This window comes from Wolffia australiana, chromosome 2, assembly GCF_029677425.1.
Source record: "Wolffia australiana isolate 7733 chromosome 2, ASM2967742v1".
Taxonomy (NCBI): Eukaryota; Viridiplantae; Streptophyta; class Magnoliopsida; order Alismatales; family Araceae; genus Wolffia; species Wolffia australiana.
In genome coordinates this window covers 21503333-21575421 of record NC_135836.1, presented here as the reverse complement: position 1 = coordinate 21575421, position 72089 = coordinate 21503333, and the positions used below count along the sequence as shown (strand labels likewise).

Genomic DNA, 72089 nt, shown 5'->3' with positions numbered 1-72089 from the left:
TGAAATGTCCCAATGAAAAAAACAGGTCCAAAGGATTAGGGCGCCCACCCTTTCACTTATAGGGGGGGGGAAAGATGGGCCCCTAATGGGCCAAACGGGGTCCTCTTGGGGAGCCCTTATAAATGGGCTCCCCTTTACAAACAAAGATGAGAATAAAAGGGGAAATAAAGGGAAATAAGGGGAGAAATGAAGAAGAAGAGAGGGAAAGAAACAAGGGGAAGAGGGGGTGGATAGAGACCCATTCCCCTCGGCGGAAAAACAACGAAAGATGACCATCGCGGGTGCGACGAAACACGGAGAAATGGGCGAATGAGAACAGGGTAAAAGCAAAAAATATAAGAGGAAGATAAACGGAAAACGGGGAAGATAACCGGAGCAAGATCACCCGGCTGTCAACGTCGCGGGCGCGAGGCGCGGATGGCGTCGAAGACGATCCTCGATGGCGAGCGCCATCAACCTAGTACCATATATCTTCACAATTAAAGCTCAGAAGAGTATTTATAAATAACATCCAAAAATATAATGTTTTATGTGTGGCCTATCAAAATAAATTTTAACTCCGGTAACATTAATGAAACCAAGAGATAGGAAAATATGTGTTGCATGAAAACAGGTTAAATTAGATATTATGTATTTTGATTAATATCAAGTGATTAGAACTATTTTAAGTATTTATCAAAGTATTTTATATCTAAATTCACAATTTTTGCATATCTAAATTTTTTAAAATTTTTTTTGACTTATTACGAAAAACGGTGTCAATTTTCTTCAACCCTCTATGTTATTAGATCCTGAATAAATTTCTGCAACAAATTAGATATATCCTCTTTTTCTTAGTATTTAAATTTCAGCTCAATTCTCCACCAATTTTCATAGTAACTCAATCGAATTTTGAAAAAATTCCATCCAAAGTAAGATCTATTATTTTTGCATTTACCTATGATTGTTTTAATTCAAATAAAAGAAAAAATTTGATAAACCCTTTTCAACTGATTAGTAATTTTTTCCTTACTCCTTTTTTCTCCTGAAGTATCTGATACATTTTAATTATTTTTTCTTAGTGATTACAAGATTAATTATTAATATATTCAAAAAGGTAATTCAATAAACGCTCATTTTATTTATTTGAAAATTCTAGTATTTTCAGCGTATTAATGAACCTTTAAGCTATAGTTTTTTTTCTTCAGACTTTTGTTTTCCTGTACATTAGCTAAAAATTCTTGGGTTTTCATCTTTGCTAAAAATTAAGACACCAATGATGACGACAAATTTTACATGAATGCCAATGATTAGAATATATGTTTAATCTTATTTGTATAGTCATTTCCATTTTAATTCATTATGTACATTCCCTCAACTAATATAAGAAATCTTCCTAAAAAGCAAAGCAATTAAGGATTAATTTTGATATATTAATTTGATTTTGGCAGCTTTTATTTATTTCCATATTAAAATAGAGAGTCATTTCAAAAAAACTATCCAATTAGACCTGATGCTTGTATGTGAAGAGAATTTAGAATTTAAAAAATTATAATGTAAGTATAGTCAGTTAAAAGGCAGCTATTTTTTCATGTCTTCTTCTTATTGGATTGGTTGACAGAATGATTGAGGATAAAAAAGTTTTTTGAATATGGATCTGATTTATTGATTGATGCTTTGAATATGAATAACTTACTTGATTTAAGTTATTTATTTCATTTATTTTGATTTGAAAATAAAGTGGTATTGAGAAGGAAAACAATTCGTGCATAGGAATTCAAAGAGAATATAATTAGGTCAAATATTAACACCAAGACTAATAATGATAAAGAATTCAAAATTTCATTACTTGAGTCTAAGTTGAGTCGTGTTTGAAGACATTGAAACGGAGTTACACATTTTTTGATTTAACCAATACATATTTGAATTATATAAGTATTCATTGATTCTATCATAACATATTAGATAATATTTAAAACAAGAGGATACGCGAATGTTTTGGGTTCTATGTTTCGTCATCATGTTTTAAAGGTCTATTATGACCCCTTTTTTAGGCTTCTGTTCTATGACTCGCTATAGTTTTCGGACCATGATTTATTGGTTCCTCAAGTGAGACATGTTTATCAGCTCGAGTGCACAGCCTCAAGACATATCCATGTGCTCTTGGCCACTAACACCACAGTGATGTCATTCAACCTGATTGAGATCTAGATATAATACAATTCACGGATTCATACCGATCAATTCAGTGAATTCTTCCCCCAAATGGCACCCACTACCTATTATTAGTGTCTCCACATTAATGGCTACATGATCCACCATAGTCATCATATGAGTGGTACTATATATCGCTATTCTATTTGAATATTTTGATGTCATTCTTGAGAATACTTTGAATAAAAGTATTTATAATGCATGTTTCAAGAGTAGTTATTTTGGTATTATAATCTCATCATAATTCTATTAGTGGGATAATATATTCATGGGCATCATTATAAGTATCATATGTGCAATTTGGTGAATATATTGTATCAATGAACATTTACAGATGTGTGATTATCAATGGAATACATGATTTCCTTGACGTCCACATATATTTCTTTCAGAAGAGCATCTCCAAGAAGAACTTGCAACCTGAAGCTTGAGATGAAAATTGGAATTGTAGAAGCCTTGTTGACTGACATCAGAACGACTTTTATTATGTGGTAAACATTTTCCTTTTACTTCTATGATCTTACATCACTACATTATGGTGTAATTTGTCCTTGGTGGCCTTAAAGTTTATGAAGGGGTCTTATTGAGATTTTTTTCATCAAGTAAAACGGTTTTAAAATCATTTAACAACATATATGACATATCTCCATATTGTAGGTAGTTTTAGATTTGAAGATATATAGAAGCCAACATAAAATTTTCAAAACAGTTAAATTCATAATATCATGTATAAAATCCATGATTATGATAATCTACCATTGTATAATTAACATAATAGTAAATGGATAATCATAAATAATATAAAGCAAGACCAGATGCAACCTAAAAATGAACGGCATTTTTTTCTTTGTACTAAGCACATACATATAACAATTAAGCTTATATTACATCAAAAATAATTTACTAACAGATGTTTGGCATATTTTTTCCAAAATATTCAAAATTATTTTGAAATATAATTTTAAGGATAGTAGATAATAATTTACTGACTTAGGGCAATTCTAATGTAGCGCGCCAACCCGCCGCACCAGAGACGACTTCGGAGTCAACAGCACCATCATTGATGACTCCGCTGCCTTACGTCCCGCTCGGCATGCCAAGGTGACAGTGAAGACACCAGGGTTCAAATACCCCGGGTGAAAGCACAACCATGCTCATTCAGTTTGTTGTTTTATCCCGTTCGTGTGTCCGTTTTGTTGTGTACGTATCGTCGTGTGTCACATTGTTCGCGTTGAGTCGTGCGTCAGGCGTCGTTTTGTTTTATCGCGTTATATGTTATCATATCTTGTGTTTGCTTCTTTAAATTTTTTGTATTTTGTTTTTGGATCTAAAGGGGGGTCCTACGTATATGGACCCCTTTAATGGACTCTCCCTAGGGGCCCATCTTGACCCCTATATAACGGGCACCGTAGGTCGGTTAGACCAGTTTTATCTTTGAAGTTGAGGTTTTTGTTTCCCTCTGGTCTCACCAAAAGGAAGGACAAGAGAGGAGAGGAAAAGGGAGGGAAGAAGGAGGGAAGAGAAAGTACGGGAGGAGAGAACGGACGGCTCTGCCGGATCACAGCCAACCCGAATCGCTGCACCGTCGCTGCCCCCCTCTCCGCAGCATTGTTAGAAATCACCGAGGTGTCGCCGCACGCACACGACGCCCTTTCTAGGCTAAGACCACGTCCATCGTGATCGTGGCTGCGTCCCGCTCAACTAACCGCGACACCCACGTCGACCCTGAGTTGCTTACGCCGATCGCGGATCAGAGCCCACCCCGCCTAGTCAAAGCTTTGCACGGACTCGCCCTGGCCATGAGCTTGAGTTGCTGACGCCTATCGCGGATCAGAGCCGACCCCGCTCAGTCAAAGCTTTGCATGGACATGTCCTGGCCGCGTGCCTGAGTTGCTGACGTCGATCGCCGATCAGAGCCGATCCCGCCTTGTCAAAGCTTTGCACGGACACGCCTTGGCCGTGAGCTTGAGTTGCTGATGACGATCGCCGATCAGAGCTGACCCCGTGCAGTCAAAGCTTTACACAGACACGCCCTGGCCGTGAGCTTGAGTTGCTGACTCCGACCATTGATCATTGCCTACACCGTCCCAGTCAAAGCATCGCGCAGTTACGTACCAATCGCAAGGCTAAGTTTCTGGCACAAGTTGTTGAACCGCACGGCCCCAGCGTGCGCCGACGCCCTTTGAGAAGAACGGTGAGCCGCAGGCATCAATAGTATGTCCGTTGTTGCGAGGTGATCGGAGTTAAGGCCGAGCTGCAGAACCACTGCTCGCGATTTCGCCGTCGCTACCCCACAGCTGCTACCGTGCCTGCGCCCACAGCGTCTAGCGCCGCTCCAAACGCCCGTGCCCACTTCGCGCCACGGCTCGTGACCGCACTTGCATAGTACCCGAGCCGCTTGCAACTGCTGCTGCCGCTGGATGCGGGCGCCCGTGCCCGTGCCACGACCACGCCGCCCGTAGCGTTGCCACTGCCTCGTCGCACTGTTGCCATCCGCCACCGCGCCGGTGCTACCCTCGTCTCGCCTTGCCTGACACTCCTCGCGTCCAACCTTCGGCATCACGCTCCTGCATCGCGACACCGCCGTCAGTCGACCCAGGCTGGCACGCCTCCGCCTACCCGCACTGGCCTGTGCACCGACGAAGACACCAACGACGAATGCTGCCACCAACGAGGTACATCATTCCCCTTGCTCAAGTAATATTATGTCTTCCACTATATTTTCAGCTGCACTCTATCGTCTTAGTCGCCATTGTCACTCCAACCAGGGTTAAAAGGTCACCGTTACTGTCACCGGTCGCCCACACTGGAGCCTGGAACTTGGCGAATCCCCACGATTTAGGGCCTGCACGTGCGTCTGCCTGGGATTCATGACATTACACATTCACACATCTCCTTTGGGAATTATCCGTGCGTCACTAATGACGTCCGACATCAAATCACTTGCCTCCAAGTCACTCACTCTATTTTCCATCAAATTCATTGTTCATAAAAGTTGAAATGTTGGACAAGAGGTCTAACATATCAACTACTACTGATTGACAGTTGATATATTCGCTTTAATCTATCATTTTGTTTTAAAATAATTTAAATCATGTGATGAACATTCATAGACATCTTTGCATCTCATGGAAGGACCGAGGGACAATCGGTTTTACTTTCAGATCTAGAGGTCAAGTCATTTTGAAAAAAAACTCTTCAGCATTTGATGATGTCTTAAAACCAAATTTATTAAATCTCGTACTGATGATAACCAATAGACCAACAGTCTGATCTCCATGAAGCACCACAATACAAGCATATCACTGTGCCGGACAATAAAGCTCTCAAATGTTGGTGTTTTTTTCTCTAAATGTTCATGAATATTTGGCAACTCAATTACAAATTCATACCAATTAAATGGGAGATGGAAACAGGTAATTGAACATTTGAATAAAAAATGCACTTTTTTCACAGCCCTCATCTTATTTATGCACCATGATCCTCAGTCTTACCCAGATTATTTCGTAATCCAATTGTTCACTGCAAAGGGCATGGAATATTATTAAAAATCCATATTCTTTATTCAAGTATGATAATCCTAGTTTTTCAATTGAAACCTATGATCCAGCCCCTACGTGACAACCTTACTACTGAGGTAGGGTTGAGCGCAGAGTTGCCATGATGGAAACACAACAGATTGGGGTATCACAGATCACCTCTGCTCACTTTTTTGAAAGCCCCTTTTGTTATGACAGCCGGATAACTCAAAACATGTCCCAGCAAGGCCAATATACTAGCAAGAAAACTTTTTATATTTTATCTTTCCTCATTAGATGCTTAAAAAGTAATTGATGCAATCAAACAAGGGAAATATAAATGACCGAAATGACATGCCAGAAATCCTTGAAATACTAAACATAACTTAAAATTTTAATATATGGTAAGCGATGAAAAGAAGATAATAAAGATTTGAAAATATTTTAAATTTATTTCTTGAAGCAGAATTTAAGTTGGCCGACATCCTGAATGAGAAAAAATGTGACAATTCATGTCCATAATCATCATTGTCTATTGTTATAATTTTTTCATTCTATTTGATTTTGTCCAATACTAACCCCATTCCAAAGGAGATGATAATTGAGCTTTTTTGTGAATGGTATGCTGAGATAAAACATTTTTAAAAAATTATGCAGTTTTTTGTAGCACTTGATCCCCAAGGAGATGTAATGGCATATATTTTCCATGATTTCTTAATAATATGATTATCTCACTATGGGAAAAATGTAACGGTCCAATCTTTCTTCAATAACTTCCAGTCAATATTTGTTAGGCATTATCATGATTTTACTTGTAACAGCCACAAAAGTATAAATGAAAATGGAGAGATAATATGATTAATAAAATGATATAATGGTCTTATCTTTATTATATAATAAAATAGTGGCATCATCATGAAAATCACTTCTTTCCCCATGACACAAGAAATTTCAAAGGCTCATCAATGACAAGAGTCTGAAGTTTTTCATACATAAGAAGAACAAAATTATAATGTTAAAACTTGGATCTGTTATTATTAGAAACCATACCTATTTTCAAACTTCACCGTCTAAAATATGATAAAGAAGAAGTGAACACTCAAGAATTAGATGATAAAAAATATGAATACGTAAATAAATTAAAAAAAAAATACTAAGTGAATCATAAAATACATATTGTGACTTAATTTTAAATAAAGTAATGATATTCAAGCATGTCAGAATATCAAGATAAGATATAAATATTTAGAGTTAAGAATGGAATAATTCTTAATTATTCCTAATATTTATCCAATAATAAATAGATAATACAAAGTCAAATGAACCAATAATATGTTTTATAAATTGAAATACATATTATATTTATCTTATATGAAGATGAAAAATGAACCAAAATGTTTCTTTACAATAATAATCACTGGCATAAATATATTTTGTATGATTTCTGCAAGCGATTGATTTTCAGGGGCACAAAGTTAACTTTTTTGCAGAGTTGAAATTGAAAAGATAAATTTCATGACATGCCTGGAGGTCATAAACGGGTAGGTTTCACTTGGGTCTAAGTTATTTTATGCTGTGTACTCTAACAAACTACCATCAGATTTTTCTAGAAAGTTTATCATTCAAAAAGTATTCTAGAAATCGCACAAAATGTATTACTTGACTGTCATCATGTTATCATTAATAAAGGTTCTTCCACCAATAACTATACGTTTAGGATCCTAGTGAAGAAATATTGATTTATATATAAAATCTCTACTCCATATCCTCTAAAACCCTGTATCCAGATCAAAGTATTCAAGGTACAAAACCCTAATAAAATAAAGATAGACAGAGATACTGGATATGCTTTCTCATGCCTCGTGGGCATGACGAGTTATATGATACCATTTATGATATTGGATACCATATGAAAACCCACACTAAAATTGTGGGTTTAGATTTTATGTTAAGTCATTTCAAGTATAAGTGGAGATAAAATACTATGCTCATTAGGATCTGAAAAATATCAAGTGGCTTTGTATTAGTTAGGTGAGAATCATACTTTTGAAGTTGTGGTAGATTCATGAACTCAGAAAATGAAGCATAATGAGTTATGTGATCTGTGGATTTGAACATGAACTATTTCAAACTATTTTTCACATATAAATTATAAGTTGTCAAAAATTAGCTTTAGAACGATCATTAAATTGAGAGAATATCAAGAAAAAAGGTGTGGACCATGCACTGTTGTTGAACTTTATTATGGTGCACCGTTATTTGAGATCTTAAATGTCTGAATAATATAACTGACTATGACGCCATTTATTTACCCATATTACCATCTTGAGTTCTTCATGCATCCATCTAAACATCTAGGATCCTATCCCTCACAAACCCCATAATGTAAATCAAAGTCAGGCTTGGTACACCTAAAATCACTATTTTCATTTTAGCACATTCTCTCTCCATGTATATAACATCCATTCATAACTACTTAATCTTTCTGAATTCAAACATGTGTGAAGAATCAAACAAAGGCCAATCGAAAATAATATTCTACTCCACAGCCTCTAAAGTAGTAATTCTCATTGACCACTGGAATACGTCTTTAGAAGATCCACATGAATTTGCCTAAATTTATCAATTTCAAAAAATTCACAAAATTTTAACATACTCCTTCAAACCATGAATGAAATCAAAGCAACCTATCTAATCATTGATTATGGGTATTTTCTCTCTGTATTTTTAGACTCCATGCTCAACAAGCCATTTTGTTTTCACAATGTGTGTAATTACCCAAACTATGGAAATGGGTTCATTATTATCAATGTTTAGCACATGACCAAAGATATCGATGCATAATTCTGTTTGATGAAACATAACCCATCAGTCCATATCCACTACACGATAAAAACCTATCCAACTATTTTTCTAGAGCCCTGCAATCCTTAATATTTCACGAATCCATATTTCTTAAGATCTTTTAGAAATCATTAAACATGATTACTGCGACCAATTTATCAGACTGTTCTTCAATCGTATCCTTCTGCGACCAATTTCTCTGCTGCTCGACTACGCGCAGGAGCTGCCATGGCGACGATGACCGTCGCAATCTCCTCGGCAGTGCTGTCGCCTCTGCAGAGCTCGCCATCCTCCCTCTTCCTGAACAGTACCTTGCGTCTTCGTAATGCCCGGTGGAGCGTCGCTTCTATTCGAGCTACGATCACTTCATCTTCCTCTCAATCCTCGAAGGCGCCTGCCGAATTCAACATTTCCTTCGGTGCTGCCAAATCAAAGGAGAAGATTGCCGATCTTGATCGCCCTTCGCTCGGCTCTCCAACCCCTTTGTTGATCCCTTGGATTGTGCGGGGTGAGGATGGAAAGCTCATGCTTTCGACTACCCCGCCTCCCCAATTCATCCGGGAGATGGCCGAGGAGAAGAGTTCTTCGCCCAAGAAGGATAAGAGAAAGAAAGAGGTGAGCGTCGGGAAAAAGGTGGTGGTTTCCTCTGCTCCGGCCTCTTCCTCTCCACCGAAGTTTTCCAAGGCTGCAAGGAGATTTTACAATCAAAATTTTAGGGAGCAGCAAAGATTAAACAAGGCTTTGGCTGCCGCTGGAGGTGTGATTTCCAAATTCGTGCTTGAATTTTCGGTTTGTACTTGATTGGTGAAGTACATGTTGATGTATTTTTGTGCTTGCCAGTCGCTTCCAGGCGACAGTGTGATGAGCTTATCTTTGGGGGAAAAGTCTCTGTTAACGGTTCCGTTTGCAAGCTTCCACAGGTAATTCTTCTACCGGCAGTTATTTCATCTGTAATTTCGCTATTTCACTGGTAATTTTTTTCACTATTTATGACGTCTGGAAGGTAACAGTTCACTCGTCATCTTTTAGTTGAACTCTCTATATCCTCCTTAAATCGTCTCCGGGGTAATGAAAACTGTATGAGACATCACGTAAACCTTTTTTTTTTCGATGGCATGTTAATTTTCGTTGAAATAAATCTGTGCCGTTCCTTATGTTCCACGATTGAAATTTTCCATATTGTAATTTCATCGTTCATGGATTACCCAACTATGTTCCACATCACGGACTGCAAATTTTAGTCTTATGCCACATGAATGATATCTTGCATAACATGCATTCTTTGAAAAGTAGACCCAGGTGGACCTCGTAAGAGATTCTATTTATGTTAACGGGAACCGTCTTCCCAAGAAGCTGCCACCCAAGCTTTATTTTGCTCTCAATAAGCCGAAAGGGTGAGGAGTTTTTTCTATTTTTTTTAAGTTGCACCTCAAGTGATGAAAATTTTAAATGATGAATCCATTTCAGGTACATTTGTTCTAACGGTGAGGAGGCTAGATCAGTGGTCTCTTTATTTGATGACTACTGGAAGCGTTGGGTATGGCCTGATTAAGCTGCAAACAAAAATCTTATCTTACAGAGTTTATTTTTCAGAAAGGGCTATCCATTTTTATGTTATCTCCTATTGTATTTGAAATCCAGACTGAACGGAATCCTGGGGTACCAAAGCCAAGATTGTTCACCGTAGGTCGCCTTGATGTTTCCACAACTGGTCTTATTGTTGTGACAAATGATGGTATTAACTTTTTCGCGTGTCGAGTTTCATTGCGACTTTTTTTTCGTATCAAATTATTTTTTGGAGAAACTTATGGTTATGATACTCTCATATTGCAGGGGATTTCGCCCAAAAGCTTGCTCATCCTTCCTCTAACATAACTAAAGAGTAAGGAAGCATCTTTAACATGTTTTTCATGTTTCTGTTTTTATGTTAAAGATGTTTTCGCCCATCTCTTGTTCCGTTTCAAGATCATCAATTTACATTAGAATTATATTTCCAACTGCCGTCCGATTTGCTTTTCAGAGTGGAACAAAGTTGGCAATCCTATATAGTTTTTTTTTTCGAGTTTTTTTTAATTAGTAATGACTTTGAGAAAAAATTGAAGTTATGATGATGAAAGCAAAGACCTTCGGAGTCAATGCGCAATTAATCATGATGGCATTCATAGCATCCTCTTTCAATATGCTGAATGTCTCTGATGTATATTGATGATTTTGGTGAATTTTTTTTCCAAGTATTGGAAGCTTTTCATGGGAATTATTGTAATCATACTCTTAATGTCGATGTGATGGGGACATTCTATTTTTGTTGGGCCATTTTTTCGTTGTAGTGAAAGTGTCTTCAATTCCGTATTTTATGTTCACGATTGGACGACCCATTGCACAGATTATTGCAGAAATAAACACATCACTATATTGGATTTTTTCCATACAACCTCTGCGCTCCTCTTTGTGTATGGATGTGGAAAACTAGACTGATAGTTGACGTATGGGTAGATAGTTATTCATTATCACTCTTTGGCTAATAATGTCGATATAAAAGTGAGTAATGTAAAAGACTTCTGGGAATATTCCCTCGCTAATAATGTCTAATAATGTCTTATCACGGCGTCAAATCAAAATTTCAATTTATGAAAAATTGCATTGTGTAGTTCAATTGAAATTCTTCGTTACCACAAACGTAGGTACTAAGGTTGATCATGTCTATCTCACGTAGCTACATTCATTTATATTCATAGTCATTGGTCTTCTAATCATCTTTTGAAGGCATTTAAGGTAGTGGCCTAGCTATTATTTTCAAGCAGTTCTGTTCAATAACGGTTAATTTTTATCCTAGAATTTATATTGACTTATGTTGTACTTGAACAACTTATGTTGACATGAAACTCAACGTTGTAGGTACATTGCAACAGTAGAAGGTGCAGTTCATAAGAAGCAGTTATTTGCCATAAGTGAGGGAACGCAGATTGATGGTGTTCTCTGTGTCCCGGAGTCAGTAGAACTGATGCCTGTACAACCAGCTTCAGAAAGATCTCGTCTTCGTATAGTGGTACCTCTCTATGTATGAATATATGTGTATATGGCTGCTCAAATCCACGTGAGGAAAGCAGTCATCATTCATTATGATCAAGTCATAGATGTGGTATGCTTTTTCTTAGTCTTATAGTATGTTTATGTATGTCACGGAATCAGTGTTTCCTCTTTCTAATCGTTTCAACCATGGTACATATTTTCTGTCTTTGTAAGAATACGACCTTACAATTTTTTTGAATTTTTTGTGTCGTAATTCTCTTATGAATATATGTTTTATTGGTCTGAATGAAGAGTCGTTTCAGCTAGTCACTTCTACATAAAAGAGAACAAACGTTCTTATGGATCAATTTATTATTATGATAATCGATAGAATAAAACAGGCGTTTCCATATTGAAATATATTTTGCTTGCAGTGGAAAGATTCATCCAGCTTTTTAATTACTCACGGAATGTTATGTCATCTTAGCCGTATTTTCTTTTTTTTCAGAATGATTATTTTTTTATCATTTGACTGAGGTGAGCTATTCGTTATTCTTCCCAGGTGAATGAAGGAAGACACCATGAAGTTCGTGAACTTGTCAAAAATGCTGGACTACAGGTGAAGTACAAATCTTTAGACTTGTGGATGACTATTTTAAGATGCTTATTCTTCTCTTATTTTAACTTTATCCATTAACTTTTTTTCCTTTACATTTTGTGTCGCTAAAATCAATAATATGTGTATCATTCTCTGGTTGATGAGTCCCGTTAAATCTACTGAACTCCTCGTTCCTCTTCCTAGTTCAACCGAAAGAGCTGAGTAACATTAATTTCCTTGTTTGAATAATTATCATTTACCAATGTCGTTAAGTAAACAAGTTGCCCATTGTACGAGCCTGGCCTTCATCAGTAACAGCCGTACTTGAATAGTAAGTTTCAAGAATTGCAGAAATCTGAGTATAATTCGTAGAATAACAATTCTCTTAAGAATGATACCAGGGGTGTGAGATCTGGGAGATTGCGCTCTCTGTGGGAGAGTGATAAAGGAAGATTGCAGAGAGGAAATGAGAGCCAAATTGGCTCCTCCCGACATTTTTGAAGGAGAACTGAATCTGATTACCTCCTATCATCTCCTCTTGCTTTATTTTTAGGAAGAGGCTCCTGCCCAGCCTTATTTGAAAATGACACATGCGGATTCCAGTCACACAGGGGGGAGATTGTCACCTCCTCTTTTTCTCATGATAGGTCCTTAGAGGTAGAATCCCTTTAGATAAAGCCCATTCCTTATGAAACATAAAGAAGCAGGTAAAGTTTTATTTAGAGAGAAAGAAGCAGGATAGAGATGTCATACAACTTATAAGATTTTGCATGACAGTTTGTACCTTCATCTCTTTAGAGAGAACCCATCAAGCGAAGGATGTAGAAATGTTTGTCCGACTTTAGTATTTCAACAACGAACTGATAATTGAAACGATTTTACCTACTGAGGATTTTTTCATTTGTATGGATCAAATCATTTTGGACGTTCCAATTTTTAGACAACCGGTGTTATGAACAATGTTGCATCATAATGAGATAGTGCCTTATGTTTGTGGAGAATAAGCCTTTGTCTGAATGGTAAACTCTTTAAAAAACCGCAAATTGTGAACGCAGATGCTCGAATTATTACTTTTATGGCGTCCAATTTCAAAAAGTCATGCTAAATATCAGTCCCTCAGCTAACGATGTTGCTACCTAAATTTTTACCAGCTTCATTCCCTGAAGAGAGTGCGGATAGGGGGATTCAGACTTCCCGCTGGTCTGGGGTATGTTCTCACCATTCTCTTTCATCAAATAGAATAACGCGTGCTGGATGAATTTTATTGTCTTTTACTATGTTTTTTGTTAGTCCTCGCATAGTTGATCTCATTCTGCTCTGAAATGCCTCATGAGCGGTGTTTTTCTTTGCTGAGTTTTATCTCTCTGGATGGCACTCAAATGAAATAATATTGCATTTCCCAAGTTGCTAATCTTAGAAAATGTGAACTTGTATTTAAATGAACCGTTTTCATGTTACTCATAGCTGATGTAAGTTTTCCTTGCCGCACAATTATAAAGACATGAATCTCATGAGGCATTTTGTCTATGGTGTTTTCTTTCCTCATGATTCAATTTTTTTTCATTTTTCAAGATATGGGAAGTACGTTGAGCTCCAGCAAGCGGATCTTAACTCTTTGGGCTGGAAGCCTGTGATGAGCAAATAATCTGGTGCCTTAAAGATTGTCTCTGTCCGTCAGTGAAGGGAGAGCTGACGTAAGGCATTAAAGATTTTGTATCTGTCCGTGCTTCACAAATTAAACTTCACGCGGTATCTCAATAGGCAACCAATAGTGAAAATGGCATTGAGAAAACATGTTCCATCATGAAGAGCTGGCGTTTGTCCTATTACCTCTGTGCTGTAGAAGGTCAATTTTTCCTTTTCTATTGACCTTGAGCAGATCAATAGCTGAACGAAGGTCACTGGATCACAAGTTACTTCTTTTTTGACCCGGTACACTGTCAAATGGGCATTGTAGCTGGCCCATACTTCTTGAGGGACTAATTTTTAGTTCATCATTTAAAATTATATTTCTTTACAATCTGTACCTGGTTTGAAATTACTCTATCATAGTCTGGGGACAGAAAAACTCAACCCTTCGTTATGCACTTAATGATATTCGTGATATTTTTACTGTCACTCTCTGTGGGAGAGATTCCTTTGAAATTTGAACAGTAATTTTGTGATTCCAACTAGCCTTGCTCTCATAAATGGACCTCTAATGTATTTATTTCTCCCACCAGATTGTAATATATTATGTCTTATTAAGGGTGAGTGTCTTGCATATAATCCACCATTTTTCAATGGGCGTATTTGTGATATGTTGTGAAACTTTTGTTTTGAAAACAGATACATCTCTTAGCTTGTAGTTTATTTCAAATGGCCCTGCACTGGGTGCCTCCACTTGAGGGGTGTAATCATGGCAAAGATGGTCGTATATTAGCCTTAGGTAAAAATGAAAATATTACAGAAACTATTGATGACTAGTTACAGCTGCAGGGGATTTCATTTAGGTGACTCAAAACCTCACAGCTGTAGGAAGCAACATATGAAGACTCCTGAAAGAAACCTATGAAGAACTGGCTGACACTGGAGATTCTCAATAAGAACTTCATGTTTTTTATCAGAGACCCAATGACTTGACTCTGTGTTTCCAGTTGTCTAATTTAAGTCTTTAAAAGTTGCTATTTTACCAGGTTAGTCAAACCAGTGGTGAGAATGAAGTAAATTTCTAATAAAATTTAAAACTTGGCTGTGTTTTAGGCATACTAGAATGATGGTAATGGCCAAACCTAGGTCGATTTGGAGCAGGTAAGAATTGCATTTAGGATCTTCAAAAGAATTAGATGAAAAATGATTATGCTTGTGTAGATATTCAAAATTATAAGAAACATTATCAATTGTGTGTTCTAAATTGTATTATTCTTCTTGAAAAATGGATGTGTGATCATTATAAGGACAAGCATATTCTTTGAGATATGGATTACTACGTGTAATGAAAATAAATAAAGGAAACTTATGTATTATATTATGTTTAAGGCTCTATAATTGTTGAAAGGAGGTTTAGAAATGAGGTTTTTATTTTCTTGATTCACAATTTCAAAATAATATCTTCTTTTTGGTATATATCGTCTACATGATGAGTAAGAGTGATTGTTAGGCCCCTAACTAGGCGGCATTCCCTGCCCAGAGGCCTACGTGCTTATGGGGAGGGCGTGTCCGTTGTATTGGCTCACGACATTTTAAGGACTGAGTCATAATGGATAGTGATATCCAAATACCTGATCTATTAGGCCATTGCCACTGTCGGTGGTTATTCACAGCAGACTGCGCACGTGCCTGTCCACGCCCAAGGCGGGACGGATCAGGTATGGTCCGCGCGTGCTGGGTGCGCGGGCTGATCGGCGTGTGCGCGCGCGCGCCAAAGCCAAGCACCACGCGTGGGAGCGGGAAGCGCTGCGCGCGGGTGCAGGACGCGCAGGCCGGGCGACATGCCGTTGGTGCAGCGCGCAGAGTTGTGCGGGGTGCCGCGCAGCAGCTGCGCGGGCAGCGCGCGCATTGCGTGTGCGGGGCGCGCGGTGGGGAGACATCCCGCCAGGAGACTAAGGCATGTGGTGCACAGAGAGCGCCAATACGGCACAGTGGGCGCGCAGCGCTCCTGCGGGTAATGCTGGGCGCGCAGCGCCCAGCTCGGGGGCGTCGAATGCGGCGGCGTCGCGCCGACTGCGCGCTAGAGTGTTGCATGGGTGCTGGTGGCGTGTGTGATCGTCAAGGCAGGTGTGGCGTGTGTGATTGCCAGGGCCACGAGCGCATGGCGCCCGGCCCGGCGCGCTTGGGTAGCGGCAGAGTGGGCGCGCGCTCGCGGAGCGACGGCCCTGAGGCGGTGTGGCGACATTACCTCGGCACAAGGCGCCTTGTCTCGTTCCTCGTAACACCCCTCGTCTTCCCCCATGTAATCTTGATGTACTCTTTAAGATATCAATGCAATGACCTTATTCACTAATGGTGCCTAGCACCAACATTTCTTCTAACCCCTTTCAAGCGATCTTAAGCAATTGCACAAGCTTCCGCTGCAAGAGATCAAGGCTGCTCAGTGTTCTGCTCCAAGCACTGAGGCCGGCACATGCCAATTCCGAGCAAGAAACCTAGCTCGATATTTGACCGTGTGACAGTGATGCATAGAGTCCTTACCCAATTTTTTTTGTCATCATATGCTTGATCCTCAATACACTTCAGAAACATGCCTACATGTGCATTCTCAACTAGTTTTTTAAATGATGTAAAACATCAAAATATCTTTCAACTAATTTTCCTCTAGGATAAAAATGGTGAAGAGTTTTTTTACTAAAATAATTAAATTTTCCAAGGCGTATTAAAACTTCACTCTAGTACATTGCAGAAAATAAAAATGGATTTTCTCATTATTTTAGTTTTACCGCCTGGAAAAACTTTACTTAAAATGTTTCAAGATATCAGAACATGACTTAGGATATTCAACAGTAAAAATCAATAATATTTCATTTTTTAAAGTAATCTATCCCATATATTACAAAAAATATTTATGCAACTGGACTTGTATACATAAGTCCAATCATACTACATACTTTTCAAATTCACTGAGATGAGACCAAGGAACCCAAAAAGTTGAAATATATGTGTTTTAATTTGTTTTAGTTCGTTAGTTATTACACTCAATTACTGTACAATAAAAAGCTAAAGGGCAAAGTCTTTAACCACTACCTAGTCTCCAAACAGAGCCAAACTTTTGAAACTTTGGCCAAGTCCGGTGAGGGAACATGAATGGGACTAGCAGGTGGTGAAGGGACGGAGATAGGGGGAGTGGATGGCAGCTTCATGCGGTTGATGGCTTAGCAGCGACAGATGACAATGAAGATAGAAAGTGGAAGGGCAAATGACCAATTCTTTTATGAAAATTGAGAGACAGAAAATCAGAGATAGAATTTGAGAGAGATAATGGGGCACATTCTAGAGAGATAAATTAAGGGAAATAGGTGGGTGAAGTAAGAAAGTGGAGGAAAAGGGAAGGAAAGTAGATGAAATGAATGGGATCATGAATAATGGCTATGTTTACATCATGAGCCCCTAAATCTTTTTCTTTATTTTGGATCCTTGTATTTTTCTAGGATAAGTCATTTTTTACTAAAAGAATTGGATGAAGAAGAATGAACGCACAGAAATACTTATATCAGAAATGATTTGGTGTGAATCTTTCCTACTGATTAGCCTCAGCTAGAGTACATCCATAATAAGGGTTAGAGGAAGGAGAAAAGTATATTTATACAAACGCATTGTTACCCAAAAAAATTGGAATTTGAATATTCTCTTCCTTTATGTCCAGCCCCTTTGCCCCCATCTTTCTTCTCTTCTCTTCCATGAGTAATTCTTGAAAAGTAGAAATCCATCATTTTTTACAAGGATTGAATTATGGGGAAGCTCCTTCTCACAGGGAAAGGTCCGTGATAGATTCAACTGTATCTAACCAGGAAAAATATAGGCCTTTTCGGGAGAGTGTTGACTGGCCAATCTTTGACGTCTCTGTTTGGGACGCCCAGCCTTTTGTGTCCTCAAAAAACAATTAAAAATTTTGGACTTATTTTTTCTTAGAATTAAAAATTTATCAGCTAAGCTTGTTTATTGGCTAATATATATTAATTTCCTTTCATATCCCCTCAAAAATTATTTTGTTAAATTGCTTCAGATTATTCACTTCAACTTATGGGGGCTGTATCCTGTTGAGTTATATCTTGGTTTTTATTATTATTTTATGTTTATTGTTGAATTTAACATGTAGGCGTTTCCATATCTATTCAAATTTAAAAGGTCAGGTCTTACACACCTTCCTCGGATTTCAACATTTTAACAATAATTTTCGATCAAACTTAAGATATTTGAATCTGATTGGGGAGTTGAGTTTCAAGATATGTTTTAACACTTAAAAAATTGTGGTATTAAAGATCATATCTCTTGTTCTCATACATCGAAGCAAAATGGAACAGTGGAATGAAAGCGTCGGCACATTATAGAAACTGCCCTGAGTATGTTGCATGAATCCTGAATGCTCATGATATTCTAGGATGAAGCAGTTGAAGCAGCAGCACAAGTCATTGATTTTATGATTTATCCAATTTTCAATAACCATAGTTTCTAACCTTTCTGGTAGTTTATATGTGCACAACATATAACCATAGTTTATATGTTCACAAATCATAGTTTCTGGTAGGCTCTGTTTTCTAACCTTTGACCATATGGGACTTACTTTTTTTCTGCAATATCTCAATGTTGTGTTTTGTTGGATATAGCTCACTTCATAAAGGTTAGCCTTCGCTCTCTTTATATACTCATCCACTTTATATTACTAGGGTATTATTTACTTCATGATAATTACATTCCTTCCTCAGCGGATACTCTATCTCCCATATCCACAAATTAATTAGAGACACCCACCGTATGAATATTCTCCTTTGATCTTTACTGTTCCCTCTTACTCATGTTCGACATCTTTATTCTCTGATTACCAACCAAAAGTTTCCTCCAATTTATCACACACACACCTCACCAACAGATGACACAATCTGCTTTAGAGCTACCTGCTTCTTTTGCATCATTGCTTCCCTTAGAGTGCACAACTTCCTCAAATTCTAACCGTATATATGATGTTCTAAATGATGGATATTATGTGGCCGTCAAGTCAATCACACTACCATGTTTATTTAAGTTCATTGAATAAAATATTTGAGTTCATTATAATTATGTGTGATGTTTATAATGAAGTTCATGAATACGTGCAATGACTTATTGAATCATGATGAGATCATAAGACAGTTATCACTAGTCGTTAAACATGTATTCTAAATATTCCTATTCGATGGGTAGTCGAGATGGACATCGAATTATCCAGATAGAATAGCACTAGCTGATCCTACTTACACGATAAGTATAGTTGATCCTGTGGCTATTACTGTGGCGACACTAAGGACAGAAAATGGGTGCTTTTTGGAGAAAGAGTTCATTGAATTAATCTTATACGAATCCCTCAATGGTATTACACCTAAACGTCGGTCAGGTTGATTCAAGTCACGATTATAAAAGTGATCCACTGACCTAAGACACCAAGGACATCTCGTGAGTGGACGACTATGTTTTGACTATGACTTACGAACCTGTAATCATGGGATTCGAATAAGTTATAGATCAGATGTAGTAAGAAGCTTACATTGACAATTTAGTGGTCAAGATGGGATCATCTGTCCTCGGTATAAGAGGAGATTGACTCAAGAAAGATGATGCAGAAAAATCCCTGGCCAAGGTAGTGAGGATATTGGAGAAGGTGTTCTCCAATGATCCCCGTTGCACATCAGTACTAATCGAATGACAGATCAAGGTTTAACGATAAACCATATCCTAAGTCATGTCTCGCTTGGATGATGTATTATACATATATGGTAACCAATGATGGTAAAGGTTCCATGAGAGAGTTCGAGACTACTCGGTACCTTCTAGAGCACGAGGTGTAGCTTGGCACCCCACGGGCTAGAAACTTAACCAATCATTTGGGGTAAATTGATTCTTATTTACTTAATCTATATGTTGATATAGTTAATTAATAAGTTTGGTCAATAAATGTTATTGGGGCACCAAAATTATTAACTAGAATGATATATGGGCCTAGAGGGTCACACGCACAAGGTCATAAGGGCATTGGTGGATATATTTTACTTTGTAGGGTTTTTGAGAAAAAACTTAAGTGAAATATAAAGAGGGAAAGGGGTCTCATTTTAAGCACCAATGCAAGCTTGATTTTAGAGCCCCTCCCTTTCTCCACTCTTTTCTCCACTCATCCGAGGAAGAGTGTCTTCATGTTGAGGAGATCTTCAAGATTTCCAAAAAAGAGTTGAAGAACAAGACTTGGATATCCAAGTGCCGAGTGATCACATGGATACTTCAAGAGGCCGGACGTGTGAATGACTTCAGAACGATCTCGGAGCGACAAAGTCAAGAGTGGAAGGAGTTCCCCACAAGGTACATTCAATGTTCACTTTTATAGATCGATTGTGAATCGATTGACATGCTTCTGCATCCATGGAAACGTGTTTTCCATGGACGAACCAAGGCACCAAACCCAACACTGAATGTTCTTAAATTTACTCTTGAGAGAGTGGATCATCTTCACTCCAATCGTGCACTCACCACTGAGGTATGTGGGCCAACTAAAAAATATTTTCCATCTTAACCCAAAAGTTTATTTCAGGCTTATAGAATCCTCCATGGTAGAAAACCGTGGAGGGAGAAATTTCAGCGGTTCATTATAAGGGATCATGTAGTCTTACTTCTTGATCAGTAGGAGCTGAAATTATAGGTTTCAAATGTTTTTTGAAATGAAACCCAATGCCAATGTTTCATTAGAATGGTGCAAGGCCAAAAAATCGTTGCTTAGGGCTTCAGCCAAGCACCAAGTATCCATTAACATGACATATCTTTTGACATGTGTCTCAATGTCTTTAGTTACTCTGATTGATCTGGTGAATCCTCTGATTTTTACTCTACTCATGGCAATATTTTTTTGGATCTAATCTTATTAGTTGAGTTTCCCAAAAACAATCATTTGTCTCTCTATAAAGCAATGAAGCAAAATATAAGTATGTGCCCAATGCCACCCTATGTGTCCAATGCCACCCTGAGTAATATTTCTTTCATATATGTACTTCCAGAACTTCAACTCATCCATGTACCCTTTCTACTCTCCAATGTGATAACTTATGTGTCGTAGATGTTGAAAAAAATCTTCTTTTTCATGCATGTACTAAATGTATCAAAATTGATTTTCACTTTGTTGATGGGTGTGGCTATGGTTAAGCTTCATATCTCGTTTATTTCAACTTGAAATCAGCAAGCTAATATTCTCGTCAAACTCAATGTAAATAAGCATTGTTTTAGCTAGCTTTGTCCAAAACTAAATGTGACTCACATATTGGTTTTGCGGGAGAGTGTTGGAGCATCATTGCAAATTAAGCCCGTCTTGAACCTAATATGGCTACCTGCCCCCTTTTTTTGCCTCATGTCAAGTAACAAAGAAAATGCATTATGAAGTGTATGGTTGTTGTAAAGTTAATACAATATCCTACACTGTTTACTTATTTAAATGTAAAGTTCATTGTGATCTTCACATCTCTTACATATAGACCGCTGCTATAAGGTTTTGTGGCACATTATTCTCATATTCTCATTCATTTTGTCTTCTACTCAACCCTCTTTCATCTTATCTTCAAACATGTACTTGACTTGGTTTCTTGTAGTCATATATGTTTAAATGGCATTCCCCCCATAGGATGCTTGCCTAAGAAAGCGAATGGGTGAGAAAAACTTGTTAACATGATGTCCAAGTGCATCATAAGTGCCTTGAAAATAGATCAGGCCTCTCTAATTGAAAGCACCTCCAATCCGATGGAAAATATGTGGAATTTTGGAGCGATGAGATCTTACTCCTAAAATTCTATAAAACATTCATGCTCTTTTCTCACAAACACAAGCCCATATGGCATGAGTAGAGTTCTAACATGTCAAATAGTCTAATGGAAGCTCACTATAATCTTACCTGTTGATCTATGTGAAAATGCCAACATACATTCTTTATTGTTGAATGCAAGTACAGAATGGTATGGCTAGCTTCCCATTCCAAGTAACAACTTATTGGAGAGGGCCTCAAGGACTAATATTGTAATCTCCGTTCTATTGTTGAAGCTTTGTTCCATTCCTTCAGTTTTTTTAACCTTTGAGATCAGGCTGAGAACAAGTGGTGCTTTTGGTTCATGGAGCTTTTTGAGCCCTGCTTGGAAAACAATTGTGAGCATGTGAGTCAGGTAGAGAACATGACTCTCATGAGTGAAATCTGGATTTTATTCATTAATTTCTCAACAAGGATACATATTATCTTTGTAGAAGAGGAATCTTCAGCGTGTGAACTCTTCTACCTTTAAAATGAAACCAAAACATTTGGGTGCCTAATTTAAAATCTTCCATGTATTCTCCCCTATATGTCTCTCAACTAGCTCATATATGACAAAAACTAGCTCAAGTAAGATGAGCATTTTCTCACACTGTGTTATTTTCTATCGATCTAGCAGCCTCTAATGTTGAATAATGTGATTTTTTCAGCTTTCCAAGTTTAACTTTTAAGTGATACCTTTTGGACATCAGCTAGTGATATGTTTATACTATTTCGTGTCTTTACATAGAAAGTATTAAGAAACTCCCACACTGTCTTTTTCGTTGAAATTTACATGTTCAACTGTGTAGTATCCATTTTGGAGGAGAATTCAAATTGAACACTGCTTAAACTTTCCCCTATAAAAAATTGCTACACCCAAGGTCCAGGAAAGGTATGTAGACTCCACCAATTATCGATTGTTACTTTTTTCATTGCTATGATTTATTATTTACAATTGTTCTGAGTGCTGCAATGGTGGCTGAGCTATTGTGTCTGGATAGGCATTCCCACAACAGGGACAACAAGGGCTGTAGTGTGAGGCTTAATGACTAAAATAGATTTAACTTACTCGGGGGACATTGAAATTCAACTTTGCATGTGCAGTTGAAGGTACCCTCCACACCCAAATAACCACCATATTTTTTTCTTAATTTTTTAAGTGGAATTTAGAAGGGCAATGAGGTGTTTTGGGCAATCTATACTGATGGGAATCTGAAATGTTCAAGCCAAATCAAATTTTACATGTTCCTATTAACATGTTCTACAAAAATATGATGGCAAGTTTGATAGTAGAGTAAATCTGATCACTTAATTCTTTGTTTTTCAAGAGTGATAACAATGTAATATTTCGTGGACAGGAAAGAAATGACATGTACTTGCCACCCACACCTATCAGGTCATCTTATGCTCTACAGTGATACTTCCAAGGTGTCTTAAAAATAGGGTCATTATATTGCGCTTTTCTAGTTTGAGACTACATTCTTCTTTTTTACCAGTTATGTCACACAATTCAATAACACCTCTTTAGCCCAATTTTTGGATAATGGACCATCACTTTGGAATTTGAAATTACTTGCTTAAGTAAGTCAATGCTAGAAACTATCGAAACCTTCCCAATGGCATCCAACAAGGTGTGCAGAGCTTGTACTACTAAATTTAATAATTTTATAAATAAGGAGTACGCGTAAGAGTACTCAGAATTGGGAAATTATAGGTCCATTATTACTCATAAGAAAGACTATGTAGGCTCCTCAATGAGACTAATTAATTTATTGATTTATAGATCATGAGTAATACTGAATTTCAATTTTTAAAAAAGAAAACCAATGGCACATATTATGCCAATTTTCAGCCTTGAAATTTGTTGATCCAGAAGGTACATTGACTTAAAATTTTTAGGGTGGCATTATGTGGCATCTTTCTTCCCTCTATGCATTCGTTCCCTCTGAACTATAAGGGATGTTTTAAATGATGTGCAAACTCTCTGTAAACTTGATTCTACATTAGTAGTCCGAGTGAAAGAAAATGAGTAGGGATCCACTAATGTGTTCTTCATCTTGGTGTATTGAAGAAAAGTAACAGAGAAGAGGAGTTCAGCTGCATTAAAAAATTATAGTCATCTTGGTAGAATCTAAGGACTGAAGTATTTTTCTTGCCTTAAATTATTTATTTCTTCATCGACCCCTATGTAGTTTAGATCCATCTATTTCTTCCATGAAAATAATATTTAAAATATTATACACTTTTTGAACCCTTCTCATCATCCCACCATTTCCAAATCAGCATACCTATTTATAACTATCCAAATACATATGCCTATACATATCTCTAAATACCCTTATCATTTGATCATTCCAACAATACATTATATATCTCTACATTCCATATGATGCTCTCTACATCCAAATTCTCTACATTTCATATTTCATATTAATATGCCTATTCTTTTTTTTAATTGGCAAAAAACACGGTGCCTGCCAACCTTGCAGTTGTGCCCGTAGACCGATCCAGCCGTGCTGTGGATGCCACCCTGGGGGATTTCATTTATAAAGTGAAGTGTTTATCAATGTTTATAGGCGTGGAGCAAGTATAAATATCCCAATTACACTCGGATCCCACTCGTCCACGCCCATGTGTAGGAAAGGAAACGATACATAAGTGATACCTTGTAGGTGCTCGGAGAAGTGCTCGCGATTAATATGCCTATTCTATCTATAAATTTTAACAATAACTTCTTCATGTCATCATTTATGTGTCCTCTTGTTCTCTTATATTTTAAGTATCCCTTCTCACCTTTTTAATCACTATTTAAAAAAACTGACTTCATCATCTCGTTTCCCAGTGAAGATGAAATGTACTCATCATTAAAATATGTATTTTTTTATAAATATCATGGAATAAAACTCAATGCCAATGACAAAATATTTTCACCCCTAAAATTTGAGCATATAAAGTTCTAAAAAGTCATACAAAAGACCATGCTTCTCCAAAGTAGCCTAGCTTTTTTTTAGTGACAGATCATAAGGGTGGCATGATTTCTCCAAGGGTTCCACCAAAAAAGAGTAGTACCAGGCAGTTACCATGTGTTGTCCTACGTGCTAGTAGATTCATGGATATATAGAACCTTTTAAAGCTCTTAAGGCTTTTGATATTGCTCAAGCGGCTAGCCCATTTGCATATTTTCCTGACAGAAAGAGACCACCCAGTAAATGAATGGTCCTCGTCCACCATACTAGCTTCTTTTGATGCATATCTTAGGTGTGTTGGGGATACCTAATACCTAGGGAACGGCACGTCCGGGACGTGACGCCCCGGACGTGATGGAACAGATGATGGAACGTGACAGGCGGTGATGTGACAAAGCTTTCATCACGTCACCGTCACATCACGTGTCCCAGCAAATACAAAAAAAAACTGTCACGTTATGTCATGCGTCCTTCTATTGGGCGTCGCGTCACGTCCACATCACTGTGACAGTGTCATCGTCACTGGTGATGGGAAAAAACCATACTATAGCTCTCTCCCACAAACTTTATCTTCTTCGTGAAATTGTGAGTCGTCACCCTCTCCAAACCTTACTATTCCGGAATCCGGAGGACGTTTTCCCTTGTCGAGAGAGATCTCATTGTAAGTTTGCAACCTATGTTGGGCACGGAGCCATGAAGTACGCTACTCTCTCTCTCTCTCTCTCTCTCTCTCTCCTCTCTCTCTCTCCCCTCTCTCTCTTCTTTTCCAGTTTATTCCCACCGTCTCTATCTCTCAGTCTTTATTCCCGATTTAAAAAAAATTAGGCTATATCTCCAACTATTTAACGGCGACGTCGATTTGCTGTCGCAAAAATAAACATGGACTTCTGTGCAAAATGACAGAAAATCTAAATGTTTTAAAATACTGTTTTTTAACTGTATTTAGGAACAACATCGCGGCCGTCTTCCATGACGGCCGTTCTGTCAAGTCACGCATCCTGGGCACCCCATCACCATCATGTCACCGTCACGCCCCCATTGTCATCCGTCACAGTCACCGTCATGTACCCCTAAAACCATCACCGTCACATCATCCATCACATTTTCATCACGATGACGTGTGACGTGACAGATGACGCTTGCCGTTCCCTACTAATACCTAGACCTTTTTCACTATTTTTTGACATTCTTTATTCCAGGAGTAACAGTTGTGGGGATATTGTCAATCATCGCAATAGGCTGATATAAGAAGAGTATAGAATTATTTGACTCATGTATCTTGTGCAAGAAATGGATCCTGGTTATACACTACCAGTAAAGACATAAAATTGTCGCATGGTTGATACTTTATTAAGGCATGAAATAAATTTCTGTTTTTAACACCCTCCCAAAGCCATTAGGTTTGCAAGTTTTGAAAATAATATAAATCATGGTGTTACATGGCTTTGTCTAGTTACTTTCCCGCCCTTAATACTCCTAGGTTGTGGGCTTGGAAGGTTTGAATTTGTGACTCGACCTCTGTAAGCTCTGTCTATAGGACTTAATCAAGGTGTGGACATTCCCAAATACATGTTTATTCCAAAATTTAAGTGGGATTAGGATAGAAATATCTTGAAACTACATACTTTCAAACTATTGGGATGTCTCCTTGTCATTTTTTATCAGGTAACACTTGTTCAGTATTGTATTAAATACCCAACCGCCCATTTGACCACATACTCCTATTGCTTTTTGCAACACAAAAAAGTGTAGATCAAGTGTTGATAGACCAAGGCTGGACAAAACATGTACTATGTTAGAATCCTAGGGCTGATCTTAGTTGAGGAAACTTTTGGGAGATTTATAATACTCTGATAAATGTAGGTTTAAGTTTAGATATTTTGAGATAAATTTAGAAAAATATTTACTATGTTCTAATAGTAATTAGGATTGGACATTTAGGACCGAGGATCAATTTGACCAAAACAAACCAGGACCGTAAGTCCTCCATTTGAGGGTGGACTGGTTGATAGTGCAGGTTTAGGACCAAGGGTCAAACAGATAGTAATTGGAAGTAAATTATTAAATATTTATTTAATATTTTTCTATAAAATTCTAAAAAATATTAAATCCAATTTGTGCAGAGGTTTCTCTTGAGCATAGTGTAGAGGACATATATTTGACCATTTGTTCGACACCCACATGATGTATATGAGTTATTCTTTCGAAGCAGGATGTAAGGTTTAGGTCTTTGCTAAAAACCTGAACCAGACTAGGACTGGCAAACCCTAATTGTAATTATTCTATATCCAGAAAAAGAGATAACATTGATACTTTTAACCGGAATAACTTCTTGAAGTTAGTTTTTAGTTAGGAAGATGATAAAAACATATTAGGGCATAAAAAATTATATTAAACGGACATAAGAAATTTAGTGCTCATGAATAAACCAAGAATATAAAATTATAGGATTATAAAATATACATATAAATTCAATAAATGGGTTTTGTATTAACTATTTATTATTGATAAATGCCTAAAAAAACATTCAAATATTAAGCTGCTTAAATATTTATTAGAGAAAATGGAAAAGTTTAAGAATTAATAAGGCAAACGTGGATCATTATGTGGTTTCAATACCAGCCATGTTTCAGAAAAATGTGACATTGAATATTCATGAAAGACATAAATCAACAATCATACTCAAAGTTTTAATGCGGATTCTGATATTTATATTTAACATGGCCAGCTACTAATGAAGAATATGCTCAATACATATAAAAAAAAATGTATTAATACATAAAAGAATATGGAAGAGCAAGCAGGATATAAAAGAATATGCTTAATACATAGGAATTCTCTCCCAATAATATCTTGACGTCATTTTACAATTCATTTACATGTTATTATTCCCCTTTTCAAGCAGGTTGGCTCCAAATGAATAAGGAATAGTTGGAGAATGCGCACTCAAGGTAGGCCATGACTATTTTCCCTATATAACTCCTAGTTCGGGTAACCTTTGAATTAATTGTTAACTAAATCTTCAATGGTCGAAAAAGCTTCCATCAAGGATTCTTTTGTGGGCCTTTAAGCTCCATAGTCCATTCTCTGATGGGTATCATGTGGCCTGAAAGTCAGTCAGACTTCATGTCTTGGCTTTTGTGCATTGAAATAAACATTATTCTTTTTTTTTTCCCATGGCACGTGGGCAAGCGGGGAGGGGCCACGAGAGAGAGAGAGGGGGGGGAGGGGAGGGGGGCCACGGGAGAGAGGGAGGAGAGGTGGGCGAGGAGAGAGAGAGAGAGGGAGGGAGGGAGGGAGGGAGGGAGAGGGAGGAGGGAAGGGAGGCCACAGAAGAGAGGGAGGAGAAGGGGTGGGAGACAGCAAGAGAGAGCAACAGAAAGAATCATCTGGAATGCCACAGTTCGTGAACAGTTCGTCTGTTCATGAACCTGTTCAGAAGGAGTTTTCCCAGTTCGTGTTCGTGTTTGTTTGTCTTCGTTTGCATGTCTGCAAACGAAATTTTTTTTTTTCCCATCCCTACATGTGATAGCAAAATCTATTTCCGCACAGGGTGATATGATCATCAACAAATTTGGTCTTAACCTGAATTTTCTTTTATCATCTCTCTTGTTTGAATTGTTTTGGATCCTCAATGTATCCTAAAAAATCCAACAAATTCTGCATTTAAATTATTTTTCCAAAGCATGCACATAGGGAATCCATAAAATACTCATCTGAAACAAAACATCTTGAATTCTAAGGAATCTTGAAGTGTTAATTGGAATAAAAAAGTTAAATGACTAAAAAATATGTAATTTCAAAGTCAATTTTATCATAACCTGAAACTTTTACTTACGATAACCAGAATAGATGTTTTCTGTTAATGATATCCCAAGAACCACATTTTCTTACACATAAACATGTACAATTAACAATATTTAAAGAAAATATATCATGTTATTACATCAGCATGGTTCCTTTTGTAGAAGTTTGAGGCTTATCTTGACCAAAAGAAAACAGAAGAAATGCAAGAAAATATCACTTACAGCAAAGGGAGAGCTTGATTTTGACTTGGGAGATTCTTCCAGAAGCTTCCACTAGGAATGATTCTGTAATAGGTTTAGGAATATTATGGAAACAAATGCAAGGTCTGTAGAGGAGTGTCATCACGTTAGAACATAAAAAGTTTCATAGAGTATACATTGAAGTCTGGATGTAGTAGTGGTATGGAATGTGTAAACATGGATGAAGATGTCAGGTAATCTAAGATAATTCCACGTGGTCTCACTTGGAATTTTATATAGGAAATCTAAGATAATTCCGTCACCTATGTACCACTTTTCAGTCTGTCTCCAATGCCCATTTGTAGTGCTTGCAATGGGAACTTCAAGAGAGAGAAAAAATCATAAGTTGATAGGTTGTCATCTGCCAAGTGGTTCACCATATACCCTCTTCACCATCCTCTGGTAAGATATCGAGCAATAGGAGTCCTGTTAAGGACTGCACTACCCATCCCAAATTTCCCAAATATTACTTTCCATGAGGGGGATCTTGGTTGTCAGTGCCGGTTGACCCCTACACAATAATGATCTACTTCAACAAAGGTCTTACCGATGTGGAAACCTAGAGTTGGGTCGTACAGATTATGTGTCCATGATTTTTATTTTTATGACCAACTTAGTGATATATAACCATAAATCTAACTAGTCTGATTGATCAATCCTTTTGATTAATCAAAATTTGATATGGTCAATCACAACTACACTTATCTGGGATTTGATATCCATTTCCTTCTTCACCAATTGTGAGATTTCTGGGGAAGAATAATGTTAGTACCCTACAAAAAATTTGTACAAGGATGCTTATAAGTTGTCGACGAGAACAGACTGTACCTTGCATTCTTCTTCATCCTCTCATTATCGATAGATCACCATAGATTTAACAGAACCAAAGCTCAATTCTGCATGCTGTTGCTTACGAGGGTTTCAAGCAACGTGTCGCCATTGATGATTTTCGTTGTTAAAACAATGAAGTCATAGCCTGCACGTTCCTGCATTCATGCAGCGAATGGAAGTTGGGAAGATGGATATGATAGATGGTTTTGAATGGACAATGGATGTGCATCGTGAACCTGAGAACTGAGAAAACGGAGGGCGGAGATCTCCCCAAAAGTCACGCCTCCTATGAAGACCACAAGCACAAGGGAACGATGCCCATCTGGCGACCTGAAATGTTTTGGAAATCCATTTTATTTTCTGCAAGAGTAGAGGATACCCTTGGTTCCTTGGTCTTCATTGCCATACATGTTAAGCATGCATGGGATGGGATTAACAAGTGAAGTAACGTAACTCCCCCCCAAATGTAAAAGAAAGTTGATCTGAGTAAACCAGCTATTATATTCTTCGAAAAAGAAGTTTAATAAGGGGCACCTGTCAAAGCTCCCAATGGGGTCCTGATAAGAGTAATTGGAAGAAACACCCTGAAGAAAAGAGTCAATTTCTTTATCATAATATTGAACTAGGATAATGAAAACAAGAGATGGGAAACTTACTCTCTTAAGTTCGAGATGCGGCCCAGGCAAAAGTTTCAAGACTTCTTCAATTGGGTGCCTGGGATATCCAAGATCATAGGGCTCGGATATGAGATCTACTGAGCTATTGTTTCCATTTATTTAGTATTTGAGAATTAAAAAAATTAAAATAATGAATTTCCATGTTGATATTGATGTATTTTATACAAGACGAGTCCATCGGCATTGAACTGGAAAAAGTATATTAAATGAATGAAAATTTGACAAAAGAGGACGGAGATATTTCATCTGCACAATAACTAAAGTGCAACTTCAATGTAAAGCTCAAACAGAAACATTTAACTTACCAGCCAGATCGAATTGCATGTTGAATAAGCCGAACACTTACAGGAGCATAGCCAGAGTAAATGTACGAGATATCACTTGGACTGAAATAATAATCAAAGTACAGAATGAGAAAAGCATAAATTTGTCGGCCACAACCAAGAAAACAATTTAAAAGAGAAGCAAAAAATACCGAACAAGCTGAAAAAAGATGCACGTCTACAAAAGAAACAGAAAAAGGAATGGGAAAATGTATACTTAGAAGGGTCCCTCTCATCCATGAGCAGCTTTAGAGAACGATTGAGGCTTTGCCAGTTGCTTTTTGATTCCTAAGTCAACACAGAAAGTAAGAAAAAGAAGTTAATTAATATTTTTTGAATGTCAAATCACTTGAAACTCTTTTAAGAAACAGTTATTCAGCACCTGTTTCTTGAACAATCCAGCTTTCTCCAAATTACTTAATGTGAACATATGTTCAAAACCATAGCTGTGAAGCAGTTCTCTCCTGAAATAGATGAATAACACAAATATCACATCGGAATAAATCCATGACCCAGCATTGATAAAAACATGAAAACTTTCCGCAAAAGTGTACAGGTGCAATGGGTGAAGTTAATTAATCATCTTTAATTTCGAAACAAACTTTTTGAAATATTTGTAGCTCCCTATCACAATCATTTCATTACAAAATTTCTGTAACAGAAATTTAGAGCCATAATATATATATATATATTAAATATTTATATTCTATACCAAAGAAAGATGACATGAAAAGAGAAAACTACCTTACATAGTCAAAGCTCTTCTTTGGCAAACCCCCATTGGTGGCGGAGAATAATACAAGCAACCTTAAGACACTGATAAGGGGCTCCTGTTTATGAATCATTTCTTCAATGTATTCAAAACAACTGTTCAATTGGTGGGAAGAAAATTCAAAGACCTTGTTAATGTTCTCCATATTGTGCATAAACAATAGAAAAAGAAAACAAAATAAAGCCAAATATTCCTGGCCTCAAAGATGAGGGAAAATTGGACTCGTATCGTTTACTGATCTATACATGCACAGTTATACAAAGTAAAAGAGAGAAAAAGTACATTATACATCTCTATTCACTTAAATTATTTAACAAATAGAAGCCAATATAAGCGGAAAGAAATTTCAATAATATGAAAATGGCACGACAAATATAATTCCGCAGATCAACTTACATGTCATATGCCTCACCCTCCAAAATTGTCTGCTCAATGTCAAGACGAGCACTAAATGATGGCTTTGATGTAAAGGTGAACAGATGTTGCGCAAGATTTACATGTCTCTGAAGAGGGAAACAACATTGAAATCTAAAGAACTGCAGTGAACAGAAAACCAAAAAGACTGATTCCCAAACTCACGGAAATCTCTGGAAGTGTATTGAGTTTCTTGACAAAGTCCTTAAGTTCCGATACAGTTCGAGTCTGGAAAGTTTGAAGCCTGAGTTAGATCACAGTTACTCATCCACGGAAGCTTTACCTTCAGAGCCAGTGTTATTTTACATGGAATACAAAATAGAGATCCATTTCTTTTAAAAAAAAATGGGGGAAGATCACCCAAGATCAGTTGTCCTCCCGAAAAAAATTATAGATCCACGAAGAGCAGAATAATTAAAGCGGAAATATACACATCCCTGATATGATCCGTCAGCGCGTCTATGTTCCGAAGAAGACACAGCAGCAGCCCGATCCGACAGCTCAGGCCCAGCCCGTTTCGGCGCTATTTGAGCCCTCTCTTGGGAGAAGGGCAGGAAGAAGATCATTGCGAGTTCCATTTTTACCCTCTCCCTTACTTCGTTCTAGTCATGACTCTCCCTCTCCGTGCTCACAGGTCGACGTCGTCATCCCTGCCGAGCAACAACCATTTGTCGTCGATCGTTCGGCATCTCCCTATCATTCTTGTTCTCTCCTTTTCTACCCTGGGAACTTCTTTCTCTCTCTCTTGTCTCTCCCTATCTTGACTGTCTATGAACGCTGTAGATGCTTTGTGATCAATTGGGAGTATCAATTCTAGTTCAAAGATTGAGTAACTGCGTGGATCAATTTGTTCTTGAACTGGGATTGATAGGCATATAGACAAAAGACGGGATAAGATGTAGTGAGACTGAAACAACCAATTTTTCGTCAAACTCAAAACAATCACATCAGTTGAAAATAGATGCACAAATATAAATGACATTTTAATGAGCAATGATCATTTAATAACAGCACTTTCCAACTCCCCAGGACAAGAAGCAAACACAAAATCTTTGTCATAGGTTCTACAGCACCTTGCTTAGAAAGCAGGAATTAGTAATTTCCAAGGGCAAAGCTCGAGGTTTCTTTATAACTCCTTGCTGTAGGCACAGGGCTACCTTTGATAAATTTTATAATGCAGTCCCAAAAGTTTTAAGTATATAATCTTATCATTTTCAAGTTGCCACTCACAGGGAAAAATAAATCCTGTACAATCGATAATCCTGTAGAGTCATATATGGATGTAAACAAATTCTTCTTCTTTGAACTCCTCACTAATCCTAGTCGGGCCAGCTTAGGACTTCCTAATGGCGTGAGTTTTGGCCAGATGTACCTTCAATTACTGTAAGATGGGATCTCTTTCTGTCAGCAATTCATCAATTGAATCAATAAGCATTTCTAGGGCTCCATCTTAACAAGGATGCCTGATCTTTTTTGTAGATATTCTTGAAGTGAGACATCTTAGTGAAAGAAAGGTATAAAGTGTTATAACTATACTCAGCCCAATGTAGCCAGCTATACTGTTGAAGAGCATAGTCGGATTTCATCTTTTTTAGTTTTGTCCTCATGACTTGCATATTTGTGTTTATGTCCTTTTTGTTCTCTTAACTATTCTAATCCTAATGGGTATGGATCTCACCTTATCTGAGAGTAAGATATGAGATTGCTGTCTTCCCATATGGCAACTGCAAAGATCGGCCAACTGACTCTGCCTTCTCTGCTCTGGTAATTCATATGCAAATCCCTAAATATGGGATTCAAGTGGAAGAATGGTGTAAAGTACAATGATTATAATCAGCTCAATGTGCCCACTTTGTGGATTCTCCGATGTGCATGTAACATTTCGATCCCCTCTTGTCGACTTCTAGATGTCCATCGGTTTCAGGCTGGATGCCCATTGTTGACTCTGATACGATTCCGAAATCCCTTATGGATACATAAGTAATTAGGGTTAGGATCTACTACTTTTGATATGGTCTAGGTTGGTTCTGTCGCGTTGCTTGTTGCCTCTGTGGGTCTTGCTTAGTTTGATTCACCTGTCTGTCTTTTGGTGACACCATTCATGTCAACAAACAACGCGACACCATTCATTAGGATACATAAGTAATTAGGGTTAGGATCTACTACTTTTGGTATGGTCTAGGTTGGTTCTGCCGCATTGTTTGTTGCCTCTGTGGGTCTTGCGTAGTTTGATTCACCTGTCTGTCTTTTGGTGACACCATTCATGTCAACAAACAACGCGACACCATTCGTGTCAACAAACAACGCGACACCATTCATGTCACCATTCATGTCTGTGGGTCTTGCTTAGTTTGATTCACCTGTCTGTCTTTTGGTGACACCATTCATGTCAAAGTTGTCTTCTGCAGTAAAATTGTAACGCCAGCCCATTAACTTCTGATCAACTAAAAATTTTGACTGAACTGGTTGGTGTGGATATCCTCATTCGGCATTCCCCTTGTCAAAAATGGCAGTGGTGGTAGATGCTTGAGGCGGCATTCCATCCTTTCCATCAGCCGATGAAGGAGTTCCACTATTTCATTAGTCTTTTTGTTGATTTGCCTACATCATATCAGTTTTTTTATCCAACCATTCCAATCTCCTATGATCACTCCCTGTAGGAGCTTCCTGATACGTTACCCCCCCGAACTTCCCAGATGGCACTAGTCTTCGATAGAGAAAAGGAGAAACAATAACTCCTTCTACTGAAGTGATAATCAGTTCAAACCACTCCAACGAGTGGACAACGAAAATAAGAAAAAGGAAGATGCTTAGGAAGGAACGAAGATGTTTCACGAACGGCTGGATCAGCTGGTTCGTCGAGTCGCGGAAGGCCGCATCGGTACCCCCTTCTCTTCAGTCGAGGAGAATCTCCTTGGCTGCCTGCTACTCCAATACTTCTTCAAAACTGCCGTTCTAGAAAATGTCCCCCTCTTATTTATAGTGCCGCAAACTCTAATTTTAGCAAGGATTCTCAACAGGCCTTGCCGCTTGCCTCTTTCATTTATATTTCTGAATTTGGCTCGTATCACTTCCCTAGCACCATTGTTAGGGATCTTGGTGTAGATCTCTACCAGGGAAGGATCTATGGATCAAGAAAGGTAGAACTCTAGAGAGAAGGATAGAAAGATATCAATCATTACAGGCTGGATTGACCCCTAATCCCTTTCAGTTCACAACTGAGTTTTGTCGACTCTCCTTCAGGGAGGGCTACACTATGTGTAGGGATCTAATCTAAGAGAAAAGGCCAGAAATACCCTTGCCAATGGTTGGGGATCCTATTCAGAGATGAATTTAATGGTAATCATATCAAAGATTGAATTTACAATAAGCCTGAGATGGCTAAAAGGTGATCTTTTCAGTGAATAGGTTTTTGAAAAACATTCTTCTGAACTTGTTCACGGGATCACAATTAGACTGTAAAGTTGTGACATGATAAAAAGGAATGAAGAAACAAAACCCATTGCAAAAACTGATAGCAAAGGCACCTAGTTCTTGCTCTAGCACTATCTTGGATTCAGATGTTTGACAAGGTTTGAGTGCTCACTGAGATCTGTGAGAAGTCCGTCCAAAGCTAGCTGTTATAGCTTGAGGAAAAAAGGAGAGAACACACAATTAAGTAAAATTGGTAAGCTTGTGTGCCTTTTGGTCTCTAACCCTTATTTAAGGTGACAAAGTCCCCCCCCCCCTCCCCCCCCCCCCCGCCTGCGGCCCTAAGCCCACTAAACCTTCTCTATATCTCATTAATATCCAGATTCTAAAAGTTTCAAGACTTATGAAGGGATATCGCATAAAGAAGAGCATCAAGCGCAGATCTGCAAACATACTTTTCGTTCAGGAAAAAATGACAATAAAACATTTCGTTACAATTAAAATGAGATAGCCAAGAAAATTGAAATTGAGTGATTTTCCTTACAGAGGATATTTCAGCATAGTCTTGCTTCATTGTCATTGCTCTCTCACGCAGCATCTGAATAGTATTCAAATAAAGATGGCATTAGAAAAAAGAAAGAAGGGGGTAATTTTTTTAAAAGACAATTTTTTATCCAAAGGGAAACAACTGAGTATCAAATAAACAGTTTACGAGAAAGCAACAAAAAGGAGACGCCAACAACCTGCATTACGACCCCAAATTGAAGATCTCGAATCTCTTTGTAGAGTTTATCACTGAAAAATAAATTGAAGAAGGGCATTGATATCATTATCAACACATGGGAAACATATAACTATGAAAACAACCATAATTACCTAGAGTTTAGCGGGACCTTCATTTTTTTGCCATCTTGCTGAGCACCCATAATCGATGCATCAAGATCAACTGAGCCATTGTTTATTCGTAAAATCTATGAACATTGAGAGGCACATCTATTAATAAAAAATACTGTCTGAATTAATATAAACTGAGAGACAATTACATAAAAGATTTACATGCTCAATGAATAAATTGAGAAATCAAGGCCTAATTGTTAAAACGTGATGTGCATCTTGTTATGGGATCCTAGGCCTTTCCTCACTTTCCAATTCTCAGTATCTCCATGCTCAATAACCATGCTCATAAAAATCTGCATGCTCAACGAATAAATTGATAATTCACGCCATGATTGTTAAAACACTGTGCTTCTTGCAAAGGGATATGGGCTTTTCCTCTCTTTCCATCACTCGGTATCTCTCCCATGTTCATTTATGTGTATGTAAGTGAGATGAACCTCGATTGAGGTTCATACTGGGAAAGGGGGAGGAGCAGAGGCCAAGCAAAAACAGGGATCTGCCAGAGACGAACCACCTGAAGGTGCATAGAAATAGAGATGATAACAGGGGCCGGAGATCACTGAGGGAGAGAAGGGACCTAGACACAGAGAAGTTAGAGATGACATCAACTACATACTTCTCGGCTGCCCTCCAAAAGGGAGGGCTACAGCTTTTCAGAGGAAATACCTAATAGTCAAATGACCATAATGCCCCAAATGAACTTAGAACAACAAAGATCCATTTGGGAAATAAGAACATATTAGTATGTCGGTACTTCTTCACAGAATATGGTGATTTCACACTCATATGGTATCAAAGCTCCATGTCGAAGTGATGGCCACCAGTGCACACACCACAGAATATGCCACTGGAATCCTCAACTGCTGTGTCCCTGCTCAGGCACTGTCCGTCCACTAATGATGTTGCTCTTTCTGATGAAGCTGTGCGCATTTCCAATCTTTGGATGGTTGTCTCAAACTCCACGGAGAGCAGTAGAGCCTCTGTGGTTTCTTTACATCATTATAAGATTCCTGTGGGTCCACCTCGCCAATATTTACGCAAGAAATATTTAAAGGATGTAGGACTTGACCGTTGTCTGTTCTGGACTTTGAAGGGGATTGCAACCAGGTCGTACACTCCAGAGAGGTTATTCATCTCAGTGGGCGTTATTCCTATTGTGCACACTATTATTTCCGTGCCATCAGGGACTGCGACCAGTTGAATCTGATAATATTACACAGTAAAGTTTGAGCCAAGTATGAGGCTTTTTCAAGCCAGATCTAAAGTGGCACTGAACTGCCCTCATTCGCAGAGGTTTATCAGTGAGTTGCACAAGCCTCTCCTGTGACCGCCTCAACTCAGTTGCCAGTTTTCTCTTCTGATGCTACTGTCCCAGAAGTTAGCTTATTTCTGGGGATGACATGGCAAAGAGCCACGGTCCTAGAAATTATAATGGGAAAGGGGAAAGGCTGGGGTCAAAATCTCAGGAGCCTGGCTGCACTAGGCTGTAATCAAGACTTTGTATCCTGTACGGAAACCTCACAGGGGGCATGCTGATTCTAAGCCTGAATACCTGAATTAGTGCTCAATCCATACCATCATTCCTGCAGTTTCCGGCGTATGCAGTGCCTTGTGCAGACTCTCAGTCATCAGCCTTTGCAGGGTAGTTCCTATGCATCCGCATTTCAGAATACCCATTCTGGTGCCACTCATCATATTGCAGGTGCATCTAACAAAACTCTTTGTTCTATTTGCCCGTCACATTTACAGATAGATCCAAGACGTCAGGGCTCCAAGGTTCTAGCCTCAAATCATTGTTCTTAACCTTTCTTATCTTTAACTTTTTTCTGTGGCCCTAAATTTCCTTTGAATCATTGTTCTTAATCTTGACTTTTGTCTAACACGAAGTCAAAGGGCTTCTATCATATTTATCCCTAACTACCATACAGGACCTCAAGAATGGGAAGAAAATTGGCAAATGATATGAGAGCAGGGACCTGTGCAACCTATGCCAGCCAGCTCCTGCAGCCCGTACTTCTGCTTCACCTAGACAAATCCACAGTTTTACAGGTTGTGTGTAACTTTTTTATTGTTATCTCCCACTTGTAATTTACCGTCATAAGAATGTTCATCATGTCAGCCGGGTAGCAGTCCTCATATCTGCCTATCTTTTTAACCGCATGACCACCTCAGTCTTGAACAGTCGAGTTCCTTATTCTCTTCTACATCCCACTCATCCCCTTCTTTCCCTTCCTCCTTGAAGTTTTGGTTGTCTTTGCCTTGTGTACCGCAATGAGCGGTTGATATAAGTAACTTTCCAAGTGTATAAAAGGCATTTTTCTTGCCTTCTTATCAAAAAGTTAATCAAAGTTTTAGTCCTTCCTTACACGGCCATCTTATCTCGGCTGATGTCACTTGGTCGTCCCTTGTCACAAACCAATCCACCTTTACTTCCCACCAACGTTACACCCTTCCTGGCTTCATTTTTTATTATGGCCTCTACCATCTCCTCGCCTTCCTTCTCCTACGTTAGCCACCTTCGATGGGTTTCCTGTGCAACCTCCTCTCCTGACCTTGTTGTGGACATCCTCCTGTCCATTGGTCCCACCTTTTCATCACCTGACCAGCCTGCAATTCACAAGGTAATCCCCTATATAGCTTAAAGTTTACCTGCTACACTTCACAGGGAATCATGATCTTGCACTCACCACCCTCTTTCCCATGTTGAGAACTTATCTTATATATTCCTTTATACTTCAATGTTCTCATCACTTCGTCAGATGTCCTTTACTCGAACTGTTTTGGTGGCCTCCAGTCATCCTCGTTGGTGGGTCGCTATGAAGATATGCATGCCTTAAATGTCAATGGTAAAAGGACTTAAGTTTCCAGGGATTCCTCAAAAGCAGTCGGCAGCTGCAAGCAAATCTATAATGTGAAAATTGGTCCTGACAGCGAGGCTGGCTAACTTACACCACTGTAGGTCACCTATTGTTCACACAGACTTATGGTGAACTTTATATAGAAGACATTCCCTATGATGGCCAATATAAACCTATTTGAATGCTTCTCATGTGGACCATTTGATTTTCTTGGCCCTGATGTGTTGCATCTTCTGGGTCATCACTGGTATTTTGGTATGATTAGTCACAGCGTCTATGCCCGGAAGAAGACCCGACAGTGGCCCAACCCAGAGGTGCAGTCCTAGCCCACTTTGGCACCTACTTAAGGCATTCCTCCTGGAGGTAGGGAAAGAAGAAGATCACTTGTGAGTCCCCCTAGTACCCTAACCTCTGCTCCATTCCAGTTGTGACTCTCCCTCTCCGTGCTCACAGGCCTGACCTCGTCCCCCTGCTGAGCAACGTCTGTTCTTCGGCAATCCCTTCGCCATCCTCTCAACCATTGCCGTTCTCTACTCTCTACCCCTGGAACTTCTCTGTCGGCCCTCATTCTTTTGTCTCTGTGAATTATTGTGAACGTGTCTTGATCACTTGGAATATCATTTTGATTGGAAATTGTGTTATAAGGGTGGATCGATTATGCCCCTGAGCCGGGGATCTTACCATATTTCATCATATCAGACTGTGATCGATGAGACTTAGCTAATTTACTTTCCCTCTTTTTCATTACTTATGTATCCTTATGGGTCCACCTTACAACGGCCCATTGGGTGTATTTCTTTTAAACTAGGTCAGTTGGCCCATCATCGTGGCCCCAATGTATCCTGTTATAAATTAGTCTCCCAAGATCCTAATGAATCAACGCAGTCTTTTTCTAGGGTATTGGTTACATCAAAAACCAATACCCTAAACTAGAAAACGTGTCACCAAATAACCTAGATGAAATATGATAGATTAAACAGTTAAAATTAAAGAATGTCACATAAATTGATTAAAGTAGATACACCGAACTAGAAATGCACATTACAGATTTAGTAGTGCATCATGGAGGGAAAGATATGAGAAAATGTCTAATTTATCAGTTGTGTCATCCACCAAATCAAATGAAGTGCATCGAGGGAATATGTTCATTTTCATGTCCTTGAGTCGATTCCAAAGAACCACATATTTCACAAAAGCATGAAGGAATTTTGAGGAAATCAGACCTTCCAGACAGAGTCCCATTAACAAGTATGTATTTACAAGAAAAATGTCGTAAACCTTCGTGAAAGAAAAAAATGGATATCTGGCAATCAAAGGAAATTTCAGAAGGCACCTCATCAATTATACCATCATATGTCAGATTGAAGCACATAGGCGTAATTATGTCAACCTGCCAAAGACACAACCAGCAGTTAGAAATATTTTGTCATTCCCTATCCTACACACACGATGATACGTACATCAAAATGAAAACTTTGCACCACAGAGTTAAATCGAAGTAAAATGTGATGATAGGTCCGTCATATTTCCTAGGAGAGGAATAGCTGAGGGCAACGTGGGTTATACTGGGTGACTTGAAATGGCAGCTAATGAAGTCATCTGTTATTTATCGATATTATATGGCTGTTAAGAGGGGAGTCCCTTGCATAAAGGCAATGTCTCTTTTGTCAAGATCCATTCCCTCTAGTAAGCCCACTAGGGCAATTCTCATCTTGCACTTCCCTTCAAATATGTAGCCTGACTTGTAGGAAGGCAGGACATGAAGTTACAAATCTGGTGTTTCCCTTTGGATGCTACTTTCTCACTCAATGATGTCCACTCTACTGGGCCTCTTCCCCTCCATCGACACCCACTCCACTGCTCCTCCGCCATCCTCGTCCCCCTCTGCATCGTTCATCCCACAAGGGTCACCTCCCTCTTCCTTCTCTATACTTTCCCTGGCAGGGATCATATCATTGGTATCAGAGCCATAGTGCGTCGCCGCTGTCGCGCCAGCACCAGAGGTGGTCCGACCTGCCATCTGGTGGGCTGTCTTGGGCAGGTAACCCAGAAAATGGACCCAATGTGGGGTTTTTTCCCACGACCCGCCCATTTTGGGCCCTCACGGGCCCACCCCTAGTAGATGACCCAGCAAATGGGCCAGTTAATGGTTTCCCTCCCAAGTCCGGTCCAACAAGGCTCCATGCAGGCCCATTCCAGGGGAGCACCCTCATTAGGGCTCACTGGGACCTGACTAAAGTCAGGCAATGCGGTGCTTGGGTCGATCAAGGGATTCCTCCCTGCGACTGGCTCAACTGGGACCCTTGCAGGGCAGATTTAGCGGGGTGACACGGCACTTAGGCCAATCAATGAATTCCTCCATGTGACTTGCCAACTAGGACCCTTGCGAGGCGTTTTCAGCTAGGCAAACCATTACGGGCGCTTGTGGGGCCGGATCAGACGATTGACACTGTCCAAGCCTTCCAGGGCTCCCACTGAGCAGCTCGAATCGTCCCCGAAAGCAACGAGAGCACCAGTCAGCAGGCGCACACCACCCAGGCATGGCGCCGAACGCCCTCGCCAACCGACCATCTCGCACGGCTCCTGCCCTCTGCATGGGACCTTGTCCATGACCCACCAGCCTTCAGGGCCATCCTTGGCAGGGGAAGCTGGACAACAACCATAGAAACAACCGCCCGAGTGGCCTCACAAGTGCGGAGCCGCTCATGAGGCGATCCATGTCGCCACTCTATCAGACAGATCAGATTGAACCCTTTGCACCCCATCTCTGCCAATGCGGAGGTGACTTCATCGACGACCAACCTCAGTACAGGGTATCACGCCAATGGACTCGCCTCCCATCAGTCATGCCTTGCCACGATTGCAGCCCGATGCACCACGTCGACGACAACACACGGGACAACACCAGTGAGCATCTCTATCAGCTTCGCGGAACCCTTGGTCGCGGCCCCAAGGTACTTACCGATCATCCACCTTTGGTACCCCGCCACCATATGCATACACCGCGGTGATCTTTGGTGACCTTTCAGTCTTTTCCAGCAGTGATCCAGAGTGTTGGCTGCGTCGCGTAGAGCAATACACTGCCAACGATGCCCAATGGACCTGTTTGAACAGGACAGCGTCCTGTTCAACCAGCGTCCTCCTGGTTTTTCTACATTGACAATGAGATGGGCTTCCAAAGCTGGGCTGACTTCAAGTGCCAGTTCAACCGGCGGTTTGGACTCAAGCCCAGCGACACTTGCTGCTGCTTGTTCAACCTGTGCCAAGATGGACGAGCAATGCACGAGCTCGTGTCCAATTTTATGGAGCTTACTGGCTACCTCCCAGAACTTGCCGAAGAAACGGGCATGAACCCCCTCCATGCCACCTTGTAGCCCAAATCCCAGGTGAAGTCAACCACTACAACTCGCAGACCACGAATGACCTCATCAAATGGTCCTCAGCCCACCTCCAAGGACCTCGCGCCCTCAAGGATCCAAAGGTCCTAGCATTCACAATGGAGACTATCAACCGCAAAACCCCCACTCGCTCTCGCCAGCTCAACCTGACCGAAGAAGAATTTCTCACTCGTAAAGCTCTAGGCCTCTGCTATCAGTGCAATGAGAGGTTTTTGCCAGGGTATCACTGTCATAAAACCCTCAATATTCACACTGTCATGCCCAACAGTGAGCTGCACGCCAATGACGTCCTGTGCCAACTTGACAACTAACGACGACATACCAGCTTGAGGGCAAGCTGTGATTGAAGGGGGGAGTAATGTTACGATCTATTCCCTCTAGTAAGCCCACTAGGGGCATTCTCAACTTTGCATTCTCGTCTTGCACTTCCCCTAAAATAAGTAGCCCTCCTCGTTGAAGGGCAGGACATGAAGTTACAAATCTAGTGTTTCCCTTTGGCAGCTACTATCTCACTCAACGACATAAGCTCTGTCGGGTCTCTTCCCGCCCACTCCATCGCTCCTCCGCCACCCTCATTCCCCTTAGTGTTATCCATCCCGCCAGGGTCACCTCCTCCGTCTTCCTTCTCGATACATTCCCCAGCAGGGACTGTATCACCTTTGCACTGGGTCACCCTCCTTCCCCAATTCAGGCCCCAACCAAAACTGTCCCACAATATATGGATGACAAGTTCATCCCAGGGATTCAAGATGTTTGCAATCCACTTCTTTAGTGGCATCATACTCTTAATTTGTACCTGCAAGGCCCCCTGTCCTCCCAACTTAATAGTCTGTATAAAAATTTCCCGTGCAACCATTGCGAGTCCATGCCTTTGCTCTGGCCCAGAGCCTATGCACAGGACACCTCATCAGGCCTTCAAGTCTCTCCCTAATTCTGCTGGCATCTTGAACTCTGCAAGATAGAAAATGAGAATCTCTGAAAGTATAGACCATAGTAACACAAAGCACCCCCCTCTTGACAACACCTTCATTTGCTGTTCCTCCAAATGCCATTCTACCTTCTCAACAATCAGCTGCAAATATGTGTTTGTCATTCTCTCCATTGACAGTAACAGGCCAGAATTATGCATAGGTAGTCTCGCAATCAGGGTTCTCAAGGCCTATACACACTGAATCTCTTCTTCTTGGGATTGCCCACTACCCAGAATGGCTGATTTTGCACAACTGATTTCAAGACCAGAAAAATCTGCAAATAAGTTGAGTAGAGTGGACAAGTTGCTTGCCTCATCCACTGAGCCTTCTAAAAAGAAGGTGGCGTTATCATGCAATGCTGTCACAATAGCTCATTGTCTGCTAATCCCTCAAAAGTCCTTGAGAGCATGCTTACTGGTACACATGGTGAGTGCATCCACTGCCAGGACAAACAATAACGAGAGAAGCGACCATCCTTGCCTGACACCCCTTATTGTGGTTGAATTCCCCCTTCCTCCGTGTGCCCATTCACTAACACTGAAAAAGATTTAGAGTTATCCCACATGATCCATTCCTTGGGGACGCCTCTCCTTTTCGTAAATGCCCACGGAAATCCCAGGTCAGTGAGTTGTATGGCCTGGCGAAATGAACCTTCCACATAAACCCTCTAGTTCCTCCCCTCCATGATGTTAATCTCTCTTGCAGCAATTGCAGTGTCTACCAATAATTTTCCTATTATGAAAGCTAACTGGGAAGGCCATACTAGTTCCCTGTTCACCTCCCTCAACATGTTTACCAACACTTTTGAAACAATGAGGTAGATGGAGTTGAATAATGAACTGAGTCTGAAGCCTCAAGTCTGGTGGCTCCTTGGCATTTCGGCAGGAGGAAAAGATAAGATCTGTAAATTCTCTCCATACCACCCTTCCCTTGACAAAATTCTTCGAACCTGACCATTATGTCTGATGGTTTTCAAAGAAAATCGTTGGCCGTCCCACATCGTTGGGTCAGCCCCTCACCTCTAAAACTCCCGCTAGCAACAATCAACATCCCTGCAACGTGGACACCAGGTCAGCCAAATCTGTCCAAAGGTCAATCCTGCTTATGGCATTTGTTGGACCATAGCCTGAGATAATGACCATTTCAAAATCATCCCTTTGTCATTTCAGATTGACTGCTGCGGCAAATTGACCTGTCCCAAGCGCCCATTTTCAAGAGCACTACCTCATTCCAAGTTCCAACCACTCCCCAGATTATCTGACCACATTAACTGCAAGGAATCCCTCGAGGAAACCTCTTCCCACCATAATCCATTCTCGTCCCAAGCACCTACCCAACATAGTTTCATCTAATCACGCCATCGTGGCTCCCCATTTTCTCAGATAGCTTCCCAATATTCTGCGCCTTTGCTCATCCTGGAGGCTACAAACATTCCAAGAGACACATTCAAGGTTGAACAAATATTCTCCTTTCCTTGCTCTGTTACAGCTACAGTCCCACTGCAGCGATCTCCTTTACTCGGTAATTTAAAAGGAGGTCCTTCTCCCTCTCATTCAGCTATCCAACCTGCTCTGCTTACTCTATTTTGACGGTCTACAGGCCCATTTGTCCACTTTAATTCCACATCTTAACGGCCCTCCGCAGCTAACTTCACCCATCTTCTTTTCCCTGCCTTCACCTGCACTATGATTCCCCACTCATAAATCATTCTCAATTTCTTTCTTGAGTATACCAGCCCTTCCCCTCGAGTGTCCCCCATCATGATTTTTCAGGGACACTGGTCTTCAACTCTGCTGCTGCCTTCAGATCTTGCCTTCCTCACTGTGTTCCAATTTCCCACTTGATGCATGTCTTGAGAGCCAATCTCTCGAGCTTCTCCAATGATTGATGTGCCTCTACGGCCAACGCCGACTCCCTTGTTCCGAGCTCTCCCTCCTGCTCCCTCTGAATGCCTACTGCTTGTCGTCATCACGATAGATGTCAGCTTTCATCGTGCTTTCGACCCCCTTTGTTATTGGGTCGGGTTGGGATAGGCCCTGTCTGTGTTGCCCAATAGTGGGTTGGGTGGCCTCCTCCACTACTGATGACTATTCCCCCCTACAATAATCCTTTCTAGTGTTTTTCTTCCAGTGATCCCATACTCAACAGAGCAGGCAAAGGCAACAGCAACCGCGCGGAGAGTTGAACCCCGAAAGTTCTGGGCCCCAAAATCGGATCAAAGATGATGGTGCGGCTTCCCAAAGTCCATTTATCTCCACTAACAACATGTTGGGGTCCCTGATTCTAGTCCAGATGAAAGGACTCGCTAGAATTTGCCAATGTCACCAAAACTGGCCTGGCCTCCTATCCCACTGGGAAACCCCGAGCTTCCAGGATGACTTTGTTTTGCGCCCCCACTGAGGCTCCATCTTTCGGAAGGAACTGGCATAATTTTAACTCTGCTCTTCCCTTGACCTCCTGCAACCATCCAGTGACTGCAATGTATACTGTCATAGAGGTCCCATGGACGAAGAAATCCAATATCCCGAGAGGACTTGAAATTTCTACTGAAGACCTCGTCACACCTCCTCAATCATCAGGGTGCCTCTGGTAAGCGGGGAACCCCTTGAAAACCCCATGGTGTCTCTTCCTCTCTCCCCTCTCCACTCGGGTGTTCCCTTTCCTTTGGAGTACTCCTAGGCTCTTAGTCTCCAGCTTGGGAACCATCAGCCATTCGTTCCTTTGTTCTCCCATCTGACAGTCCCAGTGGCAATGTCCCATTCCCCTACACTTGTGACATACTAGCAAGCCTAGGCATTCCTTCACCCAGTGTCCACACTTCAGGCATTGGTGAACCCAGGTCTGAGAGAAACTCCCCGCCAGATGCTGGCCCATTCTCACCCAACCTTCCTCTTGATTTGCACCTGATGTTTGCTCTCTTTTAGTTGTGCCTTCAGGCACGTCCTGCTGGCCAACCTCACATGTTATTCTTCTTGATACGACTCATCCTTTCCCAAGGGCTTCACCCCAACTGCTTGCGATCATTGACTTCATTAGCGAGAGATAATGTCGCGAAGGTATCTCTCCCTATCTTCCTCCGCACCGTCACTGTTTGGAATTACCTCCTTGCGCTTTGCAATACGGCATGTACTTGTAGATTCTTCGAGTGGGTGATCCTTGTGCATGCGGACTCATCACCCAGGAGCCTCCTCGTGCTGTAGCCCAGAGACCAGTGTGGAACCTAAGCTCACGTGGCATCTTCTGTGTGGAACCCTTAGCTCATCATATTGCTCTTGTTCTTGAACCACTGTTCTTGAATGCTTGATGAAGAAAACTATGTTTGATGAAATCCCTCCTAATTAAGGTTTAAGTCATCTGGTCATTTCATTCGGAGGTTAATGAAACAGGATTTAAATCACAGGAGCGCTGGAATGAAATGACGGTCAATGAGGCCTAGTAAAAGAGTCAAAACAGCCCCCCACATTGACCAAAAAATTCTCAAGTTGTCTAAAAAGGATTCTCAATTTTTTCTCAATCTATAAGAGTTCACATCAGACGGAAGGTTTTCCAAGCATGCAACACATGCCAGAGCAATCCCCAAAGGAAACATTAGTCATCTGACAGTCAACATAACCACACCCTATAATGAAGACAAAGACATCTGAATTTTGTGTCATGGGAAATAAAGTGTTTTTTGGGGGGTAGAATGCTTTCCTCACTATAGAAAATACCTATGACCATTTTCAGCTAATTGAAACACACTTGAATTCACAAGAAAGTCATCACTAAAACTTACCTCTCTATCCAGCAAAATGATAGAATTGATCTCTGGGATTGCAACCTGAAGTTAGAACTCAGAAATTGATCAGTGGCTGCTCGATTTCATCTTTTCCATACCAAGAAAAATTAGACGAAAAAGTAGTTCATACATTTGAAATGTCAACTGGTTCTTCCACTTCCATGCGCTTCAATATGTCAACCACCTTTGACGAAGATTTTCCTAGTGACTTGACGTTTGGTATAACCCCAAATAGACACTGAAAACATCAAAAACAGGACATTAAGGATAAAACTACTTGGACATTATAGCTTCCAAGGATACAAAACTTGTATGAAAGTATTAAGAAAATGATGACCCTATAGAACACAAAACATGCAGAAAAGATTTCTCAATGCATAGAGAGAGAAAAGAGATGACACATATATCAGTTTCATCCATCCAATCATAGTCCTTGATAAGTTTAGAAAGTCGAATAAGGCTTTGACAATGTGGAGCCTAGTATGTTTCATTTACACGCCACTTTACTATAGGAGATTTTGGAAGAACTTCAACGTCAACGCTGATCTCTCAATGAAGTTGGAAGAATTTCTGCATCTGCATAACCTCTCAAATAAGTAGTTTAAGAACGCCCTAGAAAGAAGGAACCATAGCGCCTGCAAGCTTTATAAACTTACCTCATGTAAACTGCCTTTTGTGATTTGTCCTCCTTTACTATCTCTGAGTTGGGAGATATGTATCTCATTACAAGCTTGCGGGGGGTTGTAAGAAGTCAATGAAGTTAGCTTTCAGAATTTTTCTTTGGGTCTTAACATAATAAAACATTAGTGGACAAGGGATTTGGTACTGCCCACATCGTGTTCTAGATGGCGGGACTTCTCCCTTACCATCCTACCTCAACTGTTCCTCCTCCACTACAAAATCCTTGACACCTGTTATACCTGCCATCACTACTGCCACATCCACTGTAACAGCCATTGCAGCAGCCCTAACTGCAACTACCAACCCAACTGTGCAATCTACACAACCATGTTTGCCTCCATCATCCTTCAAGTCAGGCGCACTCAACCCCCCAAGATCAGACAAGAATTGACCGGAGCTTGACGATCTCCGCCGTCGGGCACGATCTCCGCCGTCGGCCCCGACGGTGGCCCACTCGTCGTCGGCACTTGCCTCGTCGCCGACGCCGACGGCCCCCCCTCCGCCGTCTGCTGCAAAAACTCTCGCCTCCTCCAGCCTCTCCGTCGGCTCCCGACCCAGCTTCCACATCCAGGGTGATGAAGATTTCTGCCATGGAAGGGAGCTCGAGCGAGAACCGGAAACCCTAGCGCCCGAGGAAGAAGAAAGAAAGGACTGGGGGCGACGCTGTCGATCTGTTCAGGGCGGCCGTTTTTTTTTTTTTCCTGAAGCGGGGTTCCACCCCTCTCGCCGAAGTGAAGGATCTGCTGAGGGTTTCCTTTGGCGCGATTGTGCAAAATACATGGCACGGATATACGTTGGAAACCTGGATGCCAGTTTTACTAAAAGGGAGCTTGAAGACAAGTTTTGGGCCTACGGCGCTTTGAGAAGTGTATGGGTGGCCCGTAAACCTCCAGGTTATGCTTTTGTTGAATTTGCTGACAGAAGGGATGCTCTTGATGCTATCCGTGAGCTTGATGGCAAAAATGGATGGAGGGTTGAGATGTCTCATGGGGGAGGTAGCCATACTCGGGAGCGACATGTGGGGTCGGCTATGAAGTGTTATGAGTGTGGCAAGCCGGGGCATCTTGCCAGAGTGTGCCGACTTAGCATCGGCTCCAGAGGGATGGGAAGTGGAAGACGCCCGAGTCCTAGCCCCAGGCGACGAAGAAGCCAAAGCTATGGCCGTAGGGCCTGGCGGGCCCCCCCGCGCCACGGACCGAATGACCGGGCGGGCAAACGGCGAAGGCCAGGCCGTGCGGGGTCGGAGGCCGACGCTGGCAAACGGAGTACTTTTGCAGACATACTCCGAGAAGCTCCGCGTGGGGCTGGCTCTGGTGCGCACCCTTTGACAGCCCGATTTGCCCAGCGAGAAGAGCATTCCACACAACAGAAGCGACGGCTTGAACGAATCAACGAGAACTGTTGCTTCCGTTGCCTGGGACGCGGACATGTCGCAAAAGACTGCAGAGATCCAGTAATCTGCCGCCGATGCCGACGCACAGGTCACCGCCGATCCGAGTGCCCAATGAACCTAAAGCTGGGAGGCCGTGCTGACTCGAGAAGTTTCGCAGAGTTCAGAGTCACCTCTCTCATCGGGGAGGTTCAAGGAGGCGCTCCGACATTGGAGGCAGTTCAAGCAGGTTTGGCGGAACACTATGCCCCGCTTTTTCAGGCGGAACTCCAAATGGTGGACGAGAAACAATTCCTACTTAGAAGATTGCCTCGGGCAGCAAGAAAACATCTGTGGATGGCACCAGCAGATGCCGCGCAAGGAACAGTCAAATGGCGGGAGTCAAAAGACAGACGGGGGATGCAAGATAAAGAACGGTATGATCTTGGTGGAGGCTCATGGCATTCCGTTCGGATATCGCTCAGTGGAACACGCAGCCCATATGGTGCGAAAATTTGCTCGCCTTAGCCGGATTATATCCACCGGGCTGGAGAGCGGAGACCCTCTAATCACAGTGCTTGAAGTGGAACCCCACGTCGGCATGCTCCTCGATCAGTTTTATGCGGCGGCCCCAGGGCCCCGGTTGTCCAGCTCTTGGTGGTCCCACCGCCTCCTCCTCTTCCTCGATCGGCCAACTTTGTGATGGTGAGAACCCCCACAGGCATCGAAGGGGACGGACGGTCCACCAGGGGAACCTCAGGGCCTCAGGCAGGCGAACAGAGTGGAGGCAAAGTCTGCGGCGCTTTCCACGATTGGCTCCGAGAGCGTTTCATCGCTCATTCAAAATATGGGGCGCAATCCTCCGACAACGCGCGACGCAACACCCGAGCACGCAGTTAAGAATGACTCATCGGAGGGGAGAGAAGCATGGATTCAAGCAACAAGGGAAGGTGTCATGGCAGGCAGAAGGCCACCTCCCCAGCTGCCCCTATCGCGGCTGAGCCCAGCTCCCAGGGGACAGCGCCAGAACGTGTTGAACATCCCAAGACGAGAATGATTGCGGAGGCAGAAGGAGCTAAGATGGCTTCGACAGTAGAGGGTGCCACGGTAGCCTCCCCATGAATTGCCTCTCATGGAACGTGCGAGGCCTCCGTGTGACGGCGAGGAGTAGTGGGAAGATATATCAATGAATGGGGGGCAAAGGTGGTGTGCATCCAAGAGACTATGTTAGAGCAGGATCTACCCCAAGTGTGGGGCGCCCTCGGCCGGGGGGGTGATGGAGCACACGCAACCGGTGATGCAATTGGCCGATCAGGGGGTATTGCAGTGGCTTGGAGGCGGAGGACTTTGATAAGCTGGAGGAGTGGAAAGGCGGCATGTGGTTGCGGCCCGTTTGTCCAACCGTGAGGACGGGCGGACATGGGTGGTGGCCTCGGCCTCACGGACCACCGGCCTCGCGAAGAGGAACTGTGGGAAGATATTTACGCCTTTGCCCACAAATTCCAGGAGCTCCGATTCTCATTGGTGGTGATTTCAATGTGACTGTGGCGGCGAGGACAGGCCGAATGGCTTGGGGGGGATGGACCCAGGTTCGGCGGAGTTCAGGAACCTACTGGCCAACTGTGGATTTCAAGAAATGGGGCCCTCGGACCGACGATTCACCTGGCGAAGCGCAGCAGGCCCTCTGGCGCGCTCTCGGCTCGATCGATTCCTATGCTCCATCGCGCTGCTGGAGATGTTTCCGCTCGCAGAGGTCACGTCCCGACCCCGCCCTATTTCTGATCATACTCCTATTTCCTGGCAGGCACAAACAGGAACTGCAAAGCCCCCCTATTTCAAGCTAGATCGTTCCTGGTTACGAGAGGAGGGCTTCAAGAGGCGAGTTGCCGAGTGGTGGGATACCGTTCCTGCTATCGGATCAGCGTCGGCACGGCTGGCTACTAAGCCGACAGGGCTCCGCCGACACCTCATCGACTTCCGCCGGAAGATTCGCGAGGACCGGAACCAAACCAGGGACGCTGCTCTTGCGGAGATACAACGATGGGACACAGAGGAGGATAGCCGGCCTTTATCAGCGGAGGAGTTGGCGACGCGTCAAGCCCATCGGAACGTAGTGGCTGAGAGGATTTAAAGACTGAAATGGACTGGCGACAGCGATCACGGCAGCTTTGGCTGGCGGCAGGGGATGCAAATATCCGCTTCTTCCATCAAGCAGCAAGTGGGAGACGAAGAATGAACAAGATCAACCATTTACGGGTGGAGGGGACAGTGGTCAGCGGCCAGACGGAGGTTGGACGTGCCCTAGCTAACCACTTTCGGGCTTTCTACCATCGGGGACCGCGTAACAAATGAAAGTGGTCTGGAGCCGACGCACCCAGGATCTCGGAAGAGCAACGAACTAAGCTAATCGAGCCTTTCTCAACTGAAGAGGCTCAGCTGGCCATTCGTGGGTTGAATGCTGAAGGGGCTCCGGGACCGGACGGCATGCCAATTTTCTTCTACAAGGAGTGCTGGGATATGGTGGGTCCGGAGGTCATGGCGACTTTGGAGGAATTCCGGAATGGTACCTGCGAGATGGACCAGCTGAACAAAGCTTATATCGTGCTTATCCCAAAATGTCCGGGAGCTGAACAAGTGGGAGAGTTCAGGCCCATCGCTCTCTCCAATTCGATATACCTGATCATCGCCAAGGTACTTGCCAACAGACTCCGCGAGGTAATCGGCTACTTAGTAAGCCCTCTTCAATCTGCTTTTGTCCCGGGTAGACACATGGTGGAGAGTGTGGTTGTGGCAGAGGAAATTCTTGCGGCCTGGAGGCGAACAGGCACCTCCGGATTTATGTGGAAGGTGGACTTTGCCAAGGCATATGATACGCTTGACTGGCGATATCTCTGGAATGTATTGCGCAAGCGTGGTTTCCTGGAGGTTTGGGTGCGATGGATGAAGCTCTGCGTAGCGACCAGCACTTTTGCAGTCCTAGTCAATAGCCGACCTCAAGGGGGCTGGATCCACCCCCAAAGGGGTATCCGGCAAGGATGTCCACTGGCCCCGCTTTTATTTATATTGGCGGCGGATACCTTGACGCGGTGCTCGGAACGGTTGTGTGCAAGGGGGCTGCTCAGAGGATTTCACACCAATGGCTGGCCTAGCGGGATCCCACTCCTTCAGTATGCAGACGACACTAATTTTTTCATCGAGGGATCGGTGGAGGAGGCTGAGAACCTCTCGATCTTGCTGGACATCTTCTCCGATTTCTCTGGACTCAAACTGAATAGGGCCAAGTCTACACTCGTCGGTATCGGGCTATCTCCAGAAGATTTGTGTCAGTGCTCCCAACTTCTATATACGCCGATTGGCTCCCTGCCCATTCGATATTTGGGCCTGCCTCTCACTGATGGCCGAGTTGGAGCACGGGAATGGCAACCGGTGGTGGAGAGGGTTGAACAGCGGCTGGGAGGCTGACGAGGTCGTCTCTTGTCTCGAGGAGGGCGACTGGTCTTGGTGAAGGCTGTGCTAGCCGCGATTCCTCTACACTTCATGTCAGTCTTCAGGGTGCCAGTGAGCGTTCGTAGAAGGCTTGAAAGCTGCATGCGGCGATTTTTTTGGAGCGGGCCCAGTCAAGGGGAATCGAGGGGCGTGGCCCTCATCAGCTGGGACACTGTATGTCTCCCCACGTCACAGGGAGGCCTCGGTGTCAGGCACATTCAGCACACCAACATGGCTCTGCTGATCAAATGGGTACGTCGACTGATGCAGCCTCCATCAGATCAGGTCACGGCGGTCCTGCACGACAGCTACGGAAGGGGAATGGACTGGGAGCAATGGGCTACACCCCTCCGAGGGGACTCCGCTTTCATCAGGGGCTGAGGGGGTCTTCGCCAAGGCTCAGCCTCTCTTTCGGCCGGTTAGGGATGGAACCAGCCTTCGGTTCTGGTTGGACGATTGGACGGTCTTGGGCCCCTGCGAGACCTATTCCCAGATTATATGGTCTCGCCGCCCCAGGACCCGGTTCGGGGATGTGGGACAATGCGTGGTGCCCAACATTACCTGCCAATCTTTCCGAGCAACGAATGGAAGACTTCCTCCAGTTACAGCGATTGATTGCCTCTTTGCAGCCGCAAGAAGGGGCGCGGGACACCTGGGAGTGGCGAGGAGCCAGTTTTTCGGCCAAAACTGCATACCGCATTCTGCGGGGACAGGGGAGTCCAGCAGACCGCTCCCTCATACCCCGAAGTCGAATACTGTGGAGGCGGCGAATCCCACTGAAGGTGAAAATCTTCGGCTGGCTTCTCTTGCGGCGTAGACTGGTGACGCGACAGTTCCGTCAACGCTGGTACCCGGGGAATACTGCCGAATGTGTCCTATGCTCCGGGGCGGTGGAAGACTGTGGCCACCTGTTCTTTCGATGCCCGACGGCCCAGGCTGTGTGGCAGGCGGCCGGGGTGGGTAGCGTTGACCCCGCTACTGAAGAGGACTTTTGGAACTCCATCAGTGGTGGGCTGTTCCGCCGGGAGCCGGAGTGGCAACGGATCTTCGCCCACCTTTGGGCGATATGGCTACACCGAAATGAAGTCATCTTCAAGGGGAGGCCTCCCTCCGTCGATGCTATCCTGCACGACGCTAGGGGATTGGCAAATTTTTGGAAGAGAGGTGGCTGTGGCCCCCTGATTTCGTCCCCCTTGTAATGCATGACTTGATTTTCTATGTCATTATATCAATGGCAACGGGGGGTCCCTATTCTGGGGGACTCTCTCTATTTTCCTCAAAAAAAAAAAATCATCCTTCAAGTCAGCAGCAGCAGTAGTAACCCGCAATGTTGTTGTAGTCTTAGTTAAGTTTCCACCTTCCCTCTACACTGCCTATCCTACCAGTTGCTACACTGTTGTCATGTTCACAATATTTGTCGTTCCCGTTCTAGTATCAGCACACTAGTGTACCGGATCCCATTAAACTCCGAAGTTAAGCGTGCTTGGGCGAGAGCAGTACCAGGATGGGTGACCACCTGGGAAGTCCGCGTTGGTGACCACAGCATGGGCATGTAAACACAGTTCAAAATTTAAAAAAAAAATTGTCATTCCCCACTGTTTTGTCACAGCCTCTGTAGTAGACATGGGCGTGCGGTGCGGTGCAGAAATTCGCACCGGGTGTGCGAATTTCCGCACGCACAAATGGGCTTGGGCGGTGGGCGGTGTGGTTTTGTGCGCATAAACGCACCGCACAGCGCACCGAATCGCACATTTTCGTTGTTTTTTTTAAGTAATTTTATTAAACATTATTAAACATATAATTCATAATATATGTGGTAAACATACTATGTTTAAATCATAGTCAACTTTGTTGAATTAAGCACGTTCATGGCCTTGACATCGCCATGAACGATCGGCAGCACGCAGTCATGGTGAAGATAAGCGACGGCGTGGGCAAGCCCGAGCACGATATCCATTCTCGTCTCCCACTCCCCCGCCCCCTTCCCCCCGCCATGGATGAACGATCCCAAGCTCCCGTTCAGGTGGTAGCTGTAGAACAGCAGCTTATTCGACCCGTTCGCCGCCCAGCCAAGCAGCCGCGTGATATTCCTGTGCCGGATCGAACCAAGCGTAGAAATCTCGTTCCGAAAGCAGCCGTCGTCTTCCTCCGCCTTCTCCAGGGCCGGCGGCGACCACATCTTCTTCACGGCGACGGTCTCCCCGCCGGGAACCGCCACTCTGTACACCACGCCGGAGCTTCCCGCGCCGATGATATTCCCCGAAGTTAACTCCCTCGCCGCCGAGCTCACCGTCAAGTCGAGCTTCTGGAAGAAGGTGACCTCCCAAGACCTGCCGTCGTCGCCGGCGAGGCGGCGGCTGCGCCGCCGCCTCCAGATTACGTAGACGGCGGCGACTGTCAAGAGACAGCTTGAAATGAGCAGCATGGCGACGGAGGCCTTCACAGCAGCGCTGCGCGCGGCGCCGCTGACGAGCCCGCGGGAGAAGCCGTTGTTGGAGATGTTGAGAACGAGCAGGTTCTGTAACCAGGCTATGGCGGCGAGCCCGCCTGTTAGCTGGTTGTGGGACAGGTCAAGAGAGCCCAGCCTTGTTAGTCTGGAGAACTGCGGGGGGATGTCGCCGGAGAGGCGATTGCAGCTGAGATTTAACGAGATTTCGATCTCCGGGAGGTCGCCGAGCTCTGGCGGGATCGGCCTGGAGAAGCTGTTCTTCCCCAGATCGATGACTTGGAGCTTTTTGCAGGAGCCCAGCTCGGAAGGGATGAAGCTGGAGAAGTTGTTCTCGCCGAGGACGAACTTCGTTCGCAGACTGAGCGCGCCGATCTTCGCGCTAAGCGGGCCGCTGAGATGGTTATCTCCCACGTCGAGGATTTGCAGGCTGGAAGGGAGACGCTCGGGAAGAGGCCGGGAAAGAGCGTTGGAGTGTAAGTCGAGGAACTCGAGCTTACTGCAGCCAGAGTGGTCGGAGGGATCTCCCCGGAGAGGAGATTACTGCGGAGGTCGAGGAAGTTGAGCTCCGCCAGCCGGCCCATCTCCGGCGGGATAACCCCTGACAGCGCGTTACCTCCTGCTTGGAATCTGAACAGTCTGGAGCAGGCTCCGATCTCTCGCGGAAGCTTCCCAGAGAGATTATTCTCGAGGAGTAGCAGCTGAGTGAGGTTCTGCAGAGAGAAAATCTCGCCGGGAATCTCGCCGGAGAGGCCATTGAAGGAGAGATCGAGGAGTTGCAGCAAGCAAGACTGCGATCTGCCCCGGTTAGATTGTTCTGCCAGGCGATGAAGGAAGCGAGAGAGGACAGCCGCGAGAAGTCCAGCCGGATCTCGCTGGAGAGATAGTTTCTGTCGAGCTCCAAGGCGACAAGGGAGGCGCAGGAGGAGAGCTCTGGCGGGATGGGGCCGACGAGGCTGTTGGAGCTCAGCTGAAGCTCTTCCATGGCGGAGAGATTGCCCAGGCTGGGGGGGATGAAGCCGGAGAGAGAGTTCGCGGACAAGTCGAGAACTTTGAGCTTGGAGCAGTTGCCCAGTTCAGCGGGGATGGCGCCGGAGAGATTATTCCCCCAGAGAAGAAGGTTCTGCAACGCGGGCAGCATCCCAAGCTGAGAGGGGATATACCCAGAGAGGGAATTCTGGTGGAGGTAGAGGTCTCTGAGGCTGACGCAGTCGGCGAGCTCTGAAGGAATGGCGCCGGAGAGATTAGCGGTGTAGATGGCCATGGTTTGGAGCTTCTTCAAGGATCCGACGGAGGGGGGGGATCTCGCCGGAGATGGCGGTCTCGGCAAGGCCGAGTGTGGTGAGCTCGCCACAGTTGCTTATCTCCGGCGGAAGTGAGAGCGAGGGATTGCCGCCGGCGCGGAGGAGTTGAAGGCTGCAGAGCTGGTCGATGGTCGGCGGGATGTCGCCGGAGAGGCGGTTGTCGAAGAGAATGAGGTTGACGAGGTGGGAGAGAAGGCCGATTTCGGGGGGGATTCTCCCGGAGAGGGAATTGGAGTGGAGATGGAGGGCTTGGAGACGGAGGAGATGGGAGATGGACGGTGGGATTTCGCCGGAGAGGCGATTGCAGCTCAGGTCGAGAGGGCGGGAGCCGGGAGGTGGAGGGGGCGGACTGCGGCGGATAGGGGGGGCAACAGCAGAGAGAGGGCGGGAGGTGGAGGGCGGGCTTAAAATTTTCGCACAACGTCCGATTTTCGCACCACACCGACCGCTGTGCGGTGGGCGGTGCAGTGTGCGAAAATCGTGAGCGAAAATTCGCACAACCGCCCCGCACATGCGCTCAACCGCACGAGCGCGATCCGCTCGCACGGTTTGGACCATGTCTACTCTGTAGCCACCTTCACAACTGGTATCCTCTGCAGAAACCGGACCAGTAACCCATTCTGCAGCACTGTGCTACACTGTCTTCACAGTTTCTTTCACTGCCTCCACATCCCCTACACCAACTCATGTCGCCACAGCCAAGGATGCTACCATGCCTCCCCAGCCATTCTTGTTGCCGCCACAAGCTCTGTAGCAGCCCTCACAGCAGCCTTAGGACACCGGCATGAACCTTCATTGAGGTTCGCATCAAAGAACGGGAAAAAGGAGAGGTTGAACGGAGGAGACAGGTATCAACCCGGGATGTGGAGGCGATCGCGAGAGACGGGGTTTGCACAGGGAGAGACAGGGCTCAGATATCAAGGGGACGAGAGACAAGGGACTTCAGCTTCATGGATATTTCCTGGCCGCCCTATTTAAAGGGAATAAAAGTAAAAAGCCAAATGACCAAAATGCCCAAGTGGCCTAACATGAAGAATGAATCCTAGATAGGATGAGGATCATTAAAAAATGTCAGACAGCATTGGGCAGAAATGCAAGAATACAGATTTGGTTTTGAAGAAAAGAGCAAGGAATACAAATAGTGATAAAAATATGCCCATAGCTCGAAAACGAGGAGGAGAGCTCAGGCTATCCAGCTCATGGTCATAAAGTTGGACTGCCCACTGCCAGCAACTACCCATCTAGGGATCAAGATGGGTACTGTGATGCCAGTGTGTGCCAACACTGCCAGCCCCATGCAGCAAGAGTGCTGAGATTTAAGGGGCATTACCACTCTGGTCAGCAATGGTATTGGCAAATCCGCTGCTCTATTATTCGTGCCATAAATCTCCATTTGTTTTGCAAGGACTGACGAGATAATTGGGGGCGACGTCACCAGCAAGAACATGAAAATCATGGCTCCTAGTTATACAGTGAGGTGGAGCTGCCACTCCCAGTAAATTAGCAATGCCATGAAATTCTGAGGAACGCCGTCTGAGGAGATGGACGAACAACAAGGAAAATAAGGAGGAAGGTATTCCGTATATATAACTGATAGAAAGATAAGAGAGAAGAATCCTAGGCTTCCACCTTCATGCAGTGAAGATCGCGTAGAGAAAATCCTAGAGACGGGACAGATACATCAACCCAAGCTCAACAATTATCCGTGGCAGTCAAGAATCTACTCCCCAGACTGTGCGCTTAGCAAAACTAAGCCAGAGACCCTAACCCTAACCCAATTCTTAAATCACAAAAAATAAATGTGAGTAACTTGGGTGGAAAGAATTAGGAGGACATGTGACTAAATGATCTACTCTATATGCTATTGCATGAAGCATGCAATCAATTAACTACCTCTCCCTTAGAATGTGAAGCTTAAAATTTTCATGAAAAAGTAAATATATTCTTATAAATATACTATTATTTACAGTCTTAAGGGCATATAAAGTCCCGAATATATTCTTAATTCTGTTTCCAAGTGTGCTTTAACCCTAAGAACTATGATACCAGTGAATGTAAGAATTCAAAAGGTGGCAACACACACAGAAAGGATAAATTTACGACCAGGATAAACAATACCTCTAACTTATGGATAGCTTTAGCAACATGCCATAGAGAGCTTGCATCACCATCAACCACGCATTCCTATGAACCATTTAATTGTCTAAGTAAACCTGGTACGTGAAAAACACAAGACAGCATTTTACAGCCCGATGACAGAAACAAACCTTATATGAAAGATCAAGTTCAAGGGATACAACATCTTCATCAAGAGGGACAATATAAAGAGGAAACTCCCCAATGGTGACCACTTGATGGACTTTCTCCTCCTCGAGAATCTATCAAAAATAAATAAATATGTAACCAATTTGGGGAATTTAAAGATGAAGACATGACATGTAGAAAGTGAATCAATGAAAATACGAAAGAGAACTCAAACATATGGATAAAGACATAAAACAAAAAAAAGGTGGTCAGGAATACAATTCTAAAAGAGTTCAACAGGAAAATATTCAGTTTTCTGATAATAATAAGATGCTCTTCCGTTAACTGATGGCAAGGTGACCTAAAGCAGTTGTCATGGTTAAAAGTCGAGGGAAATAAGAAAGGGCTTCATTTGTGAGAAAAGAGTTTTTAGGAGCATAACTCCAGGTGAGTTCTCCTAATAAACTTATCCTGTTCTGGTAAAAGTGAAATTCCACCTGTTGAGAATATCAGTTAGACAAGATACAGTTCATGATATCAAACTTTTCCAAACTCTTTTCAAAGTCATGAACTATTTCTCAACCTCTATATCCCCAGTAACATATCGTCCGATCAACAATTGGTAACAGATGAAGCTGAACGGATTTGTACACTAACAAACCTTTTCACAAACCACTGTGGGCCGAGGTACAAAGTAAATGAAGTAGTCTCTCTGTAATCCTTTAGATACATCACTGGAAATGTTCGAACAAATAAGTTTCACCAGGCTTGTATGGGACCGAACAATATAGACAACTTTGAGGCAATCAGTTTGAAGAGGGCCATTTGAGAGAAGACGAAGCTCCGAATCAGTCTCCTGCACCAAATAACAAAAGCACTTACCTTCTGAGAATATGTTGAATGGGAATGTAATGCAATTGGAATAAACTTGACCCCCAGAAACAACTAGAAAAGGAATTAAATCTGAAAATTATCAATATAAAATGGCAAACGTTAAGAATCTGATGAGACAAAAAAATCTGGAAAGTCTCGGGTCGCAGGGAAAAAAGAGAGGAAAACTCGAGCATGATGGCAGCAACATTTTTTCAAAAGGGAACGAAGACTCCTAAAAGTCAAATCGTCGACAGTCAACACGGTATGGGATAGCAACATTTGACCTAAACCCTTCATCGAAGAGAACTTTTTGCAGCTCAAGCAACTCCAACGATATAACCATGAAGGGGTGACGGTGGAAAGACAAAATGATAATAATTACTCGTCTCAGTTGCAGTAGGGAAAGCCAAACCGCTATAATAAGCGTTAAAGACAAACTACTATCATGCGCGAATCATAATTTGAGAGATAATCTCAAAGGCGAAGAGACAGCGGTGGGAGCATGTTTCCTATAATCCCAAGACCGAAACATCAAATTTCAATGAAAACTAACACAACATTCGGAGTAAAAGCAAAAGATACGCAAACATGCCTTGAGCAGAGACGTTTGGATCAGGAGGGAAAGTGTCCCACTAAGCTTAGGATCAATCACGACGCTTTTCCGCCCACGTATCTGTTCAATGCACACAAATCATTCTCAACTGAGACAATGAACTAAGAGCGACGAAATTGAAAGAAAATGGAAGCTTACATTCTTCAATAATCCTAAGAGTTCCTTCTGCGACTGTTGCCTGGTTAACAAATGAACTAATAAATGAGAAGAAACAGAAAAGAACAGAAAATTCGGGTAAATTTTCCAGGATCTAAGCCATAAAGCTTTTAGAAACAGGATTGTAACAAAAAGAACCTGATGGATGAAAGATCGAGCAAGCTGTTCTCCAAGTTTGGGATCTGAGCCATGATCGAAGGCGATATTAATCCCTACAAACGATCACGCTCGACCCGCAATAATCCTCCAACTGGTCCGCATTCTCGTCTCTTTTTGCTCCGGCCAAGCAGTGGGGAAGAGGGATCAAATTTGATGTGGCCCATTTCAAGCTAAGTAAAATTAGCCCATTTAAAACTCCCACAAACACGTTCAGTCTGTCAAATCAGAAAATTCGAATCGTCTCTGCGAATTTTCGCTCGCACGAAATGCACCGCGCGATGCGCGGTGCGAATTAATGCGGAAATTCGCACCGTCCATCGCATAGATTCGCACAAAATCCGTATTAAATTCCCCAAAATTCGATAAAATTCTAGAAAATTCATAACTTCATCTCCGCATTAATTATTATTAAATTAAGTATTTAAACCTACCAATTTCATTTCAACAGAGTTATTCCAGGCTAAAGTAAATTTCATAAAATTCATGAATTCACTTGTAATATACAGTAAATTAATCAACAAGTGATAATATTTATCAATTCCAGGTTTATTAACAATTTTCTCATGTTTATGATCCATGACTAAAATATTTATTATTATACAGTAAATATTTAATGGTTTAATTTTTAATTGCCCTCAGTACTTTTTGTTATTATAAAGTAAATATTTAATGTTCCATGGGAATTAATTTATTACCATGAAATTGTCACAATAAAAATAATTTACCGTCATTAGGTATCTACTCAATAATTATTGGGAATAAACTATTTATTATTATATACAATAAATATTTCACATTTTAATTTCCATCACAAATATTTTTAGTAATATACAGTAAATATCTCGTGTTCCACAAGTAAATGTTTTATAACTATGAAATTGTCACAATTAAAATAGTTCATCGTAATTAGGTATCTACTCGAATAAATTATTTATTACTATGGAACTAACATTTACTAATTAGGTGGAAATAATAATAGTTTATGGTCATCAGATTGGTGGGCAGTAATAATAGATTGATTTTAAGTATTTAATCTTTTAAATGAACATTTGCTTAAGTCAATCCTCTTAATTTAACTAATTGGCATAAATAAATAAGTTACGATTTGCTTGAAGTACAAATGCCACAACTATTTCAATACATAAAAAAATGTATAAATGGTTTGATAAGTTGAAGGAAAAAGAAATGAGCTTAATGAATACTTGGGTCTTCCTCACTATCTTCATCTGTTTGCTTGATATCATTGTCGTCATCGTCATCCGCTTGCCACCAACACTTGAGTGTCATTAGTAATTTGATGCCCTTTACTGTGAACCGGGAACGCTTGTAACTGATGACGCCACGACCAGTGGAGAAGAATCTTTCAGAGGGTGCTCTCATGGTACAGACCGATAGGAATTCCTTCGCAACTATTGCCAACCTTGGGTATGAGTGTTCTCTTGTTACTTTCTACCAATGCAATGGTTCTGTCCCCTTGAGAGGAGGTGAGCTCATGTACACATCTAGCATGTGCCTTGGACTAATGGTTAGTGTCTGCTCACTATCTCGTAACAACTCATCTAGTGCTTCAGCGAAGAAACCTGAAGACATTGACTCTAGTCAAAAACATCTAGAAGAATATGAACGAATTACGCTTACATCATCAGTGACCTCTAGTGCATGTGATAAGCTTTGCACATATGTGATTGTTTTGTCCGGGTTTTCGCGGTCAAGTAACCGTAGCTTCATGGAGGGATCAACGAGGGAAACAATGGTAAAGGCCTGGTTGCGAGTGAGGACTAATGCATATATGTTCATCTTGGTCTTCATCACCTCACAAGCCTTGTACGCTGATGTCTGTTGTTCGGTGGATAAAATACTGTTGACTCGTAACATCCTTCCATCTCTGATACCATTCAAGTGTCTTGTAGCTGCTCTAATGATAACAATGGCCTCATTTGTTGTGGGCGCTTTTGATCGGCATGCGATTGTAGCAGCTTACTAAAGGCGTTATAATATACCTGCAAATTCCTTAATCATTGCCCATTCCTCATCACATAACACTTGTTTCTTTAAAATCTTTAACACAATGATATCTATAACATCTCTTTTCTCGACAACAGAAACTAAGATGGCGTACGTAGAATTCCATCTTGTTGGGCAGTCCAAAGGAACCTTTCTTTGCTCAGGTCGGCCAAATTGTTTGCATAACGCTGCATCGCGTTTTTCACACTGCGTTGACCCCCGTATTACTGTGACTATCTCACGGGAGCCGGAGTATGACATCACCTAGTGTAGATTATTGAGTGTAACAAGTGTGTTGCCTCGTGTTATATCATTCATACCAACCATATCATCCTCGTCTATAATTAGTGACTCTGATGGTGCCTTTGTGACGCATAGGCAGCTCATCCCGGCCTAGACCACAAGGTTTACCACGTGCCGAACGCAAAGCACGTGTCTACTTGCACTAAAATGAAGGTTCACTAACTTTAGATGTCCATCCAAAATACTCTTCATCTTTTTGTTATTCGATACGTTGTATGTAGTCAATGCACACACTTGCGTAAAATTGTGTCATCGATATAATGGAACGGAGAAAAATTCAGGAATACCATATTTAATGAAGTAACCCCTACGTTTCTCTTCAAGTCAAATTCACCCATGATTTTAAGGACGTGTGCACTCATGTTTCCACCAGTGTGGGACCCATTCAAAAGGCGTATTCATAAAACACACCGTCACAACTTCCACTCAAAGTCCACCCAATGCACAACCACAACTAAGAAAGCAATATTGTTTTCTGAACTCCATGCGTCAAGTGTTACTAACACTCCAGCAACGCCGGCCAATCTTCTTTGAATGTTATTTTTCATATCTTGGTAGAGAGAAAACGCTTTCGTCTTGATAGCCCTAACTAATGGGCTGATATTTCTTCGTGGGCAATGTAACGAAGAAGTCGTATGAAGCACTTCTTCTTAACAATAGCCCATAGCGAATCAAAGACATATGAACCTCACCAGCTCTTATTTGGTCTTCTCTGTTGTACACCCAATATAATACTATTTCTTACTATCTCTAGTGTCAAACATGTCTACTACTGACTCTCTTGTACAACTCAAATTGTCTTTGCTTTGAAAGTTTGAAACATTTTTGCGGTGGAACTTTTCCATATGCCTCCACAATGGAGTGCTGCTTTGATACTTGTTATGGTCCACAATGAGACCACACAAGTTGCATTTGAATTTTTTCCACCAAAATCTATGTAGTGCCTTAGCGCATCACATGCATCAAGGCGAGTCTTTTGTGTTTGGTATTTGGGCTAGTGTGATATAATTCATCTTCTATAGACATTTCTGCAGCATTAGGTACATGCAAAGACATACCAACTTCCATCCTACAATTTGCAAGATCATAACGTGGATGGTGAGAAAGAAAATAAATTATTGACATCTTGAGCTCATATAGGGATGGTGAACAAAAAACTATATTAACAACATCATAACGAGGATATACACAGAATCTATCCAAGAGGTCAGGACAAATAATCATAATTTGAATGAAATTAGATGTTCATATAATTTTTAAAATAATGAAGTCATTGCACAATTTGAACATATATATAATAAGCAGTTTAAGTTAAAACTGAAACAATCAAATGTCAATTCCAAAATGTGGACATGTAGCCGTAGGCATTAATGAAAAGTGAAAAATTCGGAAAATATTTAAAAATATCAATATCAAATAACTCACAAGAAGGTGCACCACACAATCAAGACAGACCACAATTGTAATACACAACTGATAATCGTCGAACTAATGATATATACCATTCACTTTTAGTATTGTGATCAACATCTGCAAACAAGAAGAGAACAAATAATTTTAACTTAATAGTATTTTGTTCATCACCCTCATCAGCTATACATACCATCATTATAGTCATAGTACTATCAATTGTCATCATCATCATCATCATCATCATAATGCATCATTATCCACCTTCATAATATTTATCATCACCATCAATAAGCATCACCATAAGCATGGGGATCACATCATAATTTTTATCAGAATCATTAGAATGCATCACTATCATATTTTTTATCATCATTAAAAGGCATCATCATAAGGTATCACCATCATAATTGTTATCATCATCAAAAGGCATCATCATACAGCATCATCATGAGGCATCATCGTAACGCATAATCATCACAATAATAAGGCATCATCATAAGCATCATCATAAGCATCATCAGCTGATGATGGATCATTATCATTAGGCATCACTATCCACCCTCATAATTTTTATCATCGCCATCAATAAGCATCATCATAAGGCACCATCTTCATCATTATAATTTTTATAATCATCATCATAACACATCATCATAAGCATCATCTTAAGGCATCAATAAGCATCACCCTTTTTATCATCATCGTCATAATTTTTGCCATCATCATCATAAGGCATCAATAAGCATCATCATAAGGCATCAATAATCATCATTATAAGGTGTCAATAATCATCATCAAAAGACATCATCATCATAATTGTTATCATCATCATCATAAAAATTATGAGAGAGGTATGAGCATCATCAGAAACCAAGAGAGAGGGGAGAATTAATCTGAGGAAGATTCAATGGAGCATATAGATAGATAGAGATAGACTGAGAAAGAAGAGAGGGGACACATGGATAAGAGGATACATTGAGAGAGAGATACATAAGTAAGAGAGAGGATAGGAGATATCTGAAGAACCAAGAGAGAGAGAGAGATGGATGGAGATTTAAGAGAGAGGAGATATCTGAATTCTGAAGAACCCAATAATCTGAAATGTCAAATCTAGCAAAAGGCATCCTCAAGGAAGAATCAAGATAGATAGATAAATGGATAAATACACATAGAATAAGAGAGCAAGAATCAATACAAAAGATAGATCGATAAGTACCTTGGGCTTGGGACTTGGGAGTGTCTTCTTCAAAGGAGAGCGGAAGAAAATGACAGAGAGCGAGAGAGACAGGAAGAGGGGAGAGAAGATGACAGAGAGCGAGAGAGAGAGAGAGAGAAGAAGAGGGGAGGGAAAGCAACGGAGAGCGACAGAGAGCGAGAGAGAAAGAGGGGAGGGGAAGCAAAGGAGAGTGACAGAGAGCAAGAGAGATAGAGGAAGAGGGGGGAGAAAACAAATGACTCATTTGGTCTACGAAAAATTCGGACATTCGCACTGCACAGAGGTCTGTACAGTGTGCGGTGCAGTGAGCGAATATTCTGTGCAAAGTGCAGTGCAAAAAATTGCACCACACCAAAAATTTTTGGTCGCACGGTTGGACCATCTCTACTGTCAATTAGCCCAGACCTTGCAGTACAGCGCCACATGGGACGTAAGGCCATACGAACAACTTATTCTTTTAGGGGGGAATCTCTCTCTTGGTCTCTCAGTTTATCCCTCTCTTGTACAGGTAATTTTTTGCTCTCTTTCTCTCCTTTCCCTCACTCCCTCTCTTCTCTCTCTCTCGCCTCTCTCTATCAAGAGTCCTCTCTCCCTCTATCTCCACTCTCCTCTATCTCTCTTCCCCTCTCTCTCCTCTCTGTATCTCTCTCTCCATCTCTCCCTCCCTCCCCTCCCATCTCTCCCTCTCTCCCCCTCCCCTTCCCCCCCCCCTCTCTCTCTCTTCTCTCTGTATCTCTCTCTCCCCATCCCTCCCTCTCTCCATTCTCTTTCCCTCTCTCTCCCCTATCTGTATTTCTCTCCCCTCTCTTTCCCTCTCTCTCCCCTATCTGTATTTCTCTCCCCTCTCTCCCCTATCTGTATTTCTCTCCCCTCTCTTTCCCTCTCTCTCCCTCTCTCTCCCCCCATTTCTCCCACTCCCCCCATCTCTCTCCTCTTTCTATCTCTCTCTCTCTCTCTATCTCTCTTCCTCGCTCCCTCTATCCCTTTCTCTCTCCTCTCTATCTCTCTCCTCTTTCTATCTATCTCTATCTCTCTCCTTTGCTCCATCTCTCCCTTTTTCTCTCCTCTCTCCTCTTTCTATCTCTCTCCCTTGCTCCATCTCTCCCTTTCTCTCTCCTCTCTCTCCTCTTTCTATCTCTTCTTATCTCTCTCCATCACTCCATCTCTCATTTTCTCTCTCCTCTCTCTATCTCTCCCCTCCCTCCTCTCTCTCTCTCCCCCCCTCTCTCTCTCTTTCTCCCCCCCCTCCCCCCCTCTCCTCCTCTCTCCCCTCTCTCCCTCTACCCCCCTCTCTATCTCTCTCCTCCTCTTTCTATCTCTCTCTCCCTCTCTCTATCCCTCTCCCCCTCTCCATCTCTCTCCCCCTCTCTCCCTCTCCCTCTCCCTCTCTCTATCTCTCTCCTCCTCTTTCTATCTCTCTCTCCCTCTCTCTATCCCTCTCCTCCTCTCTCTATCTCTCTCCCCCTCTCCCCCTCTCCCTCTCTCTCCTCTCTCTATCTCTCTCTATCTCTCTCCCCGCTCTCCCTCTCTCTCTCTCTCTCTAGCCTCTCACTATCTCTCTCCCCCCCGCTCCCTCTCTCTCTTCCCTCTCCCTCTCTCCTCCTCTCTCCCTCCCTCCCTCTCTCTCCCCCTCTCTCTAGTCCCTCTCTCTCTCTCCCCCTCTCTCTATCACTCTCTCTCCCTCTCTCTAGCCTCTCACTATCTCTCTCCCCCTCTCTCCCTTCTACCCCCCTCTCTTCCTCGCTCCCTCTCTCTATCTCTCCCCTTTCTCCCTCTCTCCCTCTCTTTCTAGTTTTTCTCTATCGTTCTCTCCCCCTTTCTCCCTCTCTTTCCCTCTCTCTCTAGTCTATCTCTATTGCTCTCTCCTCCTTTCTCCCTCTCTCTCCCTCTCTCTCTTGTCTCTCTCTATTGCTCTCTCCCCCTTTCTCCCTCTCTCTCCCTCTCTCTCTAGTCTATCTCTATTTCTCTCTCCCCCTTTCTCCCTCTCTCTCCCTCTCTCTCTAGTCTATCTCTATTGCTCTCTCCCCCTTTCTCCCTCTCTCTCCCTCTCTCTCTAGTCTCTGTCTATCGTTCTCTCCCCCTTTCTTCCTCTCTCTCCCTCTCTCTCTAGTCTCTCTCTATCGCTCTCTTCCCTCTTTCCATCTCTCTAGTCTCTCTAATGTAACACGATGTGGGCCGGGATCAGACGGCTCGTGTTACAACACAGATTAACAAACAATGTAGGTAATGATTACAATTTATGCAGCTTTTTGAGAAAACCAATGAGAAAAGCGTGGCAATTGCTGACTAAGAAAGACGATCAACTAAAGGTTCAGGAGTGGACCATTAACGGTCAGACTCCCAATGACCCGTTAGGATCAACTAGATGCCTACGTAATGAGGAACACGACTTGTCCAGAAGCGTCCTCGATCTCTATTGATAGGTGACCTAACGGTTATCAAAAGAAAATCCTACCTCTCGACATAAGGTGGCTAATCCTAATGAATCGTTGGTGAAATCCGGGCAGGAAGCAAGTGGCGGGAAACGGCACTGGAAGAAATAATACTACCGCAATTTTAAAAGGGGAGACGACGGTACCTGATGGGTCGAAACCCGAAAGTCCGTGGCAAAGAGTCATCCCACACGTGTTATCCAACGTCATTGGCGGACGATCAGACATGAGCGTGGTTCCCGCGCGCGGAGCCCACGGAGCGCACGGAGGGCAGCGACGGTGACGGTGACGGCAACGACGACGCTTGGACGATGACAGCGACGTCCTTGGTGGACGGAGAGCAGTGGTGGCACTATGCAGGGGCGCAGCGCGGGAATGCACGAAGGCACGCTGGTGCAAAGGTGCACACGCGCCGCAGTGCGCGGGATAGGTGCGCACAGTGTGGCTGACATGTGGTAGGGGTAGGGGGCACGGGCTCGCAGATGTGAGGGGCAGATGCGCAGAGGCAAGGGCGCTGATCGGTGGCACGCGGGCGGGCATGACAGTGCAGATGTGCAGACAGGCGCGAGAGCGCAGGGGCGTGGCTGCATGTGGCGGGGCACGTGGGGAGCAGGCGCCAAGCGAGGGCGTACGGCATTGGAGCACGGAGTGGGCGCACGGGTGTGCCTTGTGCGGGGCAGCAGCTAAGCGAGGGCGCACAACATGGGTGAACATGGGACTCTCTCTATCTCTCTTGCCCTCTCTCCCTCTCTCTATCTCTCCCCCCCTCTATCCCTCTCTCTGGGCTATCTCAATTGCTCTCTTTCCCTCTCTCTTTAGTCACTCTCTATCTCTCTCTCCCCCTCTGTCCCTCTCTAGGCTCTCTCTATCCCTCTCTTTCCCTCTCTCTTTAGCCTCTCTCTGTCTCTCTCTCTCCCTCTCTCCCTCTCTCTCCTCTCTATTTCTCTCTCCCCCTCTTTCCCTCTCTCTCTCTCTCTCTATCTCTATCTATCTGTATCTCTCTCTATCTATCTTCTATCTATCTCTATCTCTCTCTTCCTCTCTCCTTCTTTCTCGATCTATCTATATATCTTTATCTCTCTCTATCTATATATCTTCTATCTCTCTCTTCCTCTCTCCCTCTTTCTTGATCTATCTATAAATCTCTCTCTTTATCTATCTATCTCCATATCTCTCCCTCTCCCTCTCCCTCTCTCCCTCTTTCTCTATCTATCTCTATCTATCTCTATCTATCTCTATCTATCTCCCTCTCTCCCACTTTCTTGATCTATCTATCTCTATCTATCTTTATCTCTCTCCCTCTCTCCCTCTTTCTCGATCTATCTATCTATCTCTATCCCTCTCAATTTATCTCTATATCTCTCTCCCTCTCTCCCTTTCTCTATATCTTTCTATCTCTATCTGTATCCATCTCTCCCCCTCTCTATGTCTATCTTTATCTCTCTCCCCCTCTCTCCCTCTCTCCCCCTCCCTCTATTTATCTGTCTATCTCTATCCCTCTCTCTGTCTATCTCTATCTCTCTCCCCCTCTCTCCCTCTCTCCCTCTCCCTCCATTTATTTATCTATCTCTATTTCTCTCTCTATATATCTCTATCCCTCTCTCTATCTCTCTCTCTCCCTCTCGCTATCTATCTATCTCTCTTTCCCTCACTCTTCTCTATCTTGATTGATCTCTCTCCCTCTCTCTGCCTCTCTCTCCCCTCCTCTCCCCCTGCTCTCTCTCTCCCTCTCTCCCCCTCTTCCTTTTCTCTCTCCCCCTCTCCCTCTCTCTCCACTCTGTCTCTAATTATTTTAAGCTTGCTTAAAAACATGATTAATTAATTTAGTGAAAATAAATATGAAAAATCCATTATATTAATTTAATATCAAGCATATTATCAGTACACTTTATCCGTAATCTCTTGACTATGTCTTTCATTTACATTTCTCTATTTTTATTATTTATCACCTTCCCATCTCACTACATTTCACTATATTTCACATATTATTAAATATTTCTTCTCATCCCCTCATCACCATAAAAATTTTCACTAATTCCTTAATCACAGTTCCCTGTGCACATGACAGTCTCTCATCACTATCTAAATCACACATTTAAGAGTTAGTCTTATAAAAATTGCATTAATCAGCTCAATTATCAATGACAAAGTACACCCTTAAAAATGATTTTGCCAAAGGTATAGTAGAATCTCATGGTCTTGAGCATAAAGAAAGTCACGGTGCATGACAAGGAGCTTTGGAGGGGTAACAAGTTTGTGGCTCATGTAAGCATGTAAGAGCCACGAGGTGTCAGGCAGTCCGAACTATGTGTTGGTTGGAGAAACTGTGTTTTTTATCTCCCCGCCGGTGATGTAATTCTATGGCTTTGCAAGTCAATCAAATTTCATTTTCTTGTTGGAAGCAATTAAAATAAAAGATGTTAATTATTTCTCACTTGTGATTTTTAAAAAAAATTCCATAAAAATGTATATACTAGAAAATTATTATGACCTCATAACGTACTGACCTCTTGTCATAAAAAATACAGCGTGCTCAAGGCATTCCCATTCATGGGAACTTCGAGAAGGACGTCAAAATATCCCGATAGAAAGACTTTATGCATTAAGTTTACTCTAGAATTATCTTATGGAATGGTTTACCGTATAACCATTTATGTTAAAACATTAAGGAGAGATAGTGGGCGATATTTATACTAAGAGATAATTTATCTAATTTGTATGAATCCTAGAGTGTATTACAACTAACTATTAACTATGTCAGTTCATGTCACAGCTGTGTAAATGGTCCTTGGAACTAAGAGACAAGGGATGTCTTCATGTAGCAAATTGTGTTTTGACTATGATATATGATTACTTAATCATGTGGTTCATCTTTTTTTTTTAGCATAAACAGGTGTACAAAGAGAACTGTGAGGTCAATATGAGATAGCCAGTGTTTGGTATAAGAAGAGACATACTCTAAGAAGATATTATAATGAAATCATTCACTAAGGGAGTAGAAATGTCAATTAAAAATGTATTGGATGATTTCTTATTAAATCAGTGTTAACTAGGTTGGTCGATTATGGATTGAGAGTACATCATGATTTCAGTTTCGTGTAGAAGTATAGCCCTACATAAAATATACATAATGAGAGGAAAGTCCAATGAAAGACTTAACAAAATCATGTTTACCATCAAGTGTAAACTGGAGTGCTTGGAAATCCACAAGTTGGTCACTCAACCTATCAATTGGGTTTTATTGATCCTTAATCAAACAATAAATTTATGGAAATACTTAATTGATTTTCTGATCTGATAAGGGATTATTGTATTTTTGGAATTATTATTTAGATTGGTATACGAGCCTCAAAGGTCACATGCATAAGGTGATGGAAATATATGTAAACGGCAAGCCAGTTACACATTCCATATCTCGTTCCATATTCATTAATAGAAGACACTCATTATAGTGCAGTGTAATGCTTATAATGAAGTCCATGAATGCTTGATCAGACTTAGTGAATTATGATGAGATCGTAAAACGGAGATCACTAGTCTTTAAGCATGTGTTCTAAACATTCCTATTCGGAGGATATTCGAGAAGGACATCAAAGTATCTGGATAGAATAACACTATCTAGCCTCACTCATATGATGAGTATGGCCGGTCCCGTAGCCATTAGTGTGGAGACACTAAGGATAGATAGTGGTTGCTCTTTAGTGTAATGAGTTCACTGAATTGATCCGTACGAATCCCTGAATGGTATTATACCGAACAGTTAATTCGGTCAATTCACGTCACGGTTGTGTAAGTGGTCCTTAGACCTGAGACACCAAAGATGTCTTGTGGACGGACGGTTTTACTTTGAGTATGGCCAACGAGTCTCTAATCATGGGATTCTAAACAGTCTTAGTTCGGGTACATCAAGAAGTTCATGAAGATGATTGAGTGGTCGAGATGGGATCATTCCCCCTCAGTATAAGAGGTGACAGCTCAAAGAAGACGGTGCGATGAAGTCCTTGGCCAAGGTAGTGAAATATCATAGAAGAGTTCTCCGATGATTTACGAATGCCTCAGTACTAACTCGGATGACCAATTAGGGTTTGATAGTTGACCATACCCTAAGTCATCCAAGGAGTGTCAAGTGGATGAGGGACTATACATACATGATAACTGATGATGAACATGTTCCATAAAGTGAGTCGATACACACTCCTTTGTATCTTCTAGAACACAAGGTGTAGCTTGGCACCCCACGTGTTGGAGACTCGACCTATCGATTGGGTAAAATTGATCCGACATTAATTAATCTATATGATGATATAGTAATTAATTTGGAATGCCAATAAAGGTATTGGGTCGTTGGAATCGTTAACTAGACTGATACATGGGCCTAGAGGGTCACACACAAATAGTCTTT

General features: G+C 42.3%; 2 protein-coding genes and 1 pseudogene across 3 annotated transcripts; 1 reads left to right on the top strand and 2 right to left on the bottom strand.

The window, feature by feature from the left end:
- Nucleotides 1–8713: 8713 nt before the first annotated feature.
- Nucleotides 8714–14280, top strand: SVR1 (pseudouridine synthase family protein). Of its 2 annotated transcripts, XM_078571478.1 has the most exons (10): nucleotides 8715–9312; nucleotides 9396–9475; nucleotides 9849–9949; nucleotides 10023–10092; nucleotides 10197–10290; nucleotides 10389–10437; nucleotides 11451–11601; nucleotides 12127–12183; nucleotides 13314–13369; nucleotides 13735–14280. In XM_078571478.1, the coding sequence occupies exons 1-10, from the start codon at nucleotides 8784–8786 to the stop codon at nucleotides 13805–13807; spliced, it is 1260 nt and encodes a 419-aa protein (XP_078427604.1). In that variant the 5' UTR covers nucleotides 8715–8783; the 3' UTR covers nucleotides 13808–14280. The 2 variants fall into 2 exon arrangements, 1 of the variants encoding a protein (XP_078427604.1); XR_013580668.1 differs by lacking the exon at nucleotides 13735–14280 and having other exon boundaries at nucleotides 8714–9312; nucleotides 11451–11694.
- Nucleotides 14281–28515: 14235 nt separating this feature from the next.
- On the bottom strand, nucleotides 28516–60471 carry ATVPS33 (Sec1/munc18-like (SM) proteins superfamily). Its single transcript, XM_078571477.1, has 23 exons — nucleotides 60299–60471; nucleotides 60143–60182; nucleotides 59984–60064; nucleotides 59180–59374; nucleotides 58542–58652; nucleotides 58393–58458; nucleotides 47119–47226; nucleotides 46986–47030; nucleotides 40175–40231; nucleotides 35963–36057; nucleotides 35830–35881; nucleotides 35631–35684; nucleotides 31841–31903; nucleotides 31658–31764; nucleotides 31234–31356; nucleotides 30872–30953; nucleotides 30707–30777; nucleotides 30472–30552; nucleotides 30146–30203; nucleotides 30024–30073; nucleotides 29726–29819; nucleotides 29487–29644; nucleotides 28516–28703 (listed from the first exon to the last, which is right to left on the bottom strand). Exons 1-22 carry the CDS (start codon nucleotides 60349–60351, stop codon nucleotides 29549–29551), a joined length of 1782 nt encoding a protein of 593 aa, XP_078427603.1. The 5' UTR covers nucleotides 60352–60471; the 3' UTR covers nucleotides 28516–28703; nucleotides 29487–29548.
- Nucleotides 54290–56832, bottom strand: LOC144700305 (uncharacterized; annotated as a pseudogene).
- Nucleotides 60472–72089: the final 11618 nt, after the last annotated feature.

What these genes read in the sequence shown, in the direction of transcription:
- SVR1 (XM_078571478.1), top strand. Translation starts at nt 8,784, where the DNA reads ATGGCGACGATGACCGTCGCAATCTCCTCGGCAGTGCTGTCGCCTCTG. An exon ending in GGCTTTGGCTGCCGCTGGAG is followed by an intron (nt 9,313 to 9,395) that starts GTGTGATTTCCA and finishes TGTGCTTGCCAG; the next exon opens with TCGCTTCCAGGCGACAGTGT. An exon ending in ATGACTACTGGAAGCGTTGG is followed by an intron (nt 10,093 to 10,196) that starts GTATGGCCTGAT and finishes TTTGAAATCCAG; the next exon opens with ACTGAACGGAATCCTGGGGT.
- ATVPS33 (XM_078571477.1), bottom strand. Translation starts at nt 60,351, where the DNA reads ATGGCTCAGATCCCAAACTTGGAGAACAGCTTGCTCGATCTTTCATCC. An exon ending in AACTTGATCTTTCATATAAG is followed by an intron (nt 58,459 to 58,541) that starts GTTTGTTTCTGT and finishes AATGGTTCATAG; the next exon opens with GAATGCGTGGTTGATGGTGA. An exon ending in CCCATTGGGAGCTTTGACAG is followed by an intron (nt 29,820 to 30,023) that starts GTGCCCCTTATT and finishes AAAACATTTCAG; the next exon opens with GTCGCCAGATGGGCATCGTT.